Raw genomic sequence first — 72089 nt, forward strand, 5'->3', positions numbered from 1 at the left:
AAACAGTATTCTTGTAGTTTCTAGCTTGATTGCTATCCAAGATGATCAACACTTGAGATTTATATGATTTCTAACTAAAATTAACTAAGAGTCTAAAGCTATTGATTAATGACAATCGAAACAAAGATAAGCAATGAAGTTATCAGTGGGAGAAAATAGGCATTGATGGGATATGTGCAAGATAATTATTTGGAATCTAACTCTAGATAATTCACTTCTAATTTTCAAGTGAGTCTCTCGAATTCACTCAATTATTAGTTCAAACGTTCAGCAAAACTCCTCTCTCGATTAAGTCTTAACCTTACAAGATGAACCAATTTAAGCACGTGAAGATATGCAAGAATGCGTAGTGGATTGGTCTTTAGGAAAAAATATTTCGCGATGAAACAAGAATCATGTCGAAAAGATGTTGAACGTGCATTCGGAGTTTTGCAAGCTCGTTTCGCAATTGTTGCAGGACCATCACGTTTTTGGAGAAAAGAAGTGTTACATGACATGTATTATACTGCACAACATGATAATAGAGGATGAACGTGATCTTAATGCACCAATTCAAGATGATTGGGAATGTCCACCTCCAACGGTAGAAATGGTAGTAGATGAAAATCATCGATTTGAACAATTTTTAGCTCGACACAAAAAAAATTAAGGACAAAGATGTTCATTTTGCACTTCGTAATGCATTAATAGATCATTTATGGGAGCATACTAGAGGTGGAAGTTGAATATTTATGTAATATTTAATATGAATTGTACCATAATGTAATATTTTTTGAATTATCTTGTATCTCAATGATTTCACTTTTATTTGAATTATCCTTTAATATATATAATCTATAATATTTGCTTACAAATTATATTATTTAAAAAATTATGGTATAAAATAATTTTTTATTAAATTATATGTGATGAATATGTAAAAAGGAAAAAAGATAGATTTTCTTTAATAGAAATAAGAAAATAAAATTTAAATAAAGATAATAATATAATATTGAAAAGAGAAAAATATAAAATGAAAAATTCTTTTTTTGAGTAAAAAATGGAATAATGATTGGAGTAATTTTGAAGTTTACTATATTTTGGGGAGAAAATGAAGGTAAAGGTCGGAGATTGGCTTTAATCCTTCATTGTTGCATTCAGTTTAATGCTCAAAACTGACACTGGGAATTGGAACGGTTGAATTGGAGTTGAAGTGACATTTGACTTTGTAAAAATAGCACATAAATGGGAAAGTTAGGAAAAAAACTGTTGAATTGGAATTGAAGCGACTGTTCGGTCTTAAAAAAATAGCACATAAATGGGAAAATGTTGGAAATACCCTCGGAATTTGAGAAAAAGGATAAATAAGATCCTTAGCGAAAGATATGTGCCACGTAACTTTCTCAATAACCTCCTTACACACACACATATATATATATATATATATATATATATATATATATATATATATATATATATATATATATATATATATATATAGGCAAAAATCATTTACATCCCTCAAGTTTGCTTTAAAAATCAAACTCATCCCCCTATTTTGAACAACAATCATTTTCATCCTCCTATCCTATCGAAATATCTATTTTACCCTTGATACTTTTAATTTTTCTTATATATAATAATTTTTTTGTTATATATGATATTTTTAATTCATGACATTATAAATAGAATAATTATATAAATTTATGATAAAATCTATTACTACTTTATTATGATTATTATTTTAATAGTACGTGTATTAAGTATCCCTATAATGTATGTCTCTGTGTGTGTCTGTGAGACTTTAAGTTCCTTTTCCCCCTCTCTTATTTTCTACTGTGTATATAGATTTTTGAGTTTTAATTGTTATTAATAAAAATATTTCTAAATTGTAAAATAAAATTCATGTAAAGTATAAATAAATAGCTTTTAGGAATTTGTTATAAATTTCATTTTTTTATTACATGCATGGAGTAATTTAAGGAAGTTTCACTTTCTTTTATTCTCAATTTTACAAATAGATTGTGTTTTGATTGTTATTAATAAAATTATTGATACGGGCAAATTATTTATTGTATTTTATTTTTCTCAATTTCTTATTATGCTTGATTACTATTTCTCATTTTTCTTTCCAAAATAGTGTTTATTTTTTATTGGTAAGTTAAGAATATAGATTAAAACAAAATATATAAATAGAAAGAGATAAACATTGTAGAGGGTAAAATACGCATTTTAAAAAGTTAACTTTAATGTGAGGATGAGAATGATTATTGTTCAAAATTGGAGGATGTGTTTGATTTTCAATGCAAGCTTGGGGGATATAAATATATGGTGAAAATCATTTACATCCCTCAAGCTAGAGAGAGAAATATTATTTTGAGTTTTTTCAGGTTGCTATGATTTGGGGAAAAACTGTATTTAATTATATATATGGTGAAAATTATTTATATCCCCAAGCTAGAGAGAGATATTATTTTGAGTTTTTTCCGGTTGCTATGATTTGGGAAAAACTGTGTTTAATTTTATGGCTTGCTATTGTTTGTTTTTGTGTTTTCACCGATGATGGTAAAAATTGAAGAAGAATCAGATGTGTGAAGAGCAAGGTCGAAAAGTGGGTCCATACTCCATATAGAGTGACTTTGATTTTGAAAAAATAAACATAATTTTAAGGGGCTTCATGCACTCCAATGTGAATGAATAACATGCGTTTCGTTATATGTCAACGTGAGAGATTCGAGAGACACACTTTTGTTAAGTAGAGATCTCTAAAATATTTTATATATCTTTCTGGAAATTTAGAGAGAGAGAGTCCTCCTTCTCTCTAGAAAGTAAAGTTAACCTTATCCATAGCTTAGTGCAAATATTCTTTTTCTTAGTGCAAATCAGCCATTTATCTTACATTTTCTGACAATAACGACGAATAGTCACACAACACCTCCTCTATCTAGAGTAATAGGAAGCAGAGTCGGGCAAATCTTTCCCCTAAATTTTCATCAATTCCCAAATAATATTCCCTCCATGTACATCCTAAGATACCAACACTGAGCAAGGATCTTATGCGATAGCTCTAGATAACCAGGCGATTCCAGCTAAATTTTCACTAAAGAAGAAAATGACATGTTTTATGAAACTTTCAAATGGACTATTATTGGTAAGTTCACTCGAACAAGGCCATCAATTGATATAATTAGAGATGAATTTACAAGACTTATACCTGCTCGAGGAAAAATCTACATTGGGGCATACGACATGAAGCATGTTTTCATTGACTTCGACAAAGGGAGGATCATCTTAATGTTCGCTTCAGAAATTTCATTCAAATTGGTGAGGGTAATATCCTGAAAATCCAAAAGTGGACAGCAAAATTTAAATCTGAAGTGAAAAATACTTTTTTCTCTGTGGATTAATCTCCCTGAGTTGCCATGGCACTACTATGAGGGGATTCATTATGCCTCATTCTAAAACCAATCGGAATCCCATTGATAATGGAGAAGGCTACTTTATCCAAAACTAAACCCACCACAGCAAAAGTGAGGGTGGAAATTGATTTAGCTAAGTCTCTAGTGAATGAATTATTGGTGGAAATAGTACAAAGGAATTGATTGCTCAAAAGTTGATTATGAGACTATTCTTGCATTTTGCTATCATGGTAAAATAAAGGGGCACGTGATGCTAAATGTAGGATTCAACACTCTAAATAGGGTAGACCAGCGATGGACCTTTGTTGGGGAGACATCAACTTCTAGTATGACAATTGGACCAGCTATGGACCTTTGTGCAGCAGTCTAGAACCAAATGCCATATATGACAGTACGAAGCTTAATGAAGTCTTCAAAGATGGGCAGTGGGATTGGGAATGTCTACAGATTTATGCTCCATAATAGTCAAGAATCTAGTCAACTCTAGTCAGATTGTGTTAGACCAGGAAAGAAAGGACCTCCATGTTGGGAAAAGCACTATTACTGAAGTTTTCTCAGTGGCATTATCATTGAGTTTGTCACGATCCAAATCTGGGGAGGCGTGCGTGACACCGGATATCGTACTGAGCCGAATAAATTACTCTGTAACTAATGATCGTTCGACGAAAACTAAAATATACATAGACCGACATGGTTGAACTAATTCTATTTGTAACTATCATGGGTCAACATGGCCATAACTCGTAATGTATAATTGCAAGTGGGCAAACGTTGTATCAGCGAGCCATTGTACTCAAAACATGAGTACACACGGGCCGTCAAGGCCTCTGACATATTCTACATAATGTACCTGTGTCTACAAAGCCACTAAGAGTATTTGACATCGAAACATGATCGGGATAAGGCCCCAGCCTACCCATAAGTCTGTAGCAAAACTCTAATATGATGATTTATAGACTCGGTCATATTCCAAATGAAGTGGAGTCTTACCGATCGTCCGTTGAATGCTAACTTCGTCTACTATGAGGGCTCGTCAAACTGATTACCTACACCTGCAAGCATGAATGCAGCGTCCACAATAAAAAGGACGTGAGTACGAATAATGTACCGAGTATGTAATGCAGAACTGAAACATAACAATAAGTCAACATCAATGAGAGAGATATAAGAATCAACCTGAACCTATGAAGTGCCACTGAGGGCCATGGTATGCATACTAATTATACCTATATATTTAATGTCTCTCTTTGGGACTATTATTTATATCGTAACATGATTGCCCAACTGATCAGTGTTAACTGCCTGACCGGCCGTAGCTCGATGGTAAATACGTAACCGCCGAACCGACCGTAGCTCGATGGTAAATGAAGATGCGTAACTGCCCAATCAGTCGTAGCTTGGTGGTAAATAAAGATGCATAACTGCTCAAGCGGCCGTAGCTCGGTAGTAAGATAAGTGCACAATAACCAAATCTCTATATGTGCCATATATATGTATACATAACATCAATTCTTATTTTCACGAAAACGTAAAAGTTTTAGAGAACCTTTTAAGATCGTTCAGACTTTCTTCGTAGTGACGTAAGGTCGTTACATCTCCGATTACATTATGAATATTAACATCAACAAGACTTAGAATCCAATATATAATGTACTTGAACAACATCATGAGGAAGTTAATGACTCGGGTATCCCTATTTACTACGAGTGGAGTTATTTTTGAATAACATTCGTTTATATTTCGTTTTATCTTAAAACATGCCAAGAGAAGAAAAGATTTATCCTTGACATACCTTTGTTGGTAATGACTCAATATACACTGCCCGTAGTACTTCAACCAATAACAAGGTATTAGAACTATGGTTAATACCATGGAAGAACCCAAAACACATTTCTAAGCTAGTAGCTCTCTTATGGAGAATTAGGCAGTACTTTCCCTATATTTATATGACTTTCCAAAAGTTACAACAATCACCAAAAAGCCTAACAACATCAATAATAATCATAATAAGCCTCCCAAATAGTCCAACAATAAACAACAACATACCGACGATTTTCAGAAAATTAGGCAGTACCTATATCACTTCCATTTAATTCAAACCAATACCAAAAACAACAATAAAAATATTAACAACAACACATCCAAGCTACTACATCAAGAACTAACCGAAACCTAGCTTAAAAACCTTCCAAAACAGTCTCATACGCACAACACCTCAAACGTACATCAATCTTGAGGTTTAACATGTTTTCCTTCAACATCTAGGCTTGCTATGGCCTAAAAATGACCCAACCCAAGGAGAGGGGTGAAGAACATACCTTATAGAACACAAATCCCTAATTTGCAGAGCTTACTTCGTTCATATGCCTTCCTCAATCAACCACGAAGAGAGAAAGAGGCGAACTATCGAGTAGTTCAAATTCCAAATTCTTGAATCCACTTATTTCACCTTCTTCACCTTTGATTTGGCTTCCAAACCCTAAGGATTTATTAAGGAGGTCTAGAGAGTTTTAAGTACTGTTTGATTCAAAAATAAATCTTGAAGACGAAGGACATAACTTTATATAGAAAGATAATTCTCAACCGACCTTGTGGGTCCCAAAGGGAGCTGCTTGTGCAGTCTCGCAAAAATACGAATATCTCTACTCTGATATCGTATCGACAAACGATTTAATGAATTAGAAACTTGGCTCATAGATCTTCAATTTGGTGGTGGATCACTCCCTAACTCTAGGCATATTAGTAGAAAAACTCAGTGACATTAGGCCGGGCAACTGCAAAATAAAATTCAAGAGCACCGTAGAGTGCTAAACTTCCTTTTGAGAAGTGTTAGAACAATGGATCCTGCAAGAAAAGAAGCGCGCATTCGGGCTACCAGAGAGAGCATAGAGGGTTTAGATGAGAGGTAGAAAGCGCTGCGGGCAGAGTAGGAAGCCAAATTTCAGTAGAATTTATTAATGTAACTTGTGAGGACTTTCGTCGATCTTTGTTTCACAATTCGCTTGTGTCACAACCCAGCCTAGGGCTATGATAGATAATTGACACTAAGTGTCGATCATCACTTAACCTGCTGATAATCTACTAATCATGTATATAAACTGATAAATTGAACAAGCTTAAGCATAACAGATAAGAACTATACAGTTTGGAATGCCGACAAGGCTAACACAAGCTGACATATAAAAACATACTAACTGCATAGGTGCATATCTACAGGCCTCTAGGAGTACTGAACTTGACCATACCCAAACTAGCTGACTGTACACATACCAAAAGATAAGTAACACCGGGAGTAAGTGGAGTGACTCCAGCAGCTGGTGGATGGCCTACTGGGTTAGCTCAAGCGCTGATCTATCTGTACCTGTGCGACATGAAATGCAGCACCCCGAAAGGGATGTGAGTACGATATGTACAAAGTATGTAGGGTGGAAAGCACATGTAAAGCATACTAAAGTATGATTGTAAGCTGGAAATCTAAATTAAGTTGAAAGCTAAACAAGAGTCTGAACTAGCAGCAGATCCGGAATCGAACTGAAGTTTAAGCTGAAGCTGTGCTGAAACTGAACTACTATCTGAACTGGAACCTATCTTGCGTTATGTGCTATATCATCCCAATCAAGTAAGTGTACATCTAAGCTAGCCTCATGTATAGTTATGCAATGCAAAATGTAGCTATATACACGTATATAACGTGTCTGACTGGCCAATAGGCTCTACTGGCATTATGGGCTATATCCCCCAGCATCATCAATGTAAGCATGTATAAGGCATAACACATTTGGTAGCATCTTATGGATTCAAGAGATCATGAAGGAAATCATAAACTGATTCACAAACGTAATTTGACGCTCGTCGCCCATAAGTTGGACGGAGGATCCTATCCCCATTTTAAGGAGAAACTGAGTATGTACACGAGATACTAAGTCTAATTAACACATTAGGATCCCTCTAGAATCGATTTAGAACCGAGGAACTCAAATTTTGTCCAACTCTTTGAATTTTCAAATATTTCGGTAGAGTTTCCCCTAAAACTAGATGATTACCAAAAAACAGCAAGTACCACAATATACATGAGAATGGATTACCGGCCAAGTTGATAACATCAAAATAAAGGATATCCAGTTATCCACAATAGCGTCTGTTGACGGCCAATTTTGACCCTCCCCTTTAAAATTAATTTATTTATACTTAAATATTTACAATGAATGTTTTGAAAGTATTTTCTATCAATAATTACCTATTTTTAAAAATTAATTATGTATTAGTTTTGAAATTAATAACATAGTATTAATATTATGTAATTACAAGTATACTTACTATTTTAATATTATTAAAATAATTTTTAAATACACCATAGAGGTTTTATAATTAATTTAACGAATTACTCCTCAAATTTTGATTAATTAGATTGCTATGTTGATAATTCAAAACTAGTGTTATAATTTAGAAAACAAAGTACTTTACAAATAATTAATTACAAAATTTAGTAGTATATTTGATATTTATAACTTTTACTTCATTTTATTGAAAATGATTAAGTTTAATTAAATTAATTTTAAAAGGGGTTAAAAAACTAAAAGGCTACAATTGCAATTCCTCAATTAAACACAAAGTGGCTATTTCCTCGCCTCAATTGCAACGGCCCAGATCTTTCCTCGCCTCTTTAACCTAGAGACCCAACCCCTATCTCCCAAAAAACCCTAATCATTTTCCCGAAGACCCTGCCGCCCCTTTTCCCTTTCCTCTCTCATTTTCTCTCAAGCTTCAGACCATCAATCCAAGAAACCTTGCACCAAATCGTGCAAGGTTATTGTCACAACCCAAAATTTTAACCTGTCGTGATGGCGCCAATCTCAGTACTAGGCAAGCCGACAACATCAATAACCCACGATTTCCTTTAAATTTAAAAACGTAATGTTTAATACAATACCAAAGATCTAGCAATTTCCGATACAACACTCCCAAATCCTGGTGTCACTGGGTACATGAGCATCTAATATGAGTACAAGTCTGGAAATTACTGTCTATAATAGTCTGAGACCAAATACAGTAAACAAGGAGATAGAGAAGGAGAGACAAGGTCTGCGGAACACGGCAGATACCTCAAAATCTCCTAAAAATCAACTACGCGAAATGATCAACACCTGCTATGTTCAGGAACACCTAGATCTGCACACGAAGTGCAGGGTGTAGTATGAGTACAACCAACTCAGCAAGTAACAATAATAACTAAGGAACTGAAGATAATGATGAGCTACACAGTCATAGTTCACTTTCAGTAGTTCCAACAAAGAATAGACATGCTTTCAAATCCGACAGTTTAAGTCAAATCAATTTTATACAGTTCAATTTTAAGTAATCCGAATATAAATTCTTGTAGAGATTTTACAACAATGACAGATAGCAACCAAGTGCAACAACAAATGTAAAGCAAGTACAGCCTCTCAGGCAACAGTCACTCAACTTATCACAATAGCTCAACCACTCGGCTCTCAGCCCTCAGCACTCACACTCAATGGGTACCCGCGCTCACTGGGGGTATGTACAGACTCCGGAGGGGCTCCTACAGCCCAAGCGCCATAATCTGCACGGACAACTCACGTGCTATAATATCCTACACGGTAAACTCACGTGCCATAATATCCTTACCTTACTAACAAGCCCTCGGCCTTACTCAGTCCTCAACCTCTCAAGTCTCTCGGGCTCTCAGAAATCACAAAGATCAGCCCAAACAAAGAAAACATAGTATATCAACAAATATCAAGAAAGACTGAGGTATAATACGCAAGAAAAATCATGACTGGGTACAAGACAGCAATTAGCAAATAATTTAACAAGTACTCGACCTCTACGGGTCTCAATAGTACTATAACATAGCCTAAGCATGATTTCTAACATGATTTATAGTCAAATTTCTTCAACACATAGAGATCATATAGCTAACAATAAATTATTCAACTTTACAGTATCCCGGGACGAACCAAGTCACAATCCCCTCAGAGCACGCCCATGCGCCCATCACCTAGCATGTGTGCCACCTCCAAAATAATCATATGATACCAAAATCCGGGGTTTCATACCCTCAAGACCAGATTTATAATTGTTACTTACCTCAACCCGTGTAATTCTTTATTCCGCTATGCCCTTTCTACGAGAATTGGTCTCCGAAAGCTCGTATCTAGCCACAATTAATTCGATTCAGTCAATACCAATTATTGTAATTAATTCCATAAGGAGATACTAATTTTTTCAATAAAATCCGAAATTAACTCAAAACTCGCTCGTGGGGCCCATGTATCGGAACCCGACAAAAGTTACAGAATATGAATGCTCATCCAACCACGAGTCCAACCATACAAATTTCACCAAAATCCGATACCAACTCGACCCTCAAATCTTCAATTAAATTCTATGAAGATTTCTACCATTTTCAACCAATCCTTACCTATTTGAACTTAACAATCTTTTCACAACCTTATTGGAATGTATATATGATACTCTACACCCAAGAATCATACTATTAATCACCCATCTTTACTCCAAACCCGAAATTGAAGAATTAGGGAAAGAAATTCTTACCTCTTTGAAGCCCTAGCAAGATCCTTGTGAAATCTTCAAACCTTGAACAAGAATTGATGGATAAATCACTTTCTCTCTCTAAAATGCTCTCACCTCTCTCTAAAATATCAGATTTTGGCTAAAAAATGAGCTTCAAGGGCTATAAATCGAAGTTGGATCGGGTTAAAAATTAGAAAGAATGGAAGCTTCGACGCAGTTATGCGATCGCATAACAGGTATGCGGTCCGCATACCCACCGCATAATTTGGCCTCCAAAGCTAGGCGTTACTGACCAGGTCTACGGTCATTATACGGTCCGCATACTTGTTCTGCGGTCACATAATGCACTGCAAAATAGGTCTGTGGTTGCATAGTGCACCGTAGAGTTTCCTCAAATCTTGCCCCTCTCCTGAGCCACTTTGCGACCATTATGCGGTCCGCAGAGTGATTCTGCGACCGCATAGTGGTCGCAGAAATGAACTAATTGATCTACCTTGGCACCAACAAACCTTAATTTCCTTAGCAAAATTTCTCCGGGGTCGTTATACATAAGTTAACATCCGGTCAACCTTTTCAACTTAAATTCTAAACCTTGGAACTAAGCGCTCCAAATCATTTCAAAACCTCACCGAACCCAAACCATTTACCCCGGCAAGCCAAATAACAACTGTAATTCATAATTTGAGCAGTAAATAGGGGAACGAGATTGCAATAGTCAAAACGACTGGCCGGATCGTTACATTCTCCCCCTCTTAAACAAACGTTCATCCTCGAACGGGCTTAGAATCATACATGGAGTCTCAAATAGATATGGATATTTGCTTCGCATCTCCTGCTCAATCTCCCAAGTAGCTTCTCCGACTGGCTGACCTCTCCACTGCACCTTCACCGAAGATATGCTCTTTGATATCAACTTTTGAACCTGCCGGTCTAAAATGGCCACCGGCTCCACATCATAAGTTAAATTACCTTCCAGCTGCACTGCACTAAAATCCAAAATATGAGACGGATCCCCGTCATACTTTCGGAGCATGGATACATGGAATACTGGATGAACACCTGATAGACTGGGTGGCAAGGCAAGTTCATAAGCCACTTCTCCAATTTTCTTAAGTATCTCAAAAGGCCCAATATACCGAGGGCTCAACTTGACCTTCTTCCCGAACCTCAACACACCCTTCATGGGTGAAATCTTGAGCAGAAACTTCTCCCCAACCATGTGAACAACATCGCGAACCTTCCTGTCGGCATAACTCTTCTGTCTAGAATGTGCCGTGCGAAGCCATTCCTGAATTACTTTAACCTTCTCTAAAGCATCCTGAACCAAGTCAGTACCCAATAGTCTAACCTCACCCGACTCAAACTAACCTACCGGAGACCGACGCCGTCTCCCATATAAATCTTCATACGGAGCCATCTAAATGCTTGACTGGTAGTTATTATTGTAAGCAAACTCCGCGAGTGGCAGAAATTGATCTCAAGAACCTCCAAAATCAATGACACAATCGCGTAGCATATCCTCCAATATTTGAACAGTGCGCTCGGACTGTCTGTCTGTCTGAGGGTGAAATGTTGTACACAACTGAACTTGTGTGCCCAATTCTTGCTGCACTGCTCTCCAAAACTTTGATGTAAACTGCGTGCCCTAATCTGCAATGATGGACACCAGTACACCATGTAGGCGAACAATCTCGCGGATATAAATCCCAACCAACCGCTCCGAAGGATAATTAGTACCAATTGGAATAAAATGCGCGGATTTGGTCAACCGATCTACAATCACCCAAACCGCATCAAACTTCCTCAATGTCCGTGGAAGCCCAACTACGAAGTCCATGGTAATACGCTCCCATTTCCACTCCGAAATTTCAAGTCTCTGATCCTCCCGATCTCTGATGCTCGTACTTTACCTATTGACAATTTAAACACCGAGCTACAAACCCAAGTATATCTTTCTTCATTCGACTCCACCAATAGTGCTGCCTCAAATCCTGATACATTTTTACGGCGCCTGGATGAATAGAGTACCGCGAACCGTGAGCTTCCTAGAGAATCAACTCGCGCAAACCATCTATATTAGGCACACATTGCCTACCCTGCATCCGTAATACACCGTCATCCGCAATAGTGACTTCCTTGGCATTGCCGTGCTGAACCGTGTCCTTAAGACAAGAAGATGGGGATCATCATACTGGCGCTCTCTGATGCGATCATATAAAGAAGACCGAGAAATCACACAAGCCAAAACTTGATTCGGCTCGTAAACAGCCAATCTAACAAACTGGTTGGCCAAAGCCTGAACATCCAATGCTAAAGGCCTCTCTGCTACCGGTAAGTATGCTAAGCTGCCCAAACTCTCCGCCTTACGACTTAAGGCATCGGCCACCACATTGGCCTTTCCGGGGTGGTAGAGAATGGTAATGTCATAATCCTTAAGAAACTCTAACCATCTTCGCTGCCGCAAATTAAGATCCTTCTGTTTAACAAATGTTGTAGACTCCGATGATCTGTATATACCTCACACTGGACACCATACAAATAATGCCGCCAGATTTTTAAGGCATGAACAATAGCTGCTAACTCAAGATCGTGGACTGGATAATTCTTCTTATGTACCTTTAACTGTCTGGACGCATAGGCAATCACCCTACCGTCTTGCATAAGTACTGTACCGAGACCAATACGCGACGCGTCACAATATACAATATACGACCTTGAACCTGTAGGCAACACCAATAGTGGGGCTGTAGTCAAAGCTGTCTTGAGCTTCTGAAAGCTCTTTTCACATTCATCCGACCACCTAAACTGAGTACCTTTCTGGGTTAATTTAGTCATAGGCAATACAATAAACGAGAAACCCTCCACGAAGCAATGATAATAACCGGCCAAGCCGAGAAAACTCCAAATCTCAATAACTGAAGATGGCTTGGGCCAACTCTGAACTGCCTCTATTTTCTTCGGATCTACCTTAATCCCTTCACTAGACACTATGTTTCCCAAGAATGCTACCGAGCAAAGCCAGAATTCACACTTAGAGAATTTGGCATAAAGTTTCTCCTCTCTCAGCCTCTGTAGTACAATACTCAAATGTTGTGCATGCTCCTCCTGGCTACGTGAGTACACCAGGATATCATCAATAAATACTACGACAAATGAGTCAAGATATGATTGGAATACACTGTTCATCAAGTGCATGAATGATGCTGGGGCATTGGTTAGCCCAAAAGACATCATAGTGGCCATAACGAGTTCTGAATGCCGTCTTTTGAATATCTGAATCCCGAATTTTCAACTGGTGATACCCAGATCTCAAATCAAGTTTGGAGAACACCCTCGCTCCCTGAAGCTGGTCAAATAAGTCATCAATACGCAGCAAAGGATATTTATTCGTGATTGTCACTTTGTTCAAGTGCCTATAATCAATGCACATCCGCATAGTACCATCTTTCTTTTTCACAAACAGAACCGGTGCACCCCAAGGTGACACACTAGGCCTAATAAACCCTTTTTCAAGGAGTTCCTGAAGTTGCTCTTTCAATTCTTTTAACTCAGCCAGTGCCATACAATACGGAGGATTAGAAATGGGCTAAGTGCCTGCACCAAGTCAATACCGAAATCAATATCCCTGTCGGTGGCATACCTAGCAGGTCTGCAGGAAATACATCTAGAAAGTGTCGCACGACCAGTACTAAATCAATAATAGGAGTATCTGTATCAACATCTCTCACAAAGGCCAAATATGACAAACATCCCATCCCAACCATACGTTGGGCCTTCAAATAAGAAATTACCCTACTAGGACCAAAATCTAGAGAACCCCTCCATTCAACCTTCGGCAACCCCGGCATCGTCAATGTCATAGTTTTTGCGTGACAATCCAGAATAGCATGACATGGAGACAACCAATCCATAGCTAGGATTACATCGAAATAAACCATACCGAGTAATAAAAGATCAACCCTAGTCTCCAGTTCCCCAATAGTTACCACACACGACCGATACACACGGTCTACAATAATAATATCACCCACCGGTGTAGATACACTAACATGTGAAACTAAGGACTCACAGGGCATATCCAGATAATGATCAAAATATGATGATATATATGAATAAGTAGAACCAGGGTCAAATAATATAGAAGCCTCCATGTGGCACACTGAAATAATACATGTGATCACTGCATCTGAAGCAATAACATCTAGCCTGGCAGGAAAAGCATAGAATCGGGCCTGACCACCACCTGACCGGCCTCCCCCTCTTAGGTAACCCCTAGCTTCCTGACCCCCACCTCGAGCTGGTTGGGCGGGTGGTGTAACTGCTGGTGCTGGTGCCGTTGGTCAAGAACTCTGCTGTGGAGCCCCAATCAACAACCTAGGACAATCTCTCTTGAAGTGACCCAATTCTCCACACTCAAACAACCCCTCTTTTGTCGAAACTGCTGCTCTTGATAACCCGAAATATTACCTGTAAAAGCTTGAGCGGACGAGGCCTGATGAGAACTCTGCGCTGGTAGTGCATTGAATGAAGACTGGCTTGAGTGAGCACTGTAAAAACTGTGGCTAGCTGATGCACCACGATGAACTGGACGACTCGCCTGAGCATGTCTGTAAGAACGGCCCCTACTAAGGTAAAATTGACCCCCTAAAGGAACACCGCTGAAATCACCGGAACCACGAGGCCTCTTAGCCTCCCTTTCAACCCGCTCCTGGCTGCAAACCATCTCAATCTGACGAGCAATGTCAACAACCTCGTCGAAAGTAGCACGAGACACTCTCTCTAGTCATGAGTAATCGCAACTAAAAAGTGAGGCCATCTATGAACCTCCTGATCCTTTCCTTGTCTGTAAGAAATCAACCAGATAGCATGACGGTCTAATTCTGAAAATCTCATCTCATACTGCGTCACGGACATATCACCCTAACGAAGCTGCTTAAACTATTTACGCAGCTCCTCTCTGCGGGACTGAGGTACGAACTTCTCCAGGAATAGACCGGAGAACTGCTTCCAGGTAAGGAGTGCTGCACCGACCGACCTACACCTCTCGTAAGACTCCCACCATCTGAAAGCAGCCCCAAAAAACTGAAAAGTAGTGAATGAGACCCCACTGGTCTCCAGAATGCCCGCTGTCCGAAGCATCCGCTGACACTTATCCAGAAAACCCTGGGCATCCTCTGACTCGGCACTGCTAAAAGATGGAGGTCGAAGCCTCTCAAATCTCTCAAGTCTCCTCTGCTCATCATTTGCCATAACAGGAACTACCGGGGCCTGAGCAACTACAACCGGCTGGGCTGAAATTGATACCGTTATCTAAAGTCCCTGTACTACCTGGTCTGGAGTATGGGCAACGGGGGTATGAGTACCTCCCCCGGCCTGAGAAGCGGCAGGTGCGGCCTAAGCCGAAACCACCTGAGCTAGACCAGTGCAAGCTGCCAATATGTGGGCCAACGTCTCCTAAAGGCCTGGAATCTCACTAGGCACAGCTAGTGCCTGAGCTTATCTTGTCGGCTCAGCTATATCTGGAATCTGCTCCTGAGCTGGAGCAACTTGTGGTACTACATGTGCTGTTCCAACTGTGGTACGTGCTACACCTCGACCTCTACCTCGACCCCGGCCTCTACCACGGCCCCGGACTCTCACGGCCCTAACTGGTGGCACTGGTGGCTGACCGTCCGATCCGGTAGTAAGTGTTCTCACCATCTGTGAGAGAATAGAATAACATAAATTTAGTTTCCAGAATCAACAATTTTGCACGACGGAATATATGAAAGTGAAGTTTTCCTACGGTTTCTGCAGCCTCTCGAAGATAAGTACAGATGTCTCCGTACCGATCCGCAAGACTCTACTAAACCTACTCATGACTCGTGAGACCTATGTAACCTAGGCTCTGATACCAACTTGTCACGACCCAAAATTCTAACCTGTCGTGATGGCGTCTATCTCAATACTAGGCAAGCCGACAACATCAATAACCCACGATTTCCTTTAAATTTAAAAATGTAATGTTTAATACAATACCAAATATCTAGCAATTTCTGATACAACACTCCCAAAACCTGGTGTCACTGGGTACATGAGCATCTAATATGAGTACAAGTCTGGAAAATACGGTCTATAATAGTCTGAGACCAAATACAGTAAACAAGGAGATAGAGAAGGAGAGACAAGGTCTGTGGAATATGGCAGCTACCTCAAATCTCCTGAAAATCGACTCCGCGAAATGATCAACACCCGCTATGTTCAGAAACACCTGGATCTGCACACGAAGTGCAGGGTGTAGTATGAGTACAACCAACTCAGCAAGTAACAATAATAACTAAGGAAGTGAAGATAATGTTGAGCTACACAGTCATAGTTCACTTTCAGTAGTTCCAGCAAAGAATAGACATGTTTTCAAATCCGGCAGTTTAAGTCAAATCAATTTTATACAGTTCAATTTCAAGTAATCCGGATATAAATTCTTTCAGAGATTTTACAACAATGACAGATAGCAACCAAGTGCAACAACAAATGTAAAGTCAGTACAGCCTCTCAAGCAACAGTCACCCAACTTATCACAATAGCTTAACCACTCGGCTCTCAGCCCTCAGCACTCACACTCAATGGGTACCCGCGCTCACTGGGGGTATGTACAGACTCCGGAGGGGCTCCTACAACCCAAGCGCCATAATCTACACGGACAACTCACGTGCTGTAATATCTTGCACGGTCAACTCACGTGTCATAATATCCTTACCTCACCAACAGGCCCTCGGCCTGACTCAGTCCTCAACCTCTCAAGTCTCTCGGGCTCTCAGAAATCTTAAAGATCAGCCCAAACAAAGATAACATAGTATATCAACAAATATCCAGAAAGACTGAAGTATAATACGCAATAAAAATCATGACTGGGTACAAGACAACAATTAGCAAATAATTTAACATGTACGCGACCTCTACGAGTCTCAACAGTACTATAACATAGCCTAAGCATGATTTCTAACATGATTTATAGTCAAATTTCTTCAACACATAGAGATCATATAGCTAACAATAAATTATTCAGCTTTACAGTATCCCGGGACGGACCAAGTCACAATCCCCTCAGTGCACGCCCACGCGCCCATCACCTAGCATGTGCGCCACATCCAAAATAATCATATGATACCAAAATTTGGGGTTTCATACCCTCAAGACCAGATTTATAATTGTTACTAACCTCAACCCGTGTAATTCTTTATTCCGCTATGCCCTTTCTACGAGAATTGGTCTCCGAAAGCTCGTATCTAGCCACAATTAATTCGATTCAGTAAATATCAATTATTGTAATTAATTCCATAAGGAGATACTAATTTTTTTAATAAAATCCGAAATTAACTCAAAAATCGCTCGTGGGGCCCACGTATCGGAACCAGACAAAAGTTACAGAATATGAACGCTCATCCAACCACGAGTCCAACCATACAAATTTCACCAAACAACTCGACCCTCAAATCTTCAATTAAAGTCTATGAAGATTTCTACCTTTTTCAACCCAATCCTTACCCATTTGAACTTAACAATCTTTCCACAACCTTATTGGTATGTATATATGATACTCTACACCCAAGAATCATACTATTAATCACCCATATTTACTCCAAACCCGAAATTTAAGAATTAGGGAAAGAAATTCTTACCTCTTTGAAGCCATAGCAAGATCCTTGTGAAATCTTCAAACTTTGAATAATAATTGATGGATAAATCATTAAGTCTTCACTTTCTCTCTCTAAAATGCTCTCACCTCTCTCTAAAATATCAGATTTTGGCTCAAAAATGAGCTTCAAGGGCTATAAATCGAAGTTGGGTCGGGTAAAAAATTAGAAAGAATGGAAGCTCCGACACAGTTATGCGATCGCATAACAGGTATGCGGTCCGTATACCTGCCGCGTAATTTGGCCTCCAAAGCTGGGCATTACTGACCCGGTCTGCGGTCATTATGCGGTCCACATACTTGTTCTGCGGTCGCATAATGCACCGTAAAACAGGTCTGCGATCGCATAGTGCACCATAGAGTTTCTTTAAATCTTGCCCCTCTCCTGAGCCACTTTGCGACCATTATGCGGTCCGCAGAGTGATTCTGCGACTGCATAGTGGTCGCAGAAATGACCTTTTTCTGACAAAATTTTACTTTACACATCGGTGCATTGTTCAACCCAAAAAGTCCGAGCCGCGGTGGGCTATTTCTATAATCTTTGTACTAATTGATCTACCTCGGCGCCACCAAACCTTAATTTCCTTAGCAAAATTTCTCTGGAGTCGTTATACGTAAGTTAACATCCGGTCAACCTTTTCAACTTAAATTCTAAACCTTGGAACTAAGCGCTCCAAATCATTTCAAAACCTCACTGAACCCAAACCAATTACCCTGGTAAGCCAAATAACAACTGTAATTCACAATTTGAGTAGTAAATGGGGGAACGGGATTGCAATAGTCAAAATGACCGGCCGGGTCATTACAGTTATGAATCACGACCTGAAATCATTCCCTATGTCTTCTGACTCTGCAAATCTCGCTGTTATCTCCCCGTTTCATCTTAAAATTAAAAGTCTTGAGTTCTCTGACCCAAACACACACATGAACCTTCAGTTTTCAAATCTTCTGATGCTATGATGAAATTAGGGCATGCATGAGCTCCTTATGATGATTATTCTAAACCAGAGGTCAAATGGAATGACCTCTGGACCTCCGGTCTTTGTCCGATGGGTTTTAACTCGTCATGGCTATCGTGCACTCAGGGTATGATTCTCATCTATTTTCCCTCTGATTCACTCTAATTTTACTATGGTTTTACTTTCTTTGCTATCATCATCCATCCTCCGTCACTTTTCGCTGAGTGATTTGAATCTCTGAAACCCAAGGGTTTCATAGCCACCATAAATTGAGGCTTTGAATTCTCTCACCTAATAACACCGAAGAGACCAACAAGAAAAAATCCCTAATACAAGCATAAAAAATCACTAAGGTTTCAAAGCTTAGGCTCTCTCTCATAATTTACTATTTTTTCTTTGTTTCTGAGTTCTCCCACTGCTCAAAGCTTGAAGATTTGGTTCCTACACGGCTAATTTGAATTCTTATTTGGTGTGCTGCACATTAGGAGGTCAGTATACCTCCACTTCTTCTCCTCTGACTATTTTATTTTAAAATCATGAATCTACTGTTATTTTTCTATTGACTGCCTTCGTTTGTGATGTTCGTCATTAGCTCTTAATTATTTGTTCCTACTCATAATGATTTATTACTAACTTATAGTAGACTGAATGCTCTTATGTGTCTCGAGTCAGTTTGATTGAGTTATTATATGACTTCGATTACTACTATCCTGAATCAAAAGCCTCCATAATTATGTTCCTTAATATGTCTTTATTGTTTTCCATATTTGTTGTTCTAATTGCAGATTTTTCTTTAATTTTCTGTTATAATCTTCATGCTACATTTTGAGTCCTGTTAATGTCCCGTTACAACTTTCATGCTCATAATGTTACATTTTGAGTTCTGTTAATGTCCTGTTGCAACTTTCATAATCTTCATGTTACATTTTGAGTTTTATTCCACTTAATGCTCTATTATAACCTTCATGCTCATCATGTTGTATTCTGAATTCTATTCCACTTAATGTTTTGTTATAAGTCCTCATGATTCAGCATGTTATATTCTCTTAAGTTATGTATTTAGGTTTTGCTATAGTCATCATGTTTAACATGCATCACCCTTATAAGTTTTGCTATCCTACCTAGGCTTTTCTGTTTATCATGCCATACGCTTTGAGTTCTATCATGCTATATTAGGGTTGTTATTGCAATCTCCTTTTTTAAAATGCCATGTCCTTTTAGGTTCTGTCATTCTAAACTTGGGATGCTATTAGATGACTTTAGCTGGGTTTATATGAAATACATAGGATAACCATGCCTTACTAGGTTAAGTCTTATGAGACCTAAGTGTTCAAAATACTTTCATAAAGGTTTATTAGTCCTTAAGTATCTTTTGAATCCTCATTATAAATTCTTTACCTCCATGTCTAACTGTTAGCTTGTAAACAGTCCTACTGGGATGGATTTTTCTTTGAACATCAATAGTATTAGTCATGATTAGCCTATCTCCTATGAGTCAGACTATAGTTGTGCCCTGTTGACCATTTCTATAATCTGAATATAACTCCATCATGTTTAGCTATTCAATCAAGCCTGTGTAGTTGACTTGAGTACGTTAAGTGTGATGTCTCCCCTATCCTTAACCTCGACAACCCGATTCTTCAATATTTGGGATTCATCATGTCTTATGAAGTCATAATATTGATTGAAATCTCTGTATGTGTAGGAGTTTGGTATGAACTTTGTTTATCCTCCAGAACTTAACATTTTGAACATTGTTTTAATCATATACTCAGTCTTTTGCTTCCTTTGTTATTCTGGATTGAATTTTGTGTAAGGGAAACCTTCTACTGTTATTGATTGAATGCAATATCCTGCTTGTATCTTTGTCTAAGTGTGTACTAAGAATCCTAAGGGATTCCAGTAATGTCATTCACCTAGGTGTATGCTCATGATAGTGTATGGTGCCAAACTAATCTGTGATCAATGTTAAGGCATTAGTATCTGCATCTTAAAGTTGTTACAATTTCCAAACCATGTGCCTTATCTGTCTGAGAGATGTATGATTCCTGCTTGTCTGATTTTTAGCCATAACAACATAAGTGTACCTGTTGTCATATGTACATAGAAGTTTGATTTTCTAAGCCTACTCAAATATGAGCTTCACTCACTTAATGCTGAACTATAGGAACTGTTTCTATGTGTCTATTTTCTGTGTTATTCTGCTAAGGAAAGTAGGCTTATGTGGTAGAAAATATCATAGTAGTTGATTTGCATTGAAATGACCTCATTGGCACTCAAACCTATAGGGAAAAGTTAGTTGTTAGTGGTTAAAGGTATTTGGGAGTAGAGTTTAACTCTAGGTTGGGCTGCTCTCCCCGGCACAGGCATTGCCCTGGGCCTTGAGACCCTTGGGAACTTTGAATTGTTAGGGAATTCAAAGGGGGCATCGGTCTTGAGTAGAAATCTCTCCTTAGCTTTTGATTCATTGACACTTATTACTCTCTTTGGGTTTGGTGTTTAATGGCAACGAAAGGTATTCAATAAGAACATTCACTATACACAACCTCCACACTAGCATGATTCCCTCAATATTTAGGTACCGAGAGTAACCCCTTATTCTAATCTTTGTTTAGTATGATTCCCTTAGCATTTAAACAGTGTCAGTGATTTCTTTTAGTCTTTGTTTGAGAATTTTATATATGGATATGTATACGATGCTGTTATTCTAATGACTTTCTCTTTTATTTTTTGGGCATGTTGAGTTCTTTGAGAACTCAGGCCCAAGTCCAGCTCTACTATGGTCAAAGGGTCTGATGTTGCTCGTCATTGTTACTTTTGAGCCTGCCTTTTGAGGCCCAAACCTCCCAGTGTCACTCCTTTCCATTTATCTCTTTACTTACTGTTTCGTTATTCTTCAGTCACACTATGTCATTGCTCATTGTCATTTTCCTGTTGCTATGTCTCACTATGTATATGACAAGTATATATTGGATTGAACGTTCATCACTATGTTTTAATTTATAGAATGACTTAGGCGAGCCTTAAAGAATTTAGGATTAAAAAGATCCTTACTTAGCAATTAATCCTATAACGACTAATCGTGAGCTTGTTATCAATTCATTATGCCTCACTGACCTTCTCCTTAAATATTTTGAAGACTAAAGATTTAACAAGGGTGGCAACCCTCTTTTCAAAGAGAAAAACATAATTGTCATGATTGTTTCTAAAAGGAATCCGCTATTTCGAAAGATTAAGGCGTCGCTACCCTAAAATAAAGGCATTCAAATAGTTTTCTACTTCAAAACCAAGGTATATCTCAAGATCATTTTCATAACACTTTTACCACATTAGAGTGACATGAACCTCGATGATTTAGGAAAAAAAGTGCTTTAACTTGGCTTCCATTTTTACATGTATACAAGCATTTCCATCTTTAGAAGTTCTTTATAAAATTATATATACTAACATTAATTTCCTAAAGGCTTTTCTTTAAATCCAACTTCTTTAAACCTACCCTCCTCTTATAGATATTATGTCCTAATATATGGTAAGTTATACCCTTATAACACTAGTTAAGGCATAGTACAAATAATTAGTTCCGAATCTAGTATAAGTCCTATGGAGCTGCTACAGGTATATTTTAAGGGGTGCCTAACACCTTCCCCTTAGAAGACCAAGAATTGTTACCCATGATCTCATATGTTAGCAGGACGATAAAGAGTATAACTTTAGTAATTAAATAGGTACCCTAATATACTTTTAAATATTAGGTGAAGACTCTCTTTCATCAACAACATAGAAACCACAAGTTGAATTTTGTTTTGGCTAGTGCAAAATAGGGTGCAACAACATGGCGACTCTGTTGGGGATCACACTTAGGTTCTGACCTTAGCACACATAGACTGAATTGGGCACTTAGATTTGTTTGTACATTGCTGAACTGTATTTAAATTTTCCATTACATGCTTACCTGCTTATTTATGCTTGCCTATTATCATTCTTATTGTTGCTATGCCTTTATATGTTACTGCTTTACATATACTGTCATCACATTTCTTCCTATCAAGTCTTGGTTGTACACTATCACACACAATGACACGCGATGGTTGTCTTTTACACCCCTACGAACCCTTTTTTCAAAACTCTCTAGTTTTAGAAAATGGCTTTATCGGGTCAACTGATATAACTTCTCCCAGTCTTCAGTCCAATTCAAAAGTAGGAAACACTCTACTCTAGGAAATATAGGTCATACTGCATGAATCTTAGGTGAGTCGATCCTTGGCATCGACACACAATTAGGAAAGCCACCCTAATGTCAATGGGTCATGCACCCAACGACATAATTTCTGTGGAAAGACAAACCAACCTGACAAGACACTTAAAGATCCAAAGCAAACACTTACCAACACCTTCCTTTTACCTACTTCAGGAAAAGGAAATCAACGAAAACATTCCCAAGATTAACATGGTGATGGGAGCGCCACACAAGTTGAAACAATGGTGGAAGAACATTATGCCATGATTGGCTTGTTATAGCGCTTGAGCTGAAGGAGCCCCTCCAGAGTCTGTACACACCCCCAGTGAGCGCAGGTACCTACTGAGTACGAGTGCCGAGTGATTTAAGAGGATTGAGTGACTGTGAGGCATGAGTGACTATGAGGATTGATGATTGGGAGAACTGAGTGACTGAGAGGATTGAGTGACTGGGAGGACTGAGTAAATTGATACTCTGAGAGTATGCATATGGTTTTATCACTATGTTTCATTGCATTCGCATGCACATTGACATGTAGGCATAGAGATGTACTTTCCTCATGCCATTTGAAAATAAAATTTCCTATTGTGGAAGAAAGTTTTTGGAAAAAATAACAGTTTTCAGACTTACTCATATTTTGGTAATTTCAGTGAAAAGAATTGAGTTTTACTATTATACATGAAAAGAAAATATTTATTTTTCCGGAAACTGTGAACGAGCTGAGCATTTTATTATTGAGTTATTCTTTATGTTGCCTTAATTTTATTGTTATGAGATGTTACTGGATATTGGTGTGGACCCTGACCTTGGTACAAGCTCGTCACTACTTTCAACCTAAGGTTAGGTTTGTTACTTATTGAGTACATGGGGTCGGTTGTACTCATACTACACTTCTGCACCTTGCGTGCAGATGTTGGCTGCTGATGTTGTTATGTTCGTTGGGAGCTAGATCTGAAGATGTACTTGCGTTCTGGTTGTAACTGGCTCTTGTTCATGGTAGCCTTAGATTCATAAAACTCTGTTTATGTAATTTTCAAATAGATGATGTAGTTACTTCATACCAGCTTTGTAAACTCTATTCTTAGAAGCTCATGATTTGTACTATCAGTTCTTGGAAAATGTATAAGCTTCAGATAATTTTCTTTACTTAATTGCTTTATTAATTGTTATTCGAATTGGTTAGTGGTTAACTGGCTTACCTAGCGGGTTGGGTTAGGTGCCATCACGACTAGTCGGATTTTGGGTCGTGACAAGGTGGTATCAGAGCTCTAGGTATGAGGTTCTACAACTCATGAGCAAGTGTCTAGTAAAGTCTTGCGGATCGGTATGATGACGTCCATACTTATCTTCGAGAGGCTACAAGGCATTTAGGATAATTTCCCATCTTTCTATCCTTATCATGCGAAATTGATTCAGCTTGAGACATAACTCTTTGAATTCCTTCCACGTATTCGTGTGCGCATGTGAGTGCTCGGTATCACTTGTGTATTGCCAGCTTGTGATTCCATGAACGATGTTCGAAATGTGTATTCTGTGTTTTGGTGATGGGCCAGTCTGGAGGACTTGAGGCCAAGATTAGACCGCATCTTAGGCTCGGTAGTTTCAGTTGTGTGAACTTGTACAATTGCACTCATATGTCCGGTAGTGTCCCTATGAGTGGAATTTATGGCTTGATGAATGGTTGGATGACCATATGATAATTATATTGTGATTGCGGGAGGTGTTCAGATGGTTTGAAAGTGACAAAAAAATGTGTTTTCTTGAGATGTAAAAAAGACTATTGGGTATTTGACTTTTGTCTCGATTTGACGTAGAGTCTAGAGTTGTGAATTTATTGAAGGATCTTTCACGTAGTGTAATTGTGGAACAAATTAAATTTTCGTGTCTTGTTGATAAGTTCAAAATCATGAAGGTTAAGTGATCACGTAGGAGTTGTGGCAGTAAAAAGGTATAGAAAGATGCCAAGTTGAGGCTCAACATGCGGGTTATCACCTGCAGAATAAACTATAAAGGTGTGATCTTTAAAATGTTGTGTGGAGAATCTTCTTTTTTACCAGTAGGGCAGATGTATTGGGATTTGAATTTAAATTGGTCAAGAAAGTTGACCTGACCGTCACGAGAATGAAGGTAGGCTTAGTAGACGATTTGAGGTACCATATAGGTTGTTATGCATGAGCTTGGGAAGAATTTAGTTAAATCTCACTATGGTGTTATAGTAGTAATTGAATATGGGTATTGTGAATTATTGAATGTTTGGATCTATGGCTTTGATCCAAGTGGGGGAGCCTACTATTGACAATTCGATTTCATGGTTATAGGTTAAATTAAGTTTTGGTCCGAGACATACTTGTGGAGAAGTTATGACTGCAGAGGATGAGATTGAGGATGATTCGAGTAAGAAAATTTCCTGAATACGGGATATAATTCACTTACGAAAATATGAAAAATCATGGAATGATTAAGTTGTAAATTGCCAAGAATGTAGTGCACATGGAATATGAATTTGGCTAGTGGTGTTAAGGCATAGTTATTTCTTTGAGTGCTCTCGTGCTTAAGGCATGTGTATTTTGGCCCGTTTGGGTGGTGCAATTCAATTTTGAGCCGAGTGGGTGACTCATAAGAAGGTTCTAATGGGTCCAAGATTTATATATAGCAATTGAATTTTTTTCCGGACTTGTGTATAAATAGAATTTGAGATTTGCGTTTGATGGTGTCGGGACTCGCGGTAATTCTGTATGACTATAGATTCTACATTCCAGTATAAGAAAGGTAAAAGAACAATTTTAAGTTCACATGAGATCTCTTCAGAGTGGGTGTCTCGGTGGTGGTACTTATAGGGTGCTTAAGAAGGAATACAACGTCTTATCAGCCTTAGGGCGGTGTTGTTCTAAGTTAGGATGTCTTATAATGAGGACTTATGAGTGTTTTGTGGCACTACTCTAGGATTTGACGACAAGCATGGCTTGGTTGAGTTAGAAAGATTCAATTCTGATAGCATGGTTATGTGCGAATGGATTTCAAAGTGTTCTTCATGATTTGAACCGGATATTTTCTACATGTATGAGGTACATGTTGTGTATTGTGATTTCCTCCTGTAAGTGGAGCAAATAGAAGGTTTCTAACTAACCGGGTATGTAATTCGCTGGCGACTCAGAGTTGATAACGGGATTCTTGTGCTTGTCACATGATGGCATAGCAGATGTGGTGTGTTGTGCGGGATTAGGATTTACATGTACAAGGTGACAGTTCAGTCTTGAAGAGAAGGTAACGAGTGTTGGACATCATGGTTAGTTTCAGATATTTTGATAAATGTTATAACTGCTCGGTAATTCCTGATAAGGGTGCATATTTTAGAAGGCGCGTTGTGTTTTGACTTACGGATGTTCATCGGTATTGCAGTACTCACGTGGTTGATAGACTGCTGATATTCATATTATTGCTACGTGTCACGGAAGAATTATGAAGGTATTCCTCATGGGATTATCGTGAATGAAAGATGTGTTAGTCATTCTTGTGCTGGAGTTGGGATCAGTTACGGTGATTCATGTGTTCGATGAATTGGGAGACTGGGAGTTCTCAAAAGTATATTATTTCGGATTGCGGCCTATTTGAGGTGAGTATTTTATTTTAACTCAGTGGAGGAACTAGTTGCGTTAATTATTTGTGATAGCTACGCACTATAAGTGTGCATATATGTGAGGTTTGAGCCAATATGCTTTATTGGGAAAGGTATTTATACTCGAAAGAATCCTTAGGCTATGATATGCCTAGAGTTGACTGTAAAGCGTAAAGTTATAACGTTTCTCTTATTCTTACCTTTGTTGAGAACTATCTGGGCTACACTTGAGGTTACAAAGAAACAAAATTCTTGAATAAAAGGGGTAGTTACTATTTCCACGTTAAATTGCCGATTTGAAGTGTGATAGCAGACTTTGCACTTGCTTACATTATGATGTATTATTTATACTAGTCCAGGAGCATGAGAATCTTATTTCATTATCATATACAAGTGTACTTGTTTAATTGCTCATGTATGATATGCTAGGACTGGAGGCCTGTGACCATGCCAGGCGATTCATATTATTGGCACGTAATTTTTTTTTATTGCTACCAAATACAATGTAGCAGTAGCGTAATGAAATATGGAAAATACAAAGTTAGTAATTTGAAACGTCCAATTGTTGCCGACGATCATGAATGCACACACCAGTTGCCAACAATTTGTTGTAGCACCTACAAAGCTCTCACCAGGCGCCATTTGTTGCAATCCAAATGAGGCGGATATGTTTAAATCCAGTAGTTGTAAAGCAAAGCATTTTGGGCATTGCGAACTTGGGGTTTTTGAACTCATGTTGGACTCTATGAGATGCCTGCTTGACTCCATGGTTCTGTATGATGTTAAACCACCCCCAGAATGAGCATGATAACATGCTAATAAGACTGAGAAATAGTCTAACACCACACAAACATACACAGTAGTCAAGCTCAGGAAATGTGATAACTGTCTGTGTGTTTCTTTCATCATTGGCAGTGTACGAAGGTTTTGGAATGAGGTTTTATTGAATGCGGGGTTTTATACTAGTACTTGGTTGGTTTTGAGTAGTTACTGTGATCAGAAATTGTGCTACGAGTATGCGAGTTATGTAGTATGTTATGTGATTATATCTGGGATTATGGTTAAGGCTGGATACAGCTTGTTCAGGCTTATACTGTGTGTAGATGTGAGATTCGGGTCTTGAAAAGAATTCTGGATGTTAGAAATTTGGCTCCATGGTTTTTGGGCTAAGGTTAAATTAATAATTTTCAGTTATGTTGTGTGGTCAGGCCTATATAGAATAGGGTGACGTGAGATCACCCTCGGGTATGTGCGTGGTAAGGTGGAATAGAGATTTGAAGGTTAAGAACAACTCTTGACACGTTCGAGGACGAACGTATATTTAGGTGGGGAAGAATGTAACGACCCGACCGGTCGTTTTGAGTATCACAACTCCGTTCCCCCATTTACTACTCAATTTATGCCTTACAGTTGATTTATGACTTATCGGGTTAGTTGGTTCGGGTCCGGAAGGATTTCGGAGTGAAAACTTAAGTTGGTGATTTCAGTGAAAAGAATTGAGTTTTACTATTATACTTGAAAAGAAAATATTTATTTTTCCGAAAACTGTGAACGAGCTGAGCATTTTATTATTGAGTTATTATTTGTGTTGCCTTAATTTTATTGTTATAAGATGTTACTGAATATTGGTGTGGACCCTGACCTTGGTACATGCTCGTCACTACTTTCAACCTAAGGTTAGATTTGTTACTTATTGAGTACATGGGGTCGGTTGTACTCATACTACACTTCTGCACCTTGCGTGCAGATGTTGGCTGCTGATGTTGTTGTGTTCGTTGGGAGCTGAATCTGAAGATGTACTTGCGTTCTGGTTGTAGCTGCCTCTTGTTCATGGTAGCTTTAGATTCATAAAACTCTGTTTATGTAATTTTCAAACAGATGATGTATTTACTTTATACCAACTTTGTAAACTCTATTCTTAGAAGCTCATTATTTGTACTACCAGTTCTTGGGGAATGTATAAGATTCAGATAATTTTCTTTACTTAATTGCTTTATTAATTGTTATTGGAATTGGTTAGTGGTTAACTGGCTTACCTAGCGGGTTGGGTTAGGTACCATCACGACTAGTTGGATTTTGGGTCGTGACAAAAACCAACCACCCTAGCAATTCACATAACTATAATATAACATAGAGACGGGAATAAATAGGGGAACGGGGCTAAAATACTCAAAACGACCAACCAGATCGTTACATTAGGTTTGTTACTTAATGAGTATATAGGGTCGGTTGTAATTATATCACACTTCTGTACCTTGCGTGTAGATCTTGGAGTTGATGCTATTGTGTATGGCGGAAGCCGGCATGGAAGGTGTACATATTTTCTGGATATCGCTACCCCTTGTCCTTGGTAGCTTTGAATTTGTAATTTATTTATGTATATTTTAAACAGATGTTGTATTTATTTTCAAACCAACTTTATAAATCTAAGTCTTAGCGGCTCATAACTTGTACCAAGTCCTTGGGTTAATGTATATAAGTTCAATTATTTCTTAGTGAGTTCTTATTTATTTTCATTGGAATTGTGTAATTGTTGTTTGACTTACCTATCAAGTTGGGTTAGGTGCCATCACGACTAATGGATTTCGGATCGTGACAATGCATTGTTGTTATGATATATACTATACACTATTCATATTAATATACACTACAAGAGAAGTGATTATTAGCGATGAAATATTCAGTCATTAAAAACCCAAATATGGTCGCTATAGGTCATTAACGACCGGGCAAAAACTGGTCGTCACCGGTCACTAAATGCGCCGTCATTAAAGATTCTTTAGCGTCGACATATTTTTGGTCGTTATACTTACTCTTTTGTGACCGAATTTTTCCCTCGTTGATTTGTCATCCGGTCATTAAAGCTCTTTAAAAACAATCAAAAATTCGATTACTATAATTACTTTTAGCGACCGGAGCTCCCTTTCGTTAATTTTATGTTACTTTTAACGATATTATTTTTAAAAACTAATATTTTTTCGCTAATACCTATTTAATAATTTGACAATCCAATCATTAAATAGTTGTAAAGACCATATTTTTCTTCGCTTATATGAAATTTCAATAAATGCAATTAGATAATTCATAAATATTTCTATGTGTTTGTGCTATAATATTCATTGTTCCATATACTTATACATACACATCAGAAAAATTAATAAATAACCACATGTATTCACATAAAATTAATCTGTCAATTAGAAAGAACTAATAAAATAACACATTACTAGAATATATACACATCTAAACTGTATGGCTTTCTCACTATCAAATCCTAAAAGAGAGAAAAATAAAATTGTAACATATTGTACAGATGACAGCATCCCTACACAACCACCAAGAAAGCTATAAGATCTAATATGCATCAACTTGCTTTGTACTTTCTTCAATGACATCTTCATACTTCAAATTTTTGACCTGTTAAAAGAACAATCTCATGTCAGTTTAGTAAAAAATTCTCTAACTATTTTATTTAAAAAAATAAATGAATAAATTTAATCACCGTGTTAATTGAACAGTTGGAGTAAATAAATCAAACATGGCGATTATAAATCTAAAGCATAAGACACAAAATTTTCTGGAATTCAAATAACCTTTATTAAAAAGTTCCAAACATGATGAAAGAGAATGCTAATAATACTAAATGTATACGTATAGGGCATAACTGTGCAAAAAGTGAATGAGCAGGACAAGAACAGACAGTTTGGCCAACAACAAAGAAGGAGAAGACCACAAAGAGTTGTGCAAGAATGGAGATCAAAAGAAGTAAATGTTGAACAAGGTGATATTTCAACTACAAGTGAATTAAACCAACAACATCAGCCAGTGAAGCAAAGTCAAGAATATGATAGGGAAAACTATCACTAAAGATGCAACAAATCAGAAACAGATACAGAGAGGACAACAGGGGAAAGGGACAAATGAAGCCAACCTACAACATTCCTAAGAGAGGGAAGGCTGTGATCACTGAACCAACTAGGAGTGTATGGTTTTGAGGCTTTACAAATTGCAGAACATGTAATTGAGAAGACAAAACCACCAAATCATGGTGGAGGATCCTCTTAATAAATGACTTGGGTGATTTAGAACATAAGGGGCATCAATAAAAGATATAAACAAAAAGGGTTAAAAACAACAGCAATTAAGAGACAAATTTCTAAACCCAATATCAGCACACATATCAGCACACATAATTACAACAATACAACAACAATAATAACCCAATAAAATCTCACAAGTGGGGTGTAGGGAGGGTAGAATGTACACAGACCTTACCCCTACCCCGGAGGGATAGAGAGGTTGTTTTCGAGAAACCTTCGGCTCAAGAAAACGAAAATAGACAATAGAATCTATGACAACAACAAAATTCAGAAAGATAATATAAGTATCGTAGGAAACAGAAAATGGATGGAATTCACTATATTCTAGTGTAAAACATTTTTTACGTTATCATTGTAGTTTAAGCTGTGATAGCAAGTATAACTATTTTTAGCAGATCACCATTTAATAATTATCATACAATCTTGTTGTAATTATCTTACAAGTGACCCGATTGTGTAAATCTTTTTATACTGCCAGTACGTTTTAAGCTCCTTCCTTTATTCTCCTGTCACTTCTCCCAAAATCTTGAAAGAGCTCTTCTGTTACTATCGACTGCATATCTTCATCAAATTCACATTTCTGTCTTTATTGTTAACCTTTAGACAGAGAGATAACCCAAGAAAGCGAAAAAGATATACTAACCAAATAAGAGGCTTAGTTTCTCACTTTCGTTCATTGATGTAAATCTTTTCACCATCAAGTTAATTTCGGGTGAGGACCTACTCTTGTTTGCATATTTTTTACTAATGTTTATCATCTTCTTATTCATAAGAGTTCGTATAGTATTATAACATTAACGACATTCATATCATCAGACAAGCAACATTGACTAATAATCACTATTGCGAGTGAACTTTACAAATGATAAGAGCTGATATACTGTAAAATATTTTTCCACTTTAAAATTAACTGATGGTAACTGAACAGAAAAAGGTAATGTACCGTAACAAGAAGCGATTGATATGATCAAACAAAGTGAGGTTCTAATGATAAAAGCTAATGGATGGTTGATATCCATATAGATAGTCATGAATATCTTAATAATTGAAGTAAAACAAAATACGGAAATCTGTGTTTTCCTATTTTATGAAATTATGCACTAGTTCAAACCAAGTAATACAGAAGTCAAACATTACTTCACCTATATGGACTATTTCAAACCAAGTAATACAACAATCAAACATAACTTCGCCTATTTAATATGTGAAAGCCATGATACCAATTATAGTTAAACATATATATTCAGAAGTAAACCTGCAAATGGCTGGCGATATTTTCTCTAGTTAATCCAGGGACTTTCCTTTGATCAAGAATCTTTTTTGGTATCAACACACATAATTACATTGAGATAAAAATATCAAACAAGATAATTCATGAAATTTATGTCATCTTTTTCCTACTACTATTGTGTTTGTTTATATCTTGAATGACACTATCTAATGCTGCTCAATATCAATAAAGAGTTGAAAAGAAAAATGAGAAAGGTCAAAATCCCATATAGTAGAGACACTACCATTTCTTTTTGTACCTACAAGCACTTGCTACTTCTTTTTGTATATTACTAAAAAACTATGTGCTAAAGCATATATGAAAGTTACACTTCGAAGAACAAAATAGATATCTTTGTAGAAATCCAGGAGCAGAGGTATCTGATTAGTTGACTGCTATCCAATAATACGCCAGTGAATCAGAATTCTCTAAATACTTGAAATAAGTTCATTGTCTATACATAAAAATTTGTGAAAGTTTTATAGCACATTCTTGAGTGTAGAAAAGTACCAAAATTAGATAAAATATTATATAATCTTGTTAATTTAACATAAAAGAAAAGGGAAAAGTTTAGCTATGGAAAAATGGGTTCTATAAGTGATCGAAAAATAAGAGATTGAGAAATATAGAAGCCTTTCATAGTGAAGCAGGATGGTGATCAATCAGTTCATGCACAATAATTATTTATTTATTTCATCCTTCAACAAAAAAGAGCAAGGGACCTGAGTTGTTGATTTGCATAAAGAAAGACATGGCAATAGAAAGTGACAAGGTGGCTAAATAAATGAATATGACATGTGATAATTGTAAAAAGTTGGTAAAAGTTTACTAACTTTTCGGATGCCTGTATCTGGTTCAGTTGAAGATAGTGTTGATGAAGGCTGACCAGAGTATGTGCTTGCAAGTTGTGCAACTTTATTCTCCAAGTTATCCGGGCGTCTTTTTAGTGATAGATTTTCTTTTCGAGTTGCATTCAGCTCATCCAACGTGCAGCCTTAGAGGAATTAACACCTTTTAACTCCTTAGCGGTTAGTCCACCCCTAAATCCAACCACATTGCTCTTGCATTGATGTCCAAAGCACCTTTCTACAACCTCAATATTTGTAAGAGACGGCTCGGATTGTACTACTTCTTGAATTTCGGCCTAAACATTATAATCTTTGAAATAATGTAATACTTTGATAAAAGGAAGGGTGTAAAATAAAATTTATCAATCAACATACATATTTTTTATTAGTTTCAGGTTCGACAAGCTTATCGTCCTTCTTATGAGTCTCAAAGAAAATAGTCGTCATATCTGGTGGATTACCATCTTTGCCTCCATTCGCATTTAAATAAACAAGTCAAATAATTCTTTTAATCAAATAGATGGTTTCTTAATACAATAGCACAATTTACTTACCAGCTCATTAATAATCTCTTTAATAGGCTTGTTGCCCGTACGATGAGGCATAATCAACTTAGACCTATTCACTGAGTTTCTCATACTTTTTTCCTATAACAACAACAGAAAATTGAAGGTGTGGTCTACCGCTTAAAAAATTAAGATGCTATAAATATTTATGAAGCCATACCTTAAACTTTTCATATAAGAAGTGCTCCTTGACCAACCATTCCCAATCACTCTTGTCGACCTCCTCTGACATATCCTTTAGAACATCGCGCAATGGCTTAGACTTCACAATCAAGTGCAGCAATCCTCTCCAATTGTTTCATAACCTTCTCATATGTTTCAAGACATTATCTCTTTGACTATTTATGTCAGCACTATCAAATTTGTCCTATAATATTTTATAAATATCATCAAACATGAAACTCAAAAGTTTTAAATAAACAAAAAAGAAAAATTGAACCAACAATATGAAATTAAATATTTGAGAGTTACTAGTGAGAAATTAATTTATCTCTTAAGATGACGTGATTATTAAATGTGAAAACACGCTCGACATCATAATTTGATCTTATATGAACATTCCAAAAACAACATGAGAGGAGAGCAGATTCATCGATATGATTCATAATCTATATTCAGCAAACAAAATGCTCTACTATAAGCCTCAAAAGGTCATGTCATCTTGTTTTGCATATTGAACACTTACTTTTGACTTTGAAACATCAACTTCTCAAGTTAAACTATTTGGTAAAGTCCGTCTAAACCTAAAGGTCAAATATGTTATGTTCAGCTAACTACATGCTTAAAGACATGTGCTTTATTAGCTTTTGGGGATTAATATATGGCTGTAGTTGGTTTCTAGTATTGTATAACTTGTTCATGGTCTTTTTGCAGTTGGAAGAAGGGCAAGTGAAAATGCAATCAAGACTGGAAGAGGAGGAGGAAGCCAAGGTAGCTCTAATGAGCAGGATACAGAGGCTAACTAAACTGATCCTCGTTTCTTCAACAAATTCAATCCCTGGGTATTTGGGTGATGTTGCCGGGCCTCAGAAGCATTCATGTGTCGAACATCTGAGTCAACAAGCAACCAAAGAAGACTGATTCACCTAATGGGATGTAATCACAACACTCTCTTAGCGCTGATTTTTTTTATATCTTTAATACCTTACCATTTCAAAAAAAAGTTTCTAGTTCCTATTACATAGATATTTTTCTTCTAAAAGTGTATCAGTACTCATTAACATAAGGAATGACAAGATTTGATGATTTTTTTGTACTGAAAAAAGAATGTTATTGTCTTTCTAGGGGGAAATCTTTCTTACTACCTTTGATGATGAGAAGAAATGCAATAAAGATCATAGGAAAAGATACTGCTAAGAAATGGATATTTTTCTCAGTTTATGATGCAGAAGAAATAGGATATTGGGGTTCTTTTGGAAATCACAATAGACTATATGTTTCTACTCATTTAATTTTCTTTTTTAATTCTTACAAACAAACAAAAAAGATCTCGAAAGATGCAATGATGTAAAGTCACTAGTATTTTCTTTTCATTTGTGAACGAAGAAAAGGAGAAGACAAAACAACAAGATAATACTTTAAATTCTTACGGTAACAAACAGCTTCCCACATATGGTCCAGCTTACATATTACGAACTAATATACCTAAGTGTCTCACAAATGAGGAAGTGACTCTCAACCTTTCTCCAACTTTGAGTCCTAGAACATTTTTACACATGTTCTTTCCTCTCACTTTTTTTTGTCTTTTCATATTCACATGGACCTGATAATTTTAAATTTAAGTCAAAAAATAAAAAAGTGCCAATGCAATAACAACAAAAAATATATTACAACTTGAAACAGTGAAATACTTATTCCGTTTCTCTGAGTGTCTTGCATCACTTCAACTTCTCGCGGGAGGGAAATATCATCTTCTAGTGGATCAAAACCAGGAGGTGCAAGACTCTTATTCTGAGCTAGTTCGTTCAGATAAGAAGCTACTGCATTACGATTTTTACTTTTGCCAATGGGAGTCTCTGTTCAGCATTTACTCTTACCGAACCCAAAGTTCTGAAGCTTTGCCCACGTTCCGTTGCTAAGGCGCCGGGTGCAACAAATGAATGCTTAACAGTCTTTGAAGTTGATTCCATTTCAAACTTATGAGATTTTGATAGATTCGTCTCAACCTAATACAACAAAAGAAAGCAGAGTGATGTTAAGCTAACTCGATAAGAAAAAATAGTTCAACAATTTGTCAATAAGAAAAGGGATGCCAACTAGCACTTTGACTCTTTTTGAGGCATGAGAGTGCATTACTACCTAAAGGTATTAACAAGAAATAATATTTGGAATATGGACAATATCCCCACAATTCTTCACAATTATTTCCAACAGCTGAAAAATGGAAACTCAAATTATCTAATGTCCAGTCAACTTTTTGCTTTGATAGGCTGGAGTTCTGACACTAAGCTTAAAAGAAGGTTGATTTCGTTAATCCTTTATGGTTTTAGATTCTTTTTTCTTTATTGTTTTATTGATCCTTAGAATCATAAAAAATAACATGAAATTTCAGACTCTCATAAAGGTCACAACGCTAAAGAAGAAAAAAAGTCTCACGAAGCATGGATATGGAAAACCATTCCATTTGTATATTCTGGACCACATGGATGGAAAGACATAATGCTTACTTTGAAGGAAAGAGAAGCCATATATAAGATAAAAGGCAAACTCTCATAGTTCTGAGCTCTAACAACTTCTTAATGAGGAAAGGTACTTCTTTTGGTTTGAAAACGGGGTTGCCCTTTTTTTGGTTGAAGTAGCCACGACTTTGATCGTAGTCAGTTTAAATCCATAAACCCAGCTCCACTTACTAGTATTTTTGGTGTAAAAGTAGTACATTAGAGACTATGGATCAATATCTGGGTTTTTTGTATTTGCTGGGAGGGAACACAGCTTAGTTATTTTTTTTATAAGACATATTGTTTAGTTGTTGTTTTGGTGGTTGATTAGTCCTGTACTGTTTTTGCACCTTCTTGGTACTTATTTAATAAAAACCTTACCTTATCAAAAAAAAAAAAAGGTCACTCTGCTAATGAGGGGACATCTAGGCAACTAAAGACTTTTAAAGGTTAAAACTTGATAGAGAAAAAATATGTGTCTATTTGATTGCCAATATGCAAACAAGTTTTATATTTCAAGGAACTTCGATCTTGGAAGATGCTCCTTCAGATGAATCATCTTTATGTGAATGACTTGAAAACAAGCTAGAAGGTTGGCAGGCAATAGAAAACGTAGTTGGCGAAAATTGGCAGAAACAAATAAGACATAAAAACTTAGAAATATAAATATTTAGCAAGCCAATATTATCATATATAAATATTTAATCGGTTAGTAAGCAACCACTTAACTGACCGAGTTTAAGGGACCTTTCCCTCTCATGCAACTAAACGTGCTAATCAGATGAGTCTAGTATGAACATCCTAAAGAATTTAACAAATTAAAAGCAAACATGATAAAGTTCCAAACCTTAATGAGTTTTTTTCCTTTTCATTTGTGTAGAATTATCTAACTCCTCTAAATCACCATCCTCCTTATTCATAATGTCAAAAAAATTATGAGGTTGAACTTTTCATACAACATGCCACCCTTTATTGGTAAGATCATGAGCATAAAATACTTGTGATGCTTGGTTGGCTAATACAAAAGGCTCATTTGTAATCAAAAAGCACTGGCGGTTAACACTTACAATGTCATATTCATTTACTTTAACTCCCTTTTCTTGGTCATATATATCAAACCACTTACATCGAAACAAAACCACTCTTCTGTTTCCAACAAATTGTAACTCAAGAATCTCGGTTAGTTCTCCATAGTAATCAATATTTTTATTCTCTTCACCTGTCTCACCAACTACAATATCACGCCCCAAATCCGAGGAGCGCGACCGGCACTCAACTGAGTGAACCCGACATAGAAAGCCTGTTAGATTCCTTCTAACTAAATTCATTCGTAAATAAAGAGAAGATGTACTCCATTAATCAACTACTGAAGAGATTTCATTAACCGCTTCCATTTCATTCCCATTAACAACATCATTCAATATTTTCAAAATAGTACGAGTTTATAGATTTAATGAAAAATATGTTGCCAAATATCAACAGTTCTAATCCAATTCCCAACATCAAATACCACCCACAACCTGTCTATGGAGCCTCTAAGTATAACTGAAGAGTAACATGGAAATGCCGGCAACAAGACCCCGGCTATACCTCAACCACAAAGTACATGAGAAACAAAATATACATAACCCCGAAATGAAGCGGGGCTCACCAAATCAGCTGAAAGGAGTGTACTGCTATCACTGATCAATGTCACCTGCTGTAAAACCACCTGCATCCATTAAAGATGCAGCACCCCCGGCAAAAGGGACGTTAGTACTGTCGAATAGTACTAGCATGTATAGCTAGAAATCCTCTTTTGAAATAGAATACCCATATGATCTATACGTAGAACACATAATATAATGTAATTGAAACAACCTGTACAAATAAGGACAACAAAAGGGGCACCTATTGTCTGCATTAATAATGTGTCTCATTAGACCGTCTTTAGTATTCACATATCATATTATACACTTATGCGTTTCATAAACCGTCCATATTGTTTATTCATACCGTACATCTATACCTCTTATACACAATGCACCTATGCGTTTCATAAACCGTCCACAGGATTTCATATCACAATGGATTTCATAACACAATTTACCTATGCGTTCATAGTCCGTCCACAGGATTTCATATCATAATGGATTTCATAACACAATTTACTTATGCGTTCATAGACCGTCTACAGGATTTCATATTACAATGTATCTATGCGTTCATAGACCGCCCACAGGATTTCATAACACGATGTACATATGCGTTTCATAGACAGTCCATAGGGTTTCATAACACAATGTACTTATGCGTTCATAGACCGTCCACAGGATTTCATAACACAATGTACCTATATGTTTTATAGACTGTCCATAGGGTTTCATAACACAATATACCTATGCGTTTCATATACCGTCCATAGGGTTTTATAACACAATATACCTATGCGTTTCATAGACCATCCATAGAGTTTCATAACACAATATACCTATGTGTTTCATAGACCGTCCATAGGGTTTCATAACACAATATAAACAAAAGTACAAATACGTACATCTCATAACCTTTCACACCACATATCACCTAATCCGTACTTTCAACCACTTACAATATTATTATTTCATTGGCTCTCTTGGCCATACATATGATTCTTTATTCATGGCGCAATGGCCGTATTTCATATTCCACACTTTCATTTCTTCCCTTTCATAGATCATCATCATAATTATCAACAAGTAAAATATTCCAAAAATCACAACTTTAAATTCATTTGTAATGAAGGCTTTAAACACAATCGATTTCTTTCCAATAAATGGAGTAAAATGATTGGCAGTCGAAGCACAAGTTATAATCATACACAATTTTCACTCATGAATATGTAAGAACGCAAAACATATTGAAAAAGACTTACAAAGCATAGCACTATCTAAAACAGCCACATATGGGCATCACTTGAGTTCATAAACTTTTAGCCGATTGTATTGTCGAAGTCAATTTTGAATAGTTGAGTCAAATCTCATTTCATAATCTTTCTCACATTATTTTATTTTATTGGCACCATTGGTCACAAGTATAACTTTCACTATTGGCACATTGGCCACACTTTATATTCCCAATTTACTGTTTTCATTTCCAACCATCTTTATAGGTTATCAACAATAAGACATTCACGATCAAGACTTTAGGTACACATATGAGCAATTAAGAGTCTTAAGAATATTGAGATTTTCTCACACAATTTGGCATACTAGCTTTCATTTGAAATACGATTCAAGCCACAACATTTTAATACGCAATCCATACTTTGAAACTCACGAAAACATTATGGAATTCAATTCCAAGAGAGAAAGTTTTGCCAACATACCTCAATTGAGCTTTCCTTAAATTACTATAACGTTCCAGAAATTCTAGCAATCCCAATCTCTAGGATGAAGACCTAGTGAGTTTCCCTCTTTAATCTTCCAAAGCTTGAGCGAGAATTGAAGAACAATAATTGAAAAACACCTTCTCACTCTAGGGAACTCTCTCTCACTCTAGAATATCATATTATGTCTCAAAAATGGCCCAAAGAGTATATTTAACAAAATAGGGTCGGGTTTTAAAAACCCAAAAATGGAGCTCCGGAATAGGTTATGCGGTCGCATACGCGACCGCATAATAGTTATGCGGACCGCATATCGGTCGCATAATTAGTGTCCAAAATGACCAAAAATCTGCCTGAGTCTGCGATCACTATGTTGTCCGCATAACAGTTATGCGGTCGCATAGTACATCGCATAACAGTTATGCGGTCGCATAGTCGACAGCATAATTGCTTCAACTGACCCAATTAACTGCATCACTCTGTGGCCATTATGCGATCGCATAATGGATCGCAGAAATGCACTATTCCACCAAAATTTTTCCTTTACTTTCCGGTGCATTTCTATAATCCTTAAACATGTAAGCCTAGTCCGGCACCATGAAACATTATTTTCTTTACAAATTCTACCGGGCTTTACACTTAAGTGCTTCGAAATTTTTCGGGGTGTTACATACAACCACCCCACAATTCTGAGTTCTTAAACCTTTATCATAGTCCTGCACAGGAAACCTATATCCATTAACAACGTAGCCATGGAAACTTGTTACATATGGCGTAGGATCACGTGACAATGAGACCAAATCTATCATTTTCTTATTATCATCGTGTTTGTGCATACCTGCAACCTATCATGAACAAGTACATAATTTAACAAATACTATTTGCATACTTGGTTTGAAAACTAATAATTTCTTATTAGTACTCACCTTTTCTTTTAACCAACTAATGAATTGTCGATCCGAAGTTTCTTGAGAGTTATTATCTGGAGTTTGTGAAACCTCTCTACAAAAATTGAAGAATAATATGTCATTTTAAATGAAAAAGTTAGAGAATGTATAAGTAAATTATTGGATTAAATCATTGCTTACTCGAGAAATGGTTGAATTTCATCACAGTTCTTTAAAATATAAATATGTGCTTGCTCAAATTCATATGAATCAAATCTGCATGGTTTTCCACCTCTTAAAGCTCTTCCAGATTCACAAAAAATTGTTAAACCTCAATCACATTCTACAACACCACCATCACAATTCCGTTCAAGGCGATTAAATTTTATTTCCATTTGTAACGACCCGGCCGGTCGTTTCGAGAGTTATAGCCCCGTTTCTGCCATTCCTGCTTCTTTATGTGGTATTTAGCTATATTGTAGTGTATCGGGTTGGTTGGTTCGGGTCCGAAGTGGTTTCAGAGTGGAATGAGACACTTAGTCTCTTATTTAGAACCTTAAGTTGGAAAAGTCAACCAGATGTTGACCTATGTGTAAACGATCTTGGAAAATAATTATGAAGGTTCCATTAGCTCCGTTAGGTAATTTTGGACTTAGGAGTTCGTCCGAAATATGATTTGGAGGTCCGTGGTAGAATTAGGCTTGAATTGGCAAAATTGAAAATTTGGCGATTTTTTATCGGCAGTGAAAAATTTGATATCGGGGTCAGAATGGAATTCCATAAGTTGGAGTAGGTTCATAGTGTTATTTTTGACGTGTATGCAAAATTTTAGGTCATTCGGACATGGTCTGGTTGGTTTCGGCATCGGATGTCGAATTTGGAAGTTTAGAAGTTCTTAGGCTTGAATCCGAGGGTAATTTTGTGATTTGATGTTGTTTTGAGTGATTCAAAGATTCGACTAAGTTTGTATGTTGATATATGAGTTGTTGGTATTTTTGGTTGAGGTCCCAAGGGCCTCGGGGTGATTTCGGGTGATTAACGGAACACGTTTGGATATTGGAGGATTGCTGAAGTTGGAACTCAACTGTCATAATCGCACCTGCGGATGTCTCATCACAGGTGCGAGCCCGCACAAGTGAGCGGGATGTTGCAGATGCGAGGTTGGAGGAGCTGGGCAGAAGGCACAGGTGCGATGGAATTCCCGCACCTGTGAGGCCGCAGAAGCACACAAGAGGTCACAGGTGCGGACAATGTCGAGGTAGGCTGTGTCCACAGATGCGTAGGATAGGTCGCATCTGCGAGTTCGTAGATGCGGATAGGTGACGCAGAAGCAGAAGTGAGGAAGTCAGGCAGTGGCCGCGGTGCGAGGTATTTTCCGCACCTGCGTGGTCGCAGATGTGAAAATGGAGCGCAAGTGCTGAGTCTGGCGTTTAAGTGACTTGCACAGGTGCGGTTGTTTGGACCGCAGGTGCAGTGGTGTAGAAGCAAGAAATTGTCCGCAGGTGCGAAATGCCTGGGCAGAAACCATAAATAGAACCCTTCGCGAATTTGGTTCATTTCCATCATTTTCAAGTCGGTTTTTGGAGCTTTTGGAGTGATGTTTGAAGGGTGATTCAAGGGCTATCAGTGAGGTAAGTTTCTTGAGCCCTAATACTCGTATGTATGGTGATTTTCCATTATTTAATCATGTAATTAGTGAAAATGAGGGGTTAGGGCTTGGGATTTTAGAGTGTTTAATTTAAGGATTTGAGAGACCAAACGATGTCAGATTTTGATAAATTTTGTATATATGGACTCGTGAATGGATGAGATTCCTAGTTTTGTAAATTTTGTTGGATTTTGAGACGTGGGCCCGGGGGGCGGGTTGAGCCAATTTCGGGTTTTGGGCTAATTTGATAGTTTTTCTTGTGGAATTCATTGCATTAGCATATATTGATGGTATTGTATTGATTGTGAATAGATTCGGAGCATTTGGAGGCCGAGTCGAGAGGCAAAAGCATTGCGGGGTAGAGATTTGACCGGTTTGAGGTAAGTAACGATTGTAAATCTTGTGATGAGGGTATGAAACCCCGCATTTCGTATCATTCTACTATTTTGAGGTGACGCATATGCTAGGTGACGGGCGTGTGGGCGTGCACTATTGGGGATTGTGACTTGGACCATCCCGTAGCAACTGTAAAGTTGCATATTTTGTTGAAACTATATGATACTTATATGTTTTAGAAAGAGTTTCTGTAAATTGGGCTGAATGCCATATTTTGGGCCTTGTGCCAGTGCTGTTTGGACCCTTAGGGGCCTTTTTTTACTATCCTCTCACTGGTTTCGATTGAAAATCCGTACTCAGTCATGGTTATACCTATTTACTGCATAACTCAGTTTTATTACTCTGTTTTGATGCATATAAATGTTGTTTTTGGCTGAGTACCCTATTTTTACTGAGAGCCCGAGTGGCTTGAGGGGTTTATGACTGAGTGAGGCCGAGGGCCTGATTTGTGAGGTATATTTATGGGATCGGGTTGCACGCCATAGCATGTTTGATATAGGCCGAGGGCCTAAATGATTTATGCCATGATTTTGCTTGATATAGCGCTTGGGCTTAAGGAGCCCCTCCGGAGTCTGTACACACCCCCAGTGAGCGAAGGTACCTACTTAGTGCGAGTGCCGAGTGCTGAGTGACTGGGAGGCATGAGTGATTGTGAGGTATGCCTTAGTGGCATGAGTGATTGTGAAGTATGCCCGAGTGGCATGAGTGATTGTGAGGTATGCCCGAGTGGCATGAGTGACTGTGAGGTATGCCCAAGAGGCATGAGTGACTGTGACATTTGCCCGAGAGGCTGTATATGAATGATGTTTTGCCCAAGTGACTGTCAGGATTTGTTTCTCACCTTTACTGGAACTGGGTTTAAACGAGATGTTTTGATTCAAATCGTGATTTTAAAAGCATGTGGTATTTTATTGAGATTTCATGATATGAACTTTTTATGCTTTATTGCTCGTCACTACTACTCAGTGTTTATTTATTATTGTTACTTACTGAGTTGGCATACTCACGTTACTCCCTGCACCTTGTGTGCATATCCAGGTGTAGCTGGACACGCAGCCCCTGCTCTTCTCCCTCTTATCTTCCTTTAGTTGTATTTAGCTATTTTCCAGACTGTGTTAGTCTTGATATTGTTAGACAAATGGTAGTAGATGCTCATGACTAGTGACACCTCGATGTCGGGCTTTTCTTTTCCGCACTTTTATTTTGATTTGAACCCCTTTACGAAGGTTTTTATGTTAAATAGCCTTGAGATCTTCTTGAAATAAAAAATATCGGTTGTTTTGGAAAATGAGTCGGCTTGCCTAGTTCCACGATAGGTGCCATCACGACAAGGGTTAGTTTGGGTCGTGACAGATAGGTATCAGAACCTAGGTTACATAGGTCTCATGAGTCATGAGCTTGTTTAGTAGAGTCTTGCAGATCGGTACAGAGACATTTGTACTTATCTTCGAGAAGCTGCCGAACCTTTAGGAAAATTCCACATTCTTGAATTCTTGTCATGCGAATCTGTTGATTCTAGTAACTAAACATTTGTTGTTTCATTCTCTCACAGATGGTGAGGACTAGTACTACCGGGCAGGAGGGCCAACCACCAGTACCACCAGCCAGGGCCGCGAGAGGCCGAGGCCGTGGTAGGGGCAGAGGTGCAGCCCATACAGAAGCTGGGGCAGTACCTGCAGATCCACCAGTTGTTCCAGATCAGGACCAGGTTCCAGTAGTTGATGCACCAGCTCAGGCGCCACCTATGCCTATTGTGATTCCAGGCCTTCAGGAGGCCCTAGCTTAGATTCTAACAGCGTGTACGGGCCTTGCTCAGGCGGTCTCTATCTCGATGGCCGCAGCCACTTCTCAGGCGGGGGGAGGCACTCAGACTCCCATCGTTCGCACACCCGAGCAGGTTGTTCAGGGACTTCAAACACCGGAGGCACCACCAGGCCAACCGGTTGCAGCTGCACAGGATTATGTGGTTCCTGCTATTCCTGAGGATGATTAGCGTAGGTTGGAGAGGTTTGCGAGACTCCAGCCACCACCTTTCAGTGGTACATAGAGAGAGGATGATCAGGACTTCTTGGACTGGTGTCAGAGGATACTCCATACTGCTGGTATTCTGGAGACTTGTGGGGTCTCATTCACTACTTTTCAATTCTTCGGGGCTGCACTCAGATAGTGGGAGACTTACGAGAGGCATAGGCCTGTTGGCATAACACCCCTTACTTGGCAGCAGTTCTCCGTGGTCTTTTTGGAGAAGTTCGTGCCTCGATCCCGCAGAGAGGAGCTGCGCAGGTAGTTTGAGTGGCTTCGCTAGGGTGATATGTCTGTGACACAGTATGAGATGCGGTTCTCTGAGTTGGCCCATCATACGATTTGGTTGGTTCCCACGGACAGGGAGAGGATCATGAGGTTTATTGATGGTCTCACTTTTCAGCTACAGTTGCTTATGACCAGAGAGAGGGTGTCTGGTGCTACCTTTGATGAGGTTTTCGACATTGCTCGACAGATTTAGATGGTTCGCGGTCAGGAGAGGGTTGAGAGCGAGGCCAAGAGGCCTCGTGGACAGGGTGGATTCAGTGGTGCTTCTTTTGGGGGTCAGTTTCAGCACAGTAGAGGTCGTCATTTCAGACAGGCTCAGTCAGCTCGGCCATTTCACTGTTGTGCATCATCTGGCCATGGTTCTCACAGTTCTCATCAGGGCCACTCATCACTTAGTGCCCTTCCAGCTCCGAGTTCGTCTCGTGCTTCACTAGTTCAGGGCTCCTCTATGCCAGGTTTTTCTACTGGTTATCCCGGTGCTCGGAGCTCCCTTCAGTTCCCGCCACCTGTACCTGGGAGTTGTTTTGAGTGTGGGGAGTTTGGTCATATGTGGAGGCAGTGTCCTCGTCATCATGGAGGTCTATCTCAGTAGAGGAGTCAGCCTTCGACTTCAGCACCAGTTACTTTACCACCCGCCCAACCAGTTCGGGGTGGAGGTCAGTCAGCTAGGGGTCGCCCTAAAGGGGGAGGCAGATCAGGGGGTGGCCAAGCCCGTTTCTATGCCCTCCCTGCCAGACCAGATGCTATTGCTTCAGATGCTGTGATTACAGGTATTGTCTCAGTTTGTCACAGAGATGCCTCAGTATTATTTGACCCTGGTTCCACGTATTCATATGTTTCCTCATATTTTGCCTATTTTCTGGATATGCCTCATGAGTCTTTAGTTTCATATGTTCATGTATCTACTCTTGTGAGCGATACTATTGTTGTGGACTGCGTATATCGGTCATGTATAGTGACCATTGGGGGTTTGGAGACCCAAGTGGACCTTTTGCTACTCAGTATGGTTGACTTTGATGTGATATTGGGTATGGATTGGTTATCTCCATGTCATGTTGTTTTATATTGTCACGCTAAGATGGTGACGTTGGCTATGCCGGGAATTTCGAGAGTTGAGTAGAGCGGTTCTATAGATTATGTACCAAGTAGGGTGATTTCATATTTGAAGGCTCAACGCATGGTTGAGAAGGGTTGCCTATCTTATTTGTCTTTTGTAAGGGATGTTAGTGCAGAGACTCCTGTCATTGATTTTGTTCCGGTGGTACGTGATTTTCCGGATGTGTTTCCTGCAGACCTGTCGGGCATGCCGTCTGACAGGGATATTGACTTCGGTATTGGTTTGGTGCCGGGCACTCAGCCTATTTCTTTTCCACCATATCGTATGGCACCGACGAAGTTGAAGGAATTGAAAGAACAGCTTCAGGAACTCCTTGATAAAGGGGTTTATTCGGCCTAGTGTGTCCCCTTGGGATGCACCGGTTCTATTTGTGAAGAAGAAGGATGGTTCCATGAGGATGTGCATTGATTACAAGCAGTTGAACAAGGTCACAGTCAAAAACAAGTATCCTTTGCCTCGTATTGATGATTTATTTGACCAGCTTCAGGGAGCGAGGGTGTTCTCCAAGATTGATTTGAGGTTCGGTTATCACCAGCTGAAGATTCAGGATTCGGATATTCTTAAGACTGTTTTCAGGACCCGATATGGCCATTATGAGTTCTTAGTGATGTCTTTTGGGCTGACCAATGCCCCAACAGCGTTCATGCATTTGATGAACAATGTATTCCAGCCCTTTTTGGACTCATTCGTTGTTGTATTCATTGATGACATCCTGGTGTACTCTCGTAGCCAGGAGGACACGCTCAGCATTTGAGGATTGTATTACAGAGATTGAGGGAGGAGAAGCTTTATGCAAAATTCTCCAAGTGTGAGTTTTGGCTCAGTTCAGTAGCATTTTTGGGACACGTGGTGTCCATTGAGGGTATTCAAGTGGATCCGAAGAAGATAGAGGCGGTGCAAAGTTGGCCTAGACCGTCCTCAGCCACGGAGATTAGGAGCTTCCTTGGTTTGGCGGTTATTACCATCGTTTTGCGGAGGGATTTTCATTTATTGCATCGCCCTTGACCAAATTCACCTAAAAGGGTGCTCCATTCAGGTGGTCGGATGAATGTGAGGAGAGCTTTCAAAAGCTCAAGACTGCTTTGATCACAGCTCCAGTATTAGTTCTGCCATCAGATTCAGGTTCTTACACCGTGTATTGTGATGCCTCGAGCGCGCCAGTTAAAGACCCATGAGAAGAACTATCTTGTCTATGATCTTGAGTTAGCAACCATTGTTCATCCCTTGAAGATTTGGTGTCATTGTTTGTATGGGGTTCATTGTGAGATCTATACTGATCATCGGAGTTTACAGCATCTATTTAAGCAGAAGGATCTTAATTTGCGCCAACGGAGATTTTGGAGCTTCTTAAGGACTATGATATCACTATTTTATACCTTCCGGAGAAGGCCAATGTGGTGGCCGATGCTCTGAGTCGCCGAGCGTAGAGTTTGGGAAGTTTAGCATATCCTCCAGCAGCAGAGAGACCTTTGGCATTGGATGTTTAGGCCTGGCGGGCCAGCTTGTGAGATTGGACATTTCGGAGCCTAGTCGGGTATTGGCTTGCATGGTCTCCAGGTCTTCTCTTTATGACTGTATCAGGGAGCGTCAGTATGATGACCCCCACTTACTCGTTCTTCAGGACAGGATTCAGAGAGGTGATGCTGGGGATGTGACTATCCGTGATGATGGCGTGTTGAGGATGCAGGGCAGGATATGTGTGACTAATGTAGATGGGCTTCGAGAGTTGATTCTTGAGGAGGCCCATAGCTCGCGGTACTCCATCCATCCGGGTGCCGCGAAGATGTACAAAGATTTGAGGCAGCAATATTGGTGGAGGCAGATAAAGAAGGATATAGTTGGGTTTGTGGCTCGGTGTCTCAATTGTCAGCAAGTTAAGTATGAACATCAAAGATCGGGTGGCTTGCTTCAGAGATTAGAAATCCCAGAGTGGAAGTAGGAGCGAATCACTATGGACTTCGTAGTTGGGCTCCCACGGACTTCGAGAAAGTTCGATGCTATTTGGGTGATTGTGGATCGGTTGATCAAGTCTGCGCACTTCATTCCAGTTGGTACTACTTACACTTCAGAGCAGCTGGCTGAGATTTACATCCAAGAGATTGTTCGCCTGCATGGTATCCCAGTTTCCGTCATTTCAGATAGGGGCAATCAGTTTACATCACAGTTTTAGAGGGCAGTTCTGTGAGAGTTGGGTACTCAGGTTGAGTTAAGCACAGCTTTTTACCCTCAGACAGACGGGCAGTCCGAGCGCACTATTCAGATATTGGAGGACATGTTGCGCGCTTGTGTCATTGACTTTGGGGGTTCATGGGACCAGTTTCTGCCACTCATGGAGTTTTCCTATAACAACAGTTATTAGTCGAGTATTCAGATGGCTCCGTACGAGGCTTTATATGGGAGAAGGTGCAGATCTCCAGTTGGATGGTTTGAGCCAGGTGAGGCTAGGCTCTTGGGTACATACTTGGTCCAGGATGTATTATTTAAGGTGAAAATGATTCAGGAGAGACTTCGCATGGCGTAGTCTAGGCAGAAAAGCTATGCGGACAGGAAGGTCTGTGATGTATCTTTCATGGTTGGGGAGAAGGTTTTGCTGAAGGTGTCACCCATGAAGGGTGTTATGAGATTTGGGAAGAGGGAAAAGTTGAGCCCCCGGTTCATTGGGCCTTTTGAGGTGCTTCAGAGGTTCGGAGAGGTGGCTTATAAGCTTGCCTTGCCACCCAACTTGTCGAGTATGCAACCAGTGTTTCATGTTTCCATGCTCCGAAGGTATATTGGATATCCGTACCATTTTTTGGACATCAGCACGGTTCAGTTGAAGGGTGATATGACTTATGATGTGGAGCCGGTGGCCATTTTGGATCGGCAAATTCGGAAGTTGAGGTCAAAGGATATAGCTTCAGTGAAGGTGCAGTGGAGAGGTCAGCCTTTGGAGGAGGCCACCTGGGAGACCGCACGAAAGATTCGGAGCAGATATCCACGCCTATTCGAGACTCCAGGTATGTTTCTAGATCTGTTCGAGGACGAACGGTTGTTTTAGAGGGGGAGGATGTAACGATCTGGCCGGTCGTTTCGAGAGTTATAGCCCCATTTCCCATATTCCTGCTTCTTTATGTGTTATTTAGTTGTATTGTGTTGTATCGGTTTGGTTGGTTCGGGTCCAGAGTGGTTTCAGAGTGGAATGAGACACTTAGTCTCTTATTTAGAACCTTAAGTTGGAAACGTCAACTAGATGTTGACCTATGTGTAAACAATCTCGAAAAATAATTATGAAGGTTCCATTAGCTCTGTTAGGTGATTTTGGACTTAGGAGTGCGTCCAAAATGTGATTTGGAGGTCCGTGGTAAAATTAGGCTTGAATTGGCGAAATTGGAAATTTGGTGATTATTGGTCAGGAATGGAAAATTTGATATCAGGTTCGGAATGGAATTCCAGAAGTTGGAGTAGGTTTGTATTGTCATTTGTGACGTGTGTGCAAAATTTGAGCTCATTCGGACGTGGTCTGGTTGGTTTCGGCATCGAATGTCGAATTTGGAAGTTTAGAAGTTCTTAGGCTTGAATCTGAGGGTAATTTGGTGATTTGATGTTGTTTTGAGTGATTCAAAGGTTCGACTAAGTTTGTATGTTGATATATGATGTTGTTGATATTTTTTGTTGAGGTCACGAGGGCCTCAGAGTGATTTCAGGTGATTAACGAAACAAGTTTGGATATTGGAGGATTGCAGAAGTTGGAACTCAGCTGTCATAATCGCACCTGCGGATGTCTCATCGGAGGTGCGAGCCCGCAGAAGCGAGCGGGATGTCATAGATGCGAGGTTGGAGGAGCTGGGCAGAAGGCGCAGGTGCGATGGAGTTCCCGCACCTGCGAGGCCGCAGAAGCGCACAAGAGGTCGCAGGTGCGGAGAATGTCGAGGTAGGCTGGGTTCGCAGGTGCATAGGATAGGTCGCATCTACGAATCAGCAGATGCGGATAGGTGACGCAGAAGCGGAAGTGAGAAAGTCAGGCAGTGGCCAAATGTGTGAGGTATTTTCCGCACCTGCGTGGTCACAGATGCGGAAATGGAGCACAGGTGCGGAGTCTGGGCGTTTAAGTGACTTGCACAGGTGCGGTTATTTGGACCGCAGGTGCGGTGGTGCAGAAGCGAGAAATTGTCCGCAGGTGCGAAAAGCCTAGGCAGAAACCATAAATAGAACCCTTCGCGAATTTGGTTTATTTCCACCATTTTCAAGTCGGTTTTTGGAGCTTTTGGAGTGATATTTGAAGGGTGATTCAAGGGCTATCAGTGAGGTAAGTTGCTTGAGCCCTAATACTCGTATGTATGGTGATTTCCCATTGTTTAATCATGTAATTAGTGAAAATGAGGGGTTAGGGCTTGGGATTTTGGAGAGATTAATTTAAGGATTTGAGGGACCAAACGATGTCGGATTTTGATAAATTTCATATGTATGGACTCGTGAGTGGATGAGCTTCCTAGTTTTGTAAATTTTGTCGGATTTTGAGACGTGGGCCCGAGGGCCGGTTGAGCCAATTTCGGATTTTGGGCTAATTTGATAGTTTTTCTTATAGAATTCATTCCATTTGCATATATTGATGGTATTGTACTGATTGTGAATAGATTTAGAGCATTTGGAGGTCGAGTCGAGAGGCAAGAGCATTGCGGGGTAGAGATTTTACCGGTTCGAGGTAAGTAACGATTGTAAATCTAGTCCTGAGGGTATGAAACACCAGATTCTATTTTGAGGTGACGCACATACTAGGTGACGGGCGTATGGGCGCGCACTGTTGGGGATTGTGACTTGGCCCGTCCTGTAGCAACTGTAAAGTTGCATATTTTGTTGAAACTATATGATACTTATATGTTTTAGAAAGAGTTTCTGTAAATTGGGCTGAATGTCATGTTTTAGGCCTTGTGCCAGTGTTGTTTGGACCCTTAGGGGCCTTTTCTTACTATCCTCTCACTGGTTTCGATTGAAAATCTATACTCAGTCATGGTTATACCTGTTTACTGCATAACTCAGTTTTATTACTCTATTTTGATGCATATAAATGTTGTTTTGGGCTGAGTACCCTGTTTTTACTGAGAGCCCGAGTGGCTTGAGAGGTTTATGACTGAGTGAGGCCGAAGGCCTGATTTGTGAGGATATTTATGGGATCTGGCTACACGCCGCAGCATGTTTGATATAGGCCGAGGGCCTGAGTGATTTATGCCATGATTTGGCTTGATATAGCGCTTGGGCTGAAGGAGCCCCTCCGGAGTCTGTACACACCCCTAGTGAGCGCAGGTACCTACTAATGCGAGTGCGAATGCCGAGTGCTGAGTGACTGGGAGGCATGAGTGATTGTGAGGTATGCTCGAGTGGCATGAGTGATTGTGAGGTATGCCCGAGTGGCATGAGTGATTGTGAGGTATGCCCGAGTGACATGAGTGACTGTGAGGTATGCCCGAGAGGCATGAGTGACTGTGAGGTTTGCCCGAGAGGCTGTATATGAGTGATGTTTTGCCCGAGGTGCTGTTTATGATTTCATCATTTGTTTCTCACCTTTTCAATTAGCCTCTGTTTGAAAACTGTTGAAAAATATCTTTAAATGATTTTACTGGAACTGGGTTTAAACGAGATATTTTGATTCAAATCCTGATTTTAAAAGCATGTGGTATTTTATTGAGATTTCATGATATGAACTTTTTATGCTTTATTGCTCGTCACTACTGCTTAGTCTTTATTTATTGTTATTACTTACTGAGTTGGCATACTCATGTTACTCCCTGCACCTTGTGTGCAGTTCCATGTGTAGCTGGACACGGTAGCAGTTGTTGATTATTCTGATTCCAGATTTTCTCGGGGATAGAAAGATAGCTGCTTGGCGATCGCAGCCCCTGCTCTTCTCCCTCTTATCTTCCTTTAGTTGTATTTAGCTATTTTCCAGACTATGTTAGTCTTGATATTGTCAGACAAATGGTAGTAGATGCTCATGACTAGTGACACCCCGATGTCGGGCTTTTCTTTTCCGCACTTTTGTTTTGATTTGAACTCCTTTACGAAGGTTTTTATGTTAAATAGCCTTGAGATCTTCTTGAAATAAAAAATATCGGTCGTTTTGGAAACAGAGTTGGCTTGCCTAGTTCCACGATAGGCGCTATCACGACAAGGGTTAGTTTGGGTCGTGACACCAGTGTATGCAAATACCTTGAACATAAGGTCAAAGATTCAGTTGCTAAATATCCCTCTGCAATAGAACCTTCTGGGCAAGCCCTATTACCAACTAAAGACTTCATAAAGTATATGTATCGCTCCATTGGATACACATGCCGATATTGAGTAGGTCCAGCAATCTTAGCTTCATTAGCTAAATGAATTGGCAAGTACTCCATGACATCAAAAAAAAGTATGAGGGAATACCTTTTCTAACTAGCACTCTGGTTTTGGAATTTGGCCATCAATCTGTTCTAATTCTTCCATGCTTAAACATTTCGCTCCAAGAATGTTGAAAAATGTCACGACCCAAAATCCGACTAGTCGTGATGGCACCTAACCCAACCCGTTAGGTAAGTCAATTAACCACTAACCAATTCCAATAATAATCAATAAAGCAATTGAGTAAAGAAATATCTGAATCTAATACATTTCCCAATAACTGGTAATACAAATCATGAGCATCTAAGAATAGAGTTTACAAAGCGGAAATGAAATATATACATAGTCTGTTTGAAAGGTACATAAACAGAGTTTTATAGATCTAAGGCTACCACGAACAAGAGGCAGCTACAACCGGGACGCAGGTACATCTTCAATCCAACTCCCATCGAACACAGCAACATTAGCAGCCAACATCTGCACGCAAGGTGCAGAAGTGTAGTATGAGTATAACTGACCCCATGTACTCAATAAGTAAAAAACCTAACCTTAAGTTGAAAGTAATGACGAGCTAACAGAAAGGTCGGGTCTAACACCAATATTCCACAACAGTTCATAACAGCCTAGTACACGTAATGAAAGAGTATTTCAGAAATAAAAGGCTCAGTCATTCACAGTTCCAGAAAAATAGGCATTTCTTTTCAAGTATCTCAGTGAATATCCAAATCTTTTACCGAAAAAGCCAAAATACGAGTAAGTTTGAAAACTGTGATTTTTTCGAAAACTCCTTTCAACAAATAGTAAGATGTTTCATTTTCGGATAGCATGAGGAAAGTACTTCTCTATGCCCACATGTCAAGATATAGGTAAAATCATAAATGTCCCCAAAACCGAGTAGCAGAAGGAAATGCATCTATATGCATGTATCTCAAGTACGCATGTCAAATGCAATGCATCTCAATGCTGAGCTCATATACTCACACTCTCAGAGTACTCAATCTCACTGTCTCGCATTCTCTCTCACTATGCTCAATGCTCATCTCACGCAATCACTCAGCATTGTACAATACATGCTGCGGCGTGCAGCCCGATCCATATGTGACCATAAGGCTCGTTGCGGCGTGCAACCCAATCCACACATATATATAGTCGACTGCGCTCACTGGGGGTGTGCAGATTCTGGAGGGGCTCCTTCAGCCCAAGCGCTATATTGCTACGGCATGCAGCCCAATCCAATATTGTTGCGGCGTACAACCCGATCCAATATTATTGCAACGTGCAACCCGTTCCAATATTATTGCGGCGTACAACCCGATCCAATAATATATATATATATATATATATATAATCGTTGCGGCGTGCAACCCGGTCCATATAAAATATAATCAATATAATATGCTACGGCGTGTAGCCGGATCCCAAAATGTCACTCTCACTCAGGCCCTCGGCCTCACTTAGTCACCAATCTCTCAAGTCTCACTCACGAGCTCACAATGTCATGAAACTAACCTGACAACAATGATATGATGTATCGATAAGTAATATCTACGATTGAGATATGGTATGAATGCATGGATATGATGGAGTATGAAATATCAATGAAATCAGTGAGATGACGGTAAGAAACGACCACTATGGGTCCAAACAGTATCGGCATGATTGACAGCTTAACTACTTTATCACATGGTAAAAACACGGATATCAACAATGTAGGACCACTATACAGTTCCATGGAAACAACAGAGTCCTAATTAACCTAGTGCACGCCCACACGCCCGTCATCTAGCATGTGCGTCACCTCAATACCAATCACATAACACGTATTTCGGGGTTTCATACCCTCAGCACTAAGATTAGAAGAGTTACTTACCTCAAACAAGCCAATACTAATGCCGAGCAAGCCAAGCGGTGCTCCAAAGATGCCATCCCACGCGTTCCAACCTCCGAACGGCTCGAAACTAACCAAAAACAACTCAAATTCATAAACAATGCTAAAGGAACCAATCCCGATCGAAAAAGATCAAATCTTAAATCAAAAGACGAAAATCGGCCAAACGCCCAACCCGGGCCTGCACCTCGGAACCCGAAAAAATTTACAAAATTCAACAACCCATTCAATTACGAGTCCAACCATACTGGTTTTACTCAAATCCGACTCCAACTCGATGTTCAAAACATAAAAATTCACATTATGAAACTTTAGGTCAAAACCCCCAATTTTCTCTTTAAAATTCACAATCCAATTACCAATAACGAAGGAAGATTCACGAAATATAACCAACACCAAGTAGAGAACACTTACCCCAATTCATAAGGTGAAAATTGCCTCACGAATCGCCTCAATCCGAGCTTGGAAATGTTAAAATGAAGCCAAAATCGCGAACCATTGTATTTATCATTCTGCCCAGCACTTTCGCACCTGCGGCACATTAGCCGCTTCTGTGGCGTCGCATTTGCGATCAAAAACATGCTTCTGCGGAGAAGCACTGGAGCTTTGCCTTTGCACCTGCGGTAAAATACCCGTATCTGCGCACTAACAGGTGCGCGCCCACTTGTCACTTCTGCGCTTCCAACCGCTTCTGCGCTCAACTCATCGCATATGCGCCTTCGCAGATGCGAAGCAATCTCCGCTTCTGCGGAACCCTGCTCACAGCAATATTTCCTCTCCTGCGAACCTCGCACCTGCGCAAACCAGCCGCAGGTGCGGTCACACCAAAACCAGCAATAGCAACATTGAAGAAAATGATCTGAAATCAATCCAAAACACGCCCGAGCCCCTCAGGACCTTGCTCGAATATACCAACAAGTCAAATAACATAACACATACCTACTAGAGGCCTAAAATCACGCATAACGACATCGAAACGACGAATCGCACCTCAAATCGAAATCTATGAACTTTGAACTTTCAAACTTCTACAACCGATGCCGAAACCTATCAAATAATGTCCGATTGACCTCCAATTTTACACACAAGTCACGTTCGACATTACGGAGTTGATCCAACTTCCGGAATCGGAATCCGACCCCGATATCAAAAAGTTCACTCTCAGTCAAACTTTCCAAAATTTCAACTTTCGTCATTTCGAGCCAAATTCAACCACGGACCTCCAAATCACAATCCGGGCGCACTCCTAAGTCCAAAACACCCAACGGAGCTAACGGAACCATCAAAATTCCAATCCCAGGTCAAATGCTAAAAATTCAAAGTTGGCCAACTGTCCCAATTTAAAGCTTCAACAATGAAATTCATTCTTCCAATTCGATTACGAATAACCTGAAAACCAAAACCGATGATTCACACAAGTCAAAATACTTCATACGGAGCTACTCACGCCCGTAAACTACCGAGCGAAGTGCAAATGCTCAAAACAACCGATCGGGTCGTTACATCCTCCCCTACTTAAACATACGTTCGTCCTCGAACATGTCCAGAGTTGTTCTCAAATCCATCAAACCATCGTATAATCTTACCATGCACATACCCGGGGCTGATCTCACGTCACCCTATCCCATATAGGTCTGACAACACAACACAACACAACTGTAGTTCCTTAATTCAACCTAGCCCATAAACCTTAGAATCCAATTTCCAACATCCACAATTTCTATAAGATCAGAATCTCGCATCTACCCACTGTATAAGTTTGAACAAGCTGCATCAAGCCATATCTATAACTCAAGATGTAATCACATGATGTACCACATAACTCAAATACTCATAGCGAAAATTTCAAATCACAGTAGCTGCTCAAAATAACCCAATAACTGTAATAGACCTCATATCAAACAAAGCCTCGCTCTAAAACCTTCGTACACTGCCGATGATGAAAGAAACATGCAGAATTCACAACCATTCATCAGATCAACAGGTCATGGAGCTCCCTCTCCTTCTACAAGAACTATAGCCAATTTCTAAGCCGACTTCCGATATTATCCTTCCAAATATACCACAATCAAATTTAATAGCATCCATTCTAGGTCCAATGACCTCATCTCATCCAACACGACCACTCTACTGACATGACACATCAATAAAATCTAAAACCACAACCCGTGCAATCCGTGCACCAAGTAGCAACATTTCAAATGTACTCAATCATGGAAAATGAGTCAAACGAGAGAACGGTCACGCAAGCTCATCAAGTACCACCACCATGAAATGCTTAAACCCATCACACACCATAGAACCATAACACACGAATCTAATACAAAGGATCATATTTCCACATAACTCTGCTGCAATATGCGACCCTATCCAAATACTGGTCCATATGAAATACCTCAAGCCACCCTGCTAAAAATCAATAACCATGCGCAATTTGACATCAAGTACTCAAAGTGCATTACCATAACCACGGAGAAGCAAATGACACCATGCCACACAAAACCCAAAAGAACATAACCAATACGCCATCAACCAAGCAATACCCAATACTCTTCTCGCTCAAATTCCGCTATAAGGCCACAATAGAACCGCACCATATGTGCATATAACAAACGAATCACAACTCCTCGTAGCATAGAAGAGTAACTCACAAATCATTTCAGAACACAAATAAGCTCAACAACAACCGAATGGTACATTCCTTAACAATAGAGTATGGAGCCAACCAATCCGGCTCGGTGTAGAATACACATCCCAAATGGGCCTACCAATGGACTCCTAAATCAGCTCTAGTCACCCACAGATAGATTAATTACCTCAAAAAGTCCACAATGACTGAATCATAACACATTCTATCATATGGCTAGCTTCAGCCACAACTTCACAGTCTGCAACCATTAAACAATCTGCTTCTGAGAACTCCCAATATCCGAATCCATAGAACATATGAATCACCATATTTGATCCCAACTCCACCGCCAGAATGTCTAACACATCTCTCATACATGATCATCCCACGAGGAATACTTCTAAAATTCTTCCGTGCCACATAGCAAAATTTGAATATCAGCAATCGATCAACCAGAAGAGTTTCGCAGTACCAGTGAAGTATCCATACATCAAAACACATCGCCCCTCCTGAAATGTTTACTCTTATCAAGCCATACCAAATAGTAATAGCATTTACCTAGTCATCTGAAACCGTCCATGCTGCCTACGAATTATTTAGGACCTTCTCTTCCAAACAGAACTATGATCACGCTCACGTAAATCTCAATCCCACACCACACACCGCATATACCATGCCATCATATGAAAAATATGAGAACTTCATAGTCCACTCCGAGTCACAAGCAACTACATGCTCAATTAGACAAGGACCTTCCATTTGATTTCATCCAGGAGAAATTCACTATACACCACATGCTCCTCATGCCAGCAGGAAATATACCCCTCAAACCTTGGTAAAAACCATTAAGAACTCTTCGAAACCCACTTGCACATAACCAAGATATCTGAATCGAATCTCTTTAACTCAACCCAGCCACGCAGATTGCCAAAAACCAAGAGCATTGCCACGAAACACCTATAGAGACTAGCCACATCATAAGTACCCAAAGAACCGATCATACCCCCAAGTTGTCCTATTTCTCCAAGTCCTTTCCAAATTGCCTTCAAATTGATACATCTCCTTGCTAGAACACCATGATCCCTAAGCAAAATTCACCTCACAAGAGACCCTAGTATAAAAACACAACGCCCTAAGGCCCATAAGCCGCTGACTCCCCTCTTAAGCACCCCAAGGCACCACAACCGAGACACCCACTCTAAAGAGACCATATGTGAACCTAAAACTATTTCCTTCACCTTCTTGATACTGAAATGCATAATCCACAATGATATAAAATGCCACGAATCTCGACACCATCCAATATAACTCCCAATTTCTAGTCATATATAAATCTTGAAAATTCCAAACCACTACATATAAATCTTGAATCTATTAGAACCATTCTCGAGAGTCGTCCACTCTAATCAAATCTCAATTAAACCGACCAATGGACCAAGCGACTTGTGCCCCGTTAGCACACCAACACCTAAGGAGATAAAGAGTGACCCGCACTCCTAAGCAACCGAGAAAATTCCTGCTCCATGTACGCTACATCCTTTGCGAATAACCACTCAATTATTTTATTATTCCCATATACCCATAGAGTGTAATACAACCTGTATCCAGAAATTCCCTTACTCTAGTCATCCTCAATCTCAACCCCTGCAGTCATAGTTGATTCACCAGCATACCTCGAACCGAAACCAATACAACATATAATCGTGCAATCAGCTTGTCGATAGCAGACTCCCCCACTTGGCTCAAAGCCATAGATCAAAACACACAACTCACAATGCCCATACTCTATTACTGCCATAATACTGCAGTGAGATTCAACCAAATCCTTCCTGAGCTCCTCTAACGCAAACCATCTAATGCTTCACATTATCTGCAAATCTCGCATTCACCCTTGTAATAGTCAAGCCAACTTCCACAAGCGATCCAAACTCAAATTACAACATATATCATTCACTGGTAAAAGAGAACTCTCTACAAAACATCATAAGGACCACACAACCTCAGGACACCTTGCAGGAGATAACCTACCTGCTCTGCCTCAAGCTGATATCTCTCTATACTCTTCCACAGTCATAACTATTATGCAATCACTTAATCTTCCTTAGTCTTAACTCATAACACGACATGAAATCTACTGCACTCCACAACTAAAAAACATGAGAGGTCCTTCAATACACCCATAACTTGAGGCCATACGCCAAATCAACACAGAAATCAAACACCCAATAGTTCTTGCTACATCTCAAGTAAACTCTTCTCATCATATTCAAACCATATGAACACATCTGGCAGTCACATCATACTCATCACGTGCCATCCAGCCTCAAATTCCACTAATAGGGACACTACCGGACATATATATTCAAAAGCACATGCTCACACAATCAACATCTCTACGCTCAAGCCATGGTCAAACCCGGCCTTAAGTACTCCAGACTGGCCCATCATCAGCATACTGAAATCACATCTCGCACCCCGTTCATAGAATCACAAGCCGGTGAATACACAGCTGATACCGAGCGCTCGCATGCGCATACGAATGCATGAAAAGAATTTAAAGAGTTGGCTAAACTTTATCTCTTGGAATTGAATTCCATAATGTTACCATGAGTTTCAAAGTATGGGTTGCATACTAAAATGTTGTGGCTTTGAATTGTATTTCAAATGAAAGTTAGTATGCCAAATTATGTAAGAAAATCTCAATATTCTTAAGACTCTTAATTGCTCATATGTGTACCTAAAGTCTTGATTGGGAATGTATTATTGTTGATAACCTATAAAGATGTTTGGAAGTGAAATCAGTGAATTGGAGATATAAAGTGTGGCCAACGTGCCAATAGTGAAAGGAATACTTGTGGCCAATGGTGCCGATGTAATGAAATAATGTGAGAAAGATTATGAAATGAGCTTTGACTCAACTATTCCAAAATTGACTTCGACAATATAATCGGTTAAAAGTTTATGAACTCAAGTGATGCCCATGTGTAGCCGTTTTAGCTAATGCTATGCTTCGTAAGTAATTTTCAATGTGCTTTGCATTCTTACATATTCGTGAGTGGAAATTGTGTATGATTTTTATTTGTGCTTCGATTGCTAATCATTTTACTCCATTTATTGGAAAGAAATCTATTATGTTTAAAGCCTTCATTACTAATGAACTTAAAGTTGTGATTTCCGAAATATTCTACTTGTTGATAATTATGATGATGATCTATGAAAAAGAAGAAATGAAAGTATGGAATATAAAATACGGTCATTGCGCCATGAATAAAGAATCATATGTTTGGTCAAGAGAGCCAATGAAATAATGATGTTGTAAGTGGTTGAAAGTACGGATTAGGTGATATGTGATGTGAAAGGTTATGAGATGTGCGTATTTGTACTTTTGTTTCCAATGTGTTATGAAACCCTATGGACGGTCTTTGAAACACATAGGTATATTGTGTTATGAAACCCTATGGACGGTCAATGAAACGCATAGGTATATTGTGTTATGAAACCCTATGGACGGTCTTTGAAACACATAGGTATATTGTGTTATGAAACCCTATGGACAGTTTATGAAACGCATAGGTATATTGTGTTATGAAATCCTGTGGACGGTCTATGAACGCATAGGTACATTGTGTTATGAAATCCTGTGGACGGTTTATGAACGCATAGGTATATTGTGTTATGAAATCCCTTGGACGGTTTATGAAAGGCATAGGTACATTGTGTTATGAAATCCATTGTGATATAAAATCCTGTGGACGGTCTATAAACGCATAGGTATATTGTGTTATGAAATCCTGTGGACGGTTTATGAAATGCATAGGTACATTGTGTTATGAAATCCATTGTGATATGAAATCCTGTGGACGGTCTATGAAACACATAGGTGCATTGTGTATAAGAGGTATAGATGTACGGTATGAATAAACACTGTGGACGGTCTATGAAATGCATAAGTGTATAATATGATATGTGAACACTAAGGACGGTCTAATGAGACACATTATTAATGCAGACAATAGGTGTCCCTTTTGTTGTCCTTGTTTGTACAGGTTGTTTCAATTACATTATATTATGTGTTCCACGTATAGATCATATGGAAATCTATTTTGAAAGAGGATTTATAGATATACATACTAGTGCTATTCGACAGTACTAACGTCCCTTTTGCCGGGGTCGCTGCATCTTTAATAGATATAGGTGGTTCTACAGCAGGTGGCATTGATCGGTGATAGCAGTACACTCCTTTCAGCCGATTTGGTGAGTCCCAATTCATTTCGGGGTCATGTATCTTTTGTTTCTCATGTACTTTATAGTTGAGGTATAGCCGGGGCCTTGTTGCCGGCATTTCCATATTATTCTTCAGTTGTACTTAGAGACTCCGTAGATAGGTTGTGGGTGGTATTTGATGTTGGAAATTGGATTAGAACTGTTGGTATTTGGCAACATGTTTTTCATTAAATCTATAAACTTGTACTATTTTGAAAATATTGAATGATGTTGTTAATGGGAATGAAATGGAAGCGGTTAATGAAATCGCTTCAGTATTTGATTAAGGAGTACATCTCCTCTATATTCACGAATTAATTTGGGTAGAAGGAATCTAACAGGCTTGCTCGGTCAGGCTCACTCGGTTAAGCGCCAGTCGCGCTCCTCGGTTTAGGGGCGTGACATGCACACAAGGTGCAGACGTGTAGTATGAGTACAACCGACCTTATGTACTCAATAAGTAACAAACCTAACCTTAGGTTAAAAGTAGTGACGAGCTAATAGAAAGTTCGGGTCCAACACCAATATTCCACAACAGTTCATAACAGCCTAGTACACGTAACGAAAGATTATTTCAGAAATAAAAGGCTCAGTCCATTCACATTTCCAGAAAAATAGATATTTCTTTTCAAGTATCTCAGTGAATATCCAAATCTTTTACCGAAAAAGCCAAAATATGAGTAAGTTTGAAAACTGTGATTTTTTCCAAAACTCCTTTCAACAAATAGTAAGATGTTTTATTTTCAGATAGCATGAAGAAAGTACTTCTCTATGCCTACATGTCAAGATACAAGTAAAATCATAAATGTCCCCAAAATCGGGTAGCAGAAGAAAATGCATCTCTATGCATGTATCTCAAGTACGCATGTCAAATGCAATGCATCTCAATGATGAGCTCATGTACTCACACTCTCAGAGTACTCAATCTCACTGTCTCGCATTCTCTCTCACTATGCTCAATGCTCATCTCACTCAATCACTCAGCGTTGTACAATACATGCTGCGGCATGCGGCCCAATCCATATATGACCATAAGGCCCGTTGCGGCGTGCAACATGATTCACACATATATAGTCGGATGCACTCACTCGGGGTGTGCAGACTTCGGAGGGGCTCCTTCAGCCCAAGCGCTATATTGCTGCGGCGTGCAACCCGATCCAATATTATTGCGGCGTGTAATCCGATCCAATATTATTGCAGCGTGCAACCCGATCCAATATTATCGCAGCGTGTAACCTGATCTAATAATATATATATATATATATATATATATATATATATATATATATATATATATATATATATATATATATATATATATATATATATATTGCGGCGTGCAACCTGATCTATATAAAATATAATCAATATAATATGCTGCGCCGTGCAGCCCGATCCCAAAATGTCACTCTCACTCAGGCCCACGGCCTCACTCAGTCATCAATCTCTCCAGTCTCACTCACGGGCTCACTGGTATGAATGCATGAATATGACTGAGTATGAAATATCAATAAAATCAGTGAGATGACGGTAAGAAACGGCCACTATGGGTCCAAACAGTATCATCATAATTCCTAAACATGATATCTAGCATGATTGACAACTTAACTACTTTATCACATGGTGAAAACACGGATATCAACAATGTTGAACCACTATACAGAGCCATGGAAATAACAGAGTCCCAATTCACATGGTGCGCGCCCACTCGCTCGTCACCTAGCGTGTGCGTCACCTCAATACCAATCACATAATCCATATTTCGGGGTTTCATACCCTTAACACTAATATTAGAAGAATTACTTACCTTGAACAAGCCAGTACTAATGCCGAGCAAGCCAAGAGGTGCTCCAAAGATGCCATCCCGCACATTCCGACCTCCGAACGGCTCGAAACTAACCAAAAACAACTCAAATGCATCAAACAATGCTAAAGGAACCAATCCCAATCGAAAAAGATCAAATCTTGAATCAAAAGCCCAAAATCGGCCAAAAGCCCAACCTAGGCCCGCACCTCGAAACCCGAAAAAATTTACAAAATTCAACAACCCATTAAACTATGAGTCCAACTATACTGGTTTCACTCAAATCCGACTCCAACTCGATGTTCAAAACTCAGAAATTCACATTATGAAACTTTAGACCAAAACTCCCAATTTCCTCTTTACAATTCACAATCCAATTACCAAAACTGAAGGTAGATTCATGAAATATAACCAAAACCGAGTAGAGAACACTTAACCCAATTTATAAGGTGAAAATCGCCTCAAGAATCGCCTCAATCCGAGCTTGGAAATGTTAAAAATGAAGCCAAAATCGCGAACCCTTGTATTTATCATTCTGCCCAGCACTTTCGCACCTACGACACATTAGCCGCTTCTGCAGCATCGCATTTGCGATCAAAAACACGCTTCTGCAGAGAAGCACTGGAGGTCTGCCTTCACACCTGCGGTAAAATACCCACATCTATGCACTCGCAGGTGCGCGCCCACTTGTCGCTATGCGCGTCTAACCTCTTCTGCGCTCAACTCATCGCATCTGTAACTTTGTAGATGCGAAGCAATCTCCGTTTCTGTGGAACCCTGCTCCTAGCAATATTTTCGCTCTTGCGACCCCTTTATCGCTTCTGCTACCCTCGCACCTGTGCAAACCAGCCGCAGGTGCGGTCACACCAGAACCAGCAATAGCAACATTGAAGAAAATGGTCCGCAATCAATCTGAAACACGCCCGAGCCCCTCGAGACCCCGTCCGAATATACCAACAAGTCCAATAACATAATACAGACCTACTCGAGGCCTCAAATCACGCATAACAACATCAAAACGATGAATCACTCCTCAAATCGAAATCTATGAACTTTGAACTTTCAAACTTCCACAACCGATGCCGAAACCTATCAAATCACATCCGATTGACCTCAAATTGTGCAAACAAGTTAAATTCGGCATTACGGACATGTTCCAACTTCTAAAAATGGAATTCGACCCTGATATCAAAGAGTCCACTCCCGCTCAAACTTTTTAAAATTTTAACTTTCGTCATTTCGAGCCAAATTCAACCACGGGCCTCCAAATCACAATCTGGACGCGCTTCTAAGTTCAAAATTTACCCAAAGGAACTAACGGAACCATCAAAATTCTAATCTGAGGTCAAATGCTAAAAAGTCAAACTTGGTCAACTCTCCCAATTTAAAGCTTCAATAATGAAATCCATTCTTCCAATTCGATTCCGAATAACCTGAAAATCAAAACCGACGATTCACACAAGTCATAATACATCATACAGAGCTACTCATGCCCGTAAACTACCGAGCGAAGTGCAAATGCTCAAAACGACAGGTCAGGTCGTTACAAAAAATAAAGACAACTCAATAAGTTGTTCGCTCATAGATTTGCAAAGCATTCCACGTATCGCAAGTGGGAGTAAATATTGTAGAATAATATGGCAATCACGACTTTTTAAGCCTGAAATTTTATGATCCTTAAGGTTGACACACTGAGAAATGTTTGATGAAAATCCATCTGGGACCTTCAGAGTTTTTAAGAAATCGCAAAACTTGTACTTCTCTTCAGGAGATAATGTGTAACATGTTGTTGGTAAGTCATATTTATCCCCATTTTTTATTGGATGTAATTCCTTCCTTATATCCATCGCTTGCAAATCCATCCGAGTTTTATGGTGTTTTTGCTCTTTCCTTTGATATTCAAGAGTGTCCCCAAAATATTATCACATATGTTCTTCAATGTGCATCACATCCAAATTATGACGCAACAATAGAGTTTTCCAATATGGAAGATAAAAAAAAATACTCTTCTTATTCCAATTATCACCCCTGCTCTCGTGTGATATTTTAATCTTCTTCTTTGGATTCTTTGTTAGTTGTAACCCATCTAAATCAACCACTTGACCAAGTATATTTTCACCGGATAATATTTTTTGTGGTAATCATCGCTCCTTAGTGCCATCGAATGACTCTTTATCATTCCTCCATTTATGATCAGGAGGAAGAAAGCGTCTATGGCCCATATAACACTGCTTTTTACCATTTTCTAACCTAATTGAGAAAGTTTCTTTATTGCAACAAGGTCAAGCCAATTTACCTTTTGTACTCCATTCGAACAAATTCGCATATTCTGTAAAATTATTGATGGTCAATAGCAAAGCTGTATGTAACATAAAGTTCTTTCTAGCCGACACATCAAAGGACTCCACTCCAGTTTTTCATAATTCCTTTAATTCTTCAATCAAAGGTTGGAGATAAACATCAATTGCATCTCCCGGACTTTCAGGACCAGGGATAAGCATCGACAAAATAAAATTCTCTTTCTTCATGCATAGCCAAGGTGGTAAATTATAAGGAATAAGTACCACAGGCCAAATGCTATATGGAGTTTTAGAATTTTCAAATGGTTGAAAACCATCTATAGCAAGTCCAAGTCGAATATTATGAGGCTCAACATCAAAAGATTGGTGAAGTTCATCAAACGTTTTCCATGCTATTGAATCAGCTGGGTGCCTCATTATACCATCATCAACTCTTTTGTCATGATGCCATGTCATCAAAGAAGATGTCTTTGAGGACATAAACAATCTTTGATGTCTTGGCTTTAGAGGAAAATAACGTAACATCTTATATGGTATCTTTTTTCCACTTCTAAATTTTATTTTTCCGCTACGTTTATCCTCTTTCCACCTAGATGCACCACAAACTTTACAAAATTCAAGAAGCTCATCATCCTTCCGACATAGCATACAATCATTTTTACATGCATCAATCTTCATGTAAGAAAGCCCAAGGTCCCGAATTATCTTCTTTGCTTCATAATATGAAGCTCGCAAGTTTGATTCATCAGGCAACAAATCTTGCTTCAACATTTTCAACAATATTGTAAATGACTCATTACTCCAACAACCAATACTTTTAATGTGAAGCAATTTAATCATAGTAGAAAGTTTAGAAATTTTTGAATCTTGGTACAGTGGTTGATCAAAATCCTTTAAGAGCCTATAGAATATTTTTGCTTCAGGATTTGGTTCCTCTTCAACAAAATCATCACCACCCGTTTCTATATTGTCTCTATCGAAATTGGGGTATAAATCTCTTAAAATCCCATGTATTTCATCTTCACCATCACTATCTTCAACGTCATTATCATCTGCAAGCTCAGAATCTGAATGTGGCTCACCTAACCTCTTCCCGTGGTGATACCACAAAGTATAATTTTGAATTATTCCATATACTATTAAATGTGACTTAACCTGCTCACGTGTTCCTGAATATGCATTACCACATTTGACGTGGACAACGTATTGTGTGTGTTTCTCCTAGTCTTGTAAAAGTATAATCCAAGAATTTCTCCACCCCAAATTTATAAGCATCATCAAGTCGATCATGAATAAGTTACATCCATTATTTGTCAGGTGCCATAATCTATTGCATGCATAATATGTATACAATAAAATTATATTATCAAAATAATGCAAAAGGAGCAAGAAGTAAATGGAATAAAATTCATTTACATAGATTAAGAATCTATGAATATTCATATAGTTGTATAAATAATTTAATAGATTAATTAAGAATTTATGAATACATCAGATTGTCAATTATCTTGTATCAATGTAATCTAACATGACTTGCATTCTTTGGAGTTTATACAAATATTGGCTTGATTAACCATATTTCTGATTTTTCTAGCACCAGTTCCGGCATAATCGATTGTGTTCTTGCCATGGTTAGATACTATAGTAACAAAGTTAACTTTTCTTTTTCCCTAGTTAGAAAGTTTTCCTTTTTGTCATCAAGAGCTTAAAACTAAGTACTTTCATAAGTTTCAATTTCAAAATAAAGATGGTAACTTGTTGGTTTATCTGCTACTAATTATTATCTGTTTAATTGGTTTTGTAAAATATGAAGCTCCACTTTTGAGATAAACACAGAGCTCCCTCAATGAGATTTGATGCCTATTATGTAATACTTTATTTTTTAAAGATCTTTATTATCTATCAAGTGGGAACCTTTAATAGTAAAGACAAATTTTACTTCCATAAAGTTTCATGATACTTTAGTATTCTGCTTGTTTATTTGGGTTATCCAGGAAGCTAGTCGATAAAGTTGCAGCTATAAGGTACAGTTTGTTATTCCTGATTGTTTCTATATCAAAAACTTTTAGGTATTGCCAATAAGTGAAGAAATTATACAAAACTGCAGAGCAGTCTTTTCTAAAAGCCCACAATGATGTCTCAAACCTCGAAGTGCATTGCACAACCCAAACCATTTTACTTGATAGAACAAAAAGTTTTTTTTTACAGCAAGACAAAATTATATTTTTCACGGGTTTCAAATTGGTCGATCATAAATAAGTAGATTGTGAGAATGGAAAATAGCCAAAACTAATGCCTAGCAGGCAAAACCAAAAAGCGGCAAAGAGAAATTACCAAAGAATTCTTCTACAATGCAATTACCACAATTACCACATTAGCATGAACATGAACATAAAAAAGAACAATTGTTAGTATCACAATTACATTTGCTTTAGATAAAAGATCCAAAATTAATAACACAATTATAATCTTAATTATTCATGTTGTCCCCGATTTCCTTTTTCTTTTTCTTCTTTTAAATTTGAGTAGGTAACTAGATTCAGATAATGAATTAAGTCTTTATGTTCCCAACATATAAGAGAAGTAGTGCTTCGAGTTATCTTCGGCACTTTGTTTTAGTAGATAGACATAGGAGACAATAATTGGAGAAAATAAACTAGATTTTCTATTTGAAAAACTATAAAGCTGATTCTTGCACATCAAATTCGTGAGTAAAATATTTTTTGGATTGTTGTTATGTCCATATCTTATATAAAAGTCATAAAGATAACACCATGTTCATCGACAGATAAAGAACAAGGAGAAGAAAAGTAACACAACAGGAGGATTCAAAATCAATGCTGAAACTTAGCTTTGACGATAGAGGAGAACAAACCTAAGACCTGTTTTAAAATACAATCACGATCAGATCCAAAAAATTGTTTCTTTTTGTCTCCCGTTAATATAATTAGGGAGAAAGTTAGCGAATTCTTATCTCACTCAGAGGTGGGCGTTCGATACTTCGGTTCGGTATTTCGGTATTTGGTTTATATAATACCTCGCATTTAACATAAGGGTAGTTAAGTAATTGTCCCAAAAAAACAACTAATAAAACAAAAAAAGAAGAAGGAAGAATGGAACAAAAAGGGGCCGAAGCCCACCATAAACAATCTGGCAAAATTTAAAAGGGTTTAGGGGAAGGGAATGAAGCCAAAAGCTTCAAGAAAAAGAAAACAAACAGAAGCGACCATCAATGAAAGTGTCAAAAGAAAGAAAAGAATAGAGTTCGCTCAATAAGGTTTCCAAGGCAAAGAAACTGAAAAAAGGAAATTTCACTTCATAATTGCTACCCGTGAAAGCATTCCTCGATTTAAAGGTCAAATTTTTCCCTTCCTTTGATTCTACTTGAGTTTCTGACGATTTCGTTTAATTTTGATCATGTGTTTATGAGATTATATTGGGTACTGAAAGTCTAATACCAGCCAGAACTATTATAGGCAACAATATTAGTCAAGCCCCTTTTTGTTCACAAGGTTAATGAGATTGAAGGGTACATTGAACAGACAATACGAATGCTCACTAATTAGAAGATAATGAACTGGTTTGTGTTAATTGTAGCATGAGTAGATATAAATTTTCATGGGTTGAGTTAAACAATAATACTGGCAACTCAAAAGTAGTTTGATACAACTTATTTAGATATGAGAATACCCATGAGTAATTGGAATTTTTATTCTGAAATAGAGTAAGTAGCAAACAAGAAGAACCGTATCAGATTTATATTTTCAAAAATTAAATATGTAGTAGAAATGCTTACTTAACCTATTGTGCTTCTGTAAAACCATCAAGAGGATATATGATGTAAGCTATTAATTTTTATTCCCTGCAAGTTCTCAATATACTTAGAAAAGAAGTTGGAAAAAAAAAGTTTGAGATTAGAAAAAACAAATTTGTGATAAATTATGAACTAGTTGAATTACTCGTAGCTTGGGCAAAATAAGAATAATAATTTGACGAATTGAGAGTCAAATATATAACTCTGAGGGTTGGGTATTCTAAATTAACTATGAATTAGCCTAAACATGAAAATTAGCACCAAAGCTATATGATGTGATTATAGATTGATCGAAGAAAGTCATACAGATTGCTCGAAGTGGCGAGTTTGATATTTTGACACGAGTAATGTGAGTAATAATCTTACCACAATTTGTGTTTTCATAACCTGCATGGTTTATATATGATTTTGAAAATAAATATGTTACCGATGCTTTGAAATTTACATGTGGGACAAGTCCTTTACTTGATATGGTACCAAACAGTTTACTTGAGATGTTTACCGGTTAACCAAAATATTTTCATCATTACTAGATATTTTTTACCGTTACTTGAGATGTAACAGTTATTTAAAATGTTCTCATTGTTACTAGACATGTTTTACTGTTATTTGAGACATGATTACCGTTACCGAAATAAAATTACAAGATTTGATAAGAAATGATATGCCCGTCATTATTTTGAAAATGCTTTATATGAGTATTTACTGTTTACAAGAAAGAGTATTAATGGGAGGAGACTTTGAATGATCCCGTAGCTAACGGCGGGTTCGTTAGACCTGGTGCATCTTGTATTTACTGATTACCGAGTACAATTATAGCCCTTAGTGGGAAGGTAGAACTAGCATACGGTTACAGTTTTTCCTCGAGTAAGGACCTACAGTTATATTTGACTCCTTTTATGAAAGGGTCCACACAGTGATATAGATTACATGATCCTTTTTTGGAAACCTCCCAAATATAAAGATTTGCTATGACACAGTATTTACCGAGTTTATTACTTAATTGTTAAATTGATTTTGTTACGGGAAACGCATGATGAGATTGATTATTATTACTATTTTAAAAAAAAAGGGCATTTTATTTTGTGATTATTATACAAGCATGTTTTCTGACTTGTCCCCTATTAAAAACGGTTATGGTTAAGTATTATTACTCACTGGACTAGCGACTCACTCCCCGCTATTATTTTTATAGAGACAGCAGTAGACGCTGGAGAGGATTCCGTTAATTAGAGTACACGAGTTGACAGTTCCTGGTGAGCCCCACATTTATTAGCGTTTGCAAAGATTGTTATTTATTTGTTATATTCTCTTTCTTGAAACTCTTAGAGTCGCTCCATAGTCATTTTTACGAGTGTCATAAGTATTCTTTTATTGATATAGAATTGGTGACTCGTATTAGACTTTCCTATCGTATAATTGGAGATGAAGTTAGTATCTTTGTGTTGGAAATATTTCGTGAATGAGGATTATAACTTGTTTGGTCAATATAGGTTGGTTGTGTTGTTGATTTCTAAGATATGTTTATTTTTGGATAGTCCTAAAACAGGGAAAACTCTGTCCGATTTTCTGTAAAATACCGATGAGGCTTACTTGAGGTCACTTGCTCCCAGGCGCCGGTCATGATCCTAAATTGGGTCGTGACAAAGTTGGTATCAAAGCCTTAGTTTATTCTTGTGACTAGTGGAGCACATGTCGGTAGTAGAATCTCAATTATGGTTATGTAGCCCGCCATTTCCATAATCGTGATTTTGCGCGGGCGTGATAGGATGTGTCTTGTCTTTCTTTCTTATTCCCCGTACGTGTGTGGCGATTAGAGTCAAATAACTGAATCTGTTATTACTTATCCTATTCGTATATGGCTCGGACCAATTACCCTATAATAGAATTTGGCTAGAGGTTCAAACTTTAAAGACGTCAAATTTCGCCAATAGACATGCAACCATCTCCAAGCAAAGAAATGCTATGTAAGTAGTATACAAGACCAGTGAAAGGTTTATTGTACCATACGAGGTGCTTCCCGGTAAGATGCATAATAGAGTCTATTTTGGAAATTTATACTAGTCTACCACTACACCGATAGAGGAGTTCTATCACAAAAAGGTACTTACCTCCATGGAAAACAAAATTGAGATCTTTATGGGTATAATGGATAAACATAAGAAGAATGAGCAACAGAACAGGGGCTTTAAAGTCCTCATGCACCTAGAAGATTATAGGGAACAACACAATATTCTTAATAAAGTTCTTAAAGTTGAAACTACTAAGTTTACTATTTTTGATAGTTCAAAGGATCCTTAAAGGTTTAAGTAAAATACTTACCACGTTATGAGCTATAGGATATTTTATGAAAAGGTCTATGGAACATGCAACTTTTAGACTAGAGAACATGGCGAATACATGAAATGCTATTGTACTCTTACGGATGCCAACAAGAGCAACACAACTAATTTTAGAATAATTTCACTAAAGTGTTTATGAATCACTTCCTTCTTGACAGTTTGTGACGTGGACTTGCCTGGTAGATCATTTAAGAAATTGATTTAGACGATGAGTATACTTACATATAACACCAAACTTTCTTAGCTGGATATGCAAGCAACATCTTAAGTTTAGAGGCTTGTTGAAAGGTTGGTTAATTGTTTAAACAAGGTAGTAATTGCATATATGAAGATTGAAGACTTAAACATATTTTGTAGCAGTTGCACTTACCAGAAAGATTGAAAATATGGACATGATAAGCGTGCAAGGACTCACATAAGAAGATCGAGATTAGAATATCTTTTAGTATGAATTTTAATATGAGTCGAAGATTTAAAAATCATGAATGTTTTGAGATATTAAGCGATCCGTTTCGGGTTTCTACTTCTGTGAAAAATCTATAGTAGTTAGACATGTGTTTAAAACTTTTAAGATTCAAGTTAATAGAAGGAAACCCTAGCTAACCAAGTTGTACTTGATATGGTTAACTCTAACGTACAGATAGATATGGATTAATTATCTTCTTACCACGCTACCCTCGATTATTATGGAAACACTATTAGGTTTGGTGGACTTTAAAAGCTAGTTTTGTCCAAAAGGGGGATTATAGATTTTAGAGATGAGCAAATTATATATTTTGAAGACTTAATGGTTATAGAAGAAAGGTTGTTTGGGTCTCATAGCTACGGTAAGGCGCACAAGAAAATAAACACTTAGTTTGAGAAAAAAGAAGCATCATAATAAGAGATTCTCTAATTTATTCCTTAGGATTTACTAGAACTACCTCCAATATGAAAAACAGACTTCGGTATTGAGATGACACCTGACACGCAAACTATATCATATGGCACCAACAGAGTTGAGAGAGCTAATTGAATAATTGAGAGACTTACTGGATATAGATTTTATCATACCGAGTATTGCAGCATGGGGTACACTAATATTGTTTGAAAAAAAGGGATAAGTCTTTAAGT

At 38.5% G+C, this 72089-nt stretch overlaps 1 protein-coding gene and 1 long non-coding RNA gene across 3 annotated transcripts; both read right to left on the reverse strand.

Annotated features, from left to right (window-relative positions):
* Positions 1–29579: 29579 nt before the first annotated feature.
* On the reverse strand, positions 29580–34703 carry LOC108946903 (uncharacterized). Of its 2 annotated transcripts, XM_070188196.1 has the most exons (6): positions 33385–34703; positions 33209–33305; positions 33034–33128; positions 32644–32954; positions 30711–30789; positions 29580–29857 (listed from the first exon to the last, which is right to left on the reverse strand). In XM_070188196.1, exons 1-4 carry the CDS (start codon positions 33454–33456, stop codon positions 32784–32786), a joined length of 435 nt encoding a protein of 144 aa, XP_070044297.1. In that variant the 5' UTR covers positions 33457–34703; the 3' UTR covers positions 29580–29857; positions 30711–30789; positions 32644–32783. The 2 variants fall into 2 exon arrangements, with proteins under 2 accessions (XP_070044297.1, XP_070044296.1); XM_070188195.1 differs by lacking the exon at positions 30711–30789.
* Positions 34704–34892: 189 nt separating this feature from the next.
* On the reverse strand, positions 34893–40504 carry LOC108946905 (uncharacterized). The gene is made up of 4 exons (XR_011411956.1): positions 40154–40504; positions 39898–40072; positions 36729–37112; positions 34893–35389 (listed from the first exon to the last, which is right to left on the reverse strand). It is a non-coding gene; the product is annotated as an uncharacterized lncRNA (long non-coding RNA).
* Between the last annotated feature and the right edge of the window lie 31585 nt (positions 40505–72089).

Source organism: Nicotiana tomentosiformis, chromosome 11, assembly GCF_000390325.3.
Source record: "Nicotiana tomentosiformis chromosome 11, ASM39032v3, whole genome shotgun sequence".
NCBI classification, from domain to species: domain Eukaryota; kingdom Viridiplantae; phylum Streptophyta; class Magnoliopsida; order Solanales; family Solanaceae; genus Nicotiana; species Nicotiana tomentosiformis.

Coding starts and splice junctions, on each gene's coding strand:
- LOC108946903 (XM_070188195.1), bottom strand. CDS start 33,456: ATGTCAGAGGAGGTCGACAAGAGTGATTGGGAATGGTTGGTCAAGGAG. Junction 33,129..33,208: donor GATTATTAATGAGCTGGTAA/GTAAATTGTGCT, acceptor ATGCGAATGGAG/GCAAAGATGGTAATCCACCA. Junction 32,955..33,033: donor CTGAAACTAATAAAAAATAT/GTATGTTGATTG, acceptor TATAATGTTTAG/GCCGAAATTCAAGAAGTAGT.